The following is a 72,089-nucleotide window of genomic DNA, read 5'->3' on the forward strand; positions in this document are numbered from 1 at the left end:
AACTATTAGTAGATTAGCATGTTTAAATTATTTAAACAAAAAAAACCATATACTTGCATATTAGTCTATTACAGTAATAGATAATCACATTACAGTTTCTGTTTCAGAGCCTTAGCGTCTACAAATTTGTCATTGACTTCATCAAAATAGCAGTACTAGCAAGTCATCAATCCATCTTCACTCATGAAGGAATAATATTTATCCACTTTGTTTTTGAAAAGTTTATTTCACATGAAACAGCAGGTATATGCATAGATAGAAAAGATTTTAAATGTGAGAATAAATTTGGCAATGAATCATAAACATTCCATTTCACAATACATTCCAGAAATTTCAGAGGCAAATGGAAACTCCAAGTGGTTGTATATAACGACAGAATAGAAGTAACCCAATTTCTGTTTCTTCATTTTTACAATCACTGTGCTATTCTTGGTTAATTTGAATCTAGTGTCCATACCTTTATGAATTTACTTTCAAGAAGAATGTGTGTAGCTGAATCTGTGTCTGCTGGGGGCAGACTATAATAATCAAGAATTCTCCAAATCGACTTCAATGTGCAATAAAATGTCTATTCAAGGATAAGTAATAGAAACGTGCTAATTCAAAGCTCACATGTACATTACTAAACTCAACAGAAGTGATTAGAATGTAGACCCCCATAAAAAGATATTCTTGAGAGAAGTGTATATCATCAGTGGCATTGCTTAGAGTTGCTATAACAGTGATTTTAAAAGCATATTATCTCTTAATGTCATTATTATTTTTAAATTCTGCAGACAAGGTACTCCCTAATTGGCTGCATATGAGGCAGGTTGCTACCATTGCTCCTCTCTAGGGACATGCTGTTTATAAGCAAAAAATAATTTACATGGGACCTGCAAAGAGGCTTGAGGGAGAGGTGTGGTAAGAAAAAAAGGGATTTCCAAAAAAAGTGGATGTCCAATTGTTTCAAACACATTTGTGGAGAAACTATCCTTCCTCCATTTCTTTGCCTTTGGACCTTTGTCAAAATCAGTTGACCACTGTGCCCCTGGCTGGAGAAACAGCCAAATTGACCTGCCCCTTGAGAAAATGTCCCCAAGTCGTGGAGCCACCACATGTCCATCCCTGCAGTTGGAGACATAGCCTGGTGGCCCCGCCCCCAGTGAGCCAGTTCTCAAGTCAGCCAACACAGCGTGCACTGCACCCCTAGCCGGAAAAACAACCCAGCAGTCCTGCCCCCGTGTGCACATGCATGCCCCTTGCCTATGAACCAATTTGGTAAGCCCACCCCTGGCTAAGCCACAACGCTGCCACCAGAAACTCCTATAGCCTAGGTCAGTGAGGCACTCACAAGCATCACTAACATAAACTACAGCTGAAGAAACTGCATGAACATTGCACTACCCTGTCTTTCCAGAACCAAAACCAGTGTACCTTACCCAGCCAATACCCTAGGATCCATCTACAGGAATAAGTCTTTATGAAAGCTATTTTATAAAACTGAAAGAGGTAACTATTCCACTAGATAAGCGGATATCAACATAGGGATACAATAAACATGAAAAAGCGAGGAAACAGGATACCTCAAAGAAGCATAATTGTTATTTAGGAACAGAGGCCTAAAGAAATGAAAATGTACAAAATGCCAGAGAAGTATTAATAATCGAAAATAATAATCTTAAGGGAACTCAGTGAGATACAGGAAAATACAGATAGACAATTCAAGGAAATCAGGAATATTAATGAAATAAGAAATTCAACAAAGGTAGATATAAAATACCAAACAGAAATCTTGGAGCTGAAGAATTTCATGAGGGAAATAAACAATGAAATTAAGAGCTAAGACTAGATAAAGCAGAAAAAAAGAATTTCTAAGTGTGAAGACAGGTCTTTTGAAGTAACCAAGGCAGACAAAGAAGAAAAAAAAGTCTACAGGACTTATGGGACACCATAAAGCAAACAAATATCCACATTATGATAGTTTAAGAAGGAGAAGAGATAAGAAAGGACATAGAAAGCCTATTTGATAAAACAATATCTGGAAATAATCTCAAATCTTGGGAGTTAAATGAGCATCCAGGTTCATGAAGTTTAAAAGTTTCTAAATATATTCAATTCAAAAAATTTCACCCTGGGGCACATTATAGTAAAACTGTCAAAAGTTAAAGACAAATAAAAATTCTAAAAACAGAAAGAGAAATGTATCAAGTCACATATAAAGAAATGCCCATTAGACTAACAGATTTCTCAGCAGAAACGTTACAGGCAGAGAGAGAATGGCATGATATAGTCAAAGTGCTGAAAGAGAAAAAGACTTACAACCAATAATTCCACACCCAGAAAAACTATCCTTCAAAAATGAAGGGAGAAATAAAGTCTTTTCCAGAAAACAAAAATGGAATTCGTTACCACTATACTGGCCTTACAAGAAACACTAGGGAGACCTATATCTGGAAGCAAAAGAATGGTATCTACCATCATGAAAACACACGAATGTGTAAAACTCTCTAGCAGAACAGACACATAAAGAAGAAAGAAAAAGTAGTTAAAATGCATCACTACAGAAAACCACCAAACCGCAAAAATATATAATAACAGAGGAAGAAAGAAACAAAAAATATGCAAAGGCATCAAAATACAAATAACAAACAGAGTAAGTTCTCACCTATCAGTAATAACCTTTAATCTAAATAGAACACATTCTTCAATTAAAATATATAGACTGGCTAAAGAAATTTTTAGAAAATCGAGACCCACCTCTCTGCTGCAAATCAGTAGTGATTCTATACATCAACAGTGAACTAGCTGAAAAAGAAATCAAGAAAGCAATCCAATTTACAATAGCAAAGAAAAAAATACTGAGAAATAAATGTAACCACAGTAGTGAAAGATCTCCATAAGAGAAACAATAAAATATTGATGAGCAAAATTGAACACAATGAAACAAAATAGAAGGACATTCCATGTTCATGGATTGAAATAATTAATATTGCTATAATGACCAGGCTACCCAAAACAATGTACAGATTCAATTCAATCCCTATCAAAATGCCAATGACATTCATCACAGAAACAGAAAAAACAATCCTAAAATTTGTTTGGAACCACAAAATACTCCAGGTAACCAAAGCAATCTGAGCAAAAAGAGCAAAGCTGGAGGTATCACACTACCTGACTTCAAAATACACTACAAAGTTATACTGAAACAGCACAGTAATGAAATAAACAGACATGTAGACCAATGGTAAAGAATAGAGGACCCAGAAATAAATGCAAAACAATTATTTGGTAGTCTTTTGGTTTATCTAAGTATAAGATCATATTATCTGTGAATGAGATGATTTGACTTCTTTTTTCTCCAACTTGAATGCACTTTTTTCCTCTTGTGTAATTGCTCTGGTCAAGACTTTTAGTATTGTGTTTAATAAAAGTGGTGAAAGTGGGCTTTCTTATCTTTTTCCAGATCCTTAAGAAAAGTCTTTTGATGTTTTCCCCATTCAGTACAATGTTGGCTACAGGCTTGTCATCTACAACCTTTATTATTTTGAGATATGTTTCTTCTATAACCAGTTTGTTGAGGGTTTTTATTATAAAAGGATGATGAACTTTATCCAATGCTTTTTCAGCACCTATTGAAATTGGCATATGATTTTTCTTGGTTCCATTAATGTGATATATGTCAATAATTGATTTGCATATGTTGGGCCATCCTTGCATTCCTGGGATGAATTCCTGCTTGATTATGGTGAATGATCTCTTTAATGTGTTGTTGGATTTGTTTTGCAAGTATTTTGTTGAGAATCTTTGCATCTATGCTTATCAGTGATACTGGATAATAGTTTTCTTTTTCATTATGTCCTTGTCTAGTTTTGGTATCAAGGTAATGCTGGTTTTATAAAATGAGTTTTGGAAAAAAAATACCTCCTCTTCAACTTTTTGGAATAGTTTGGGAAGAATTGGAATTAGTTCTTCTTTAAAAGTTTGGAAGATGCTTTGTGTTTCTGTGGTATCAGTTGGATCTGTGGTATCAACTGTGGTATCAGTTTTAATTTCTGGTTTGATGTGGACATTTTCTCCTGTTTCTCAGTTAGTCTAGCTAACACTTTGTTAATTCTGTTTACCTTTTCAAAAAACTAACTTTTTGTTTTATCTTTTGTGTCTTTTTGTCCCAATTTTATTTCTTCCCTGATCTTTACTACTTCTTTTCTCTTCTTTTTTCTTACCCCTGAGATGGAGTCTCACTCTGTCACCCAGGCTGGAGTGCAGTGCCATGATCTCAGCTCATTGCAACCTCCACCTCCTGGGTTCAAACAGTTCTCCTGCCTCAGCCTCCCAAGCACCTGGGACTACAGGTACACACCACCACCCAGCTAATTTTTGTATTTTTAGTAGAGACAGGGTTTCACCATGTTGGCCAGGATGGTCTCAAACTCCTGACTTTAGGTGATCCAGCCACCTCGGACTCCCAAAGTGCTGGGATTACAGGCATAAGCCACTGTGCCCAGCCACTATTTCTTTTCTTCTACTAATTTTGTGTTTGGTTTGCTCTTGCCTTTCTAGGTCCTTGAGTGCATTGTTAGGTTGTTTATTTGAAATTTTTCTACTTTTTTGAGGTAGGCATTTATTTATTTATTGGTTTCACTCTTGTTGCTCAGGCTGGAGTGCAATGGCGCAATCTTGCTTCACCACAACCTCCGCCTCTCAAGGTAGGCATTTATTACTATAAACTTCCCTGTTAATACTGCTTTGGCAGGGCCCCATAGGTTTTGGTATGTTGTGTTTCAATTTTCATTTGTTTAAAGAAATTTTTAAATTTTCTTCTTAACTTTTTCATTGACCCATTGTTCATTCAGGAGCCTATTGCTTAATTTCCACGTGTTTGTGTAGTTTCCAAGTTTCCTTTTGTTATAGATTTCTAGTCTCATTCCTTTTGGTCAGAAAAAATACTTGACATGATTTGAATTTAAAAAAAATTGTTGAGACTTCTTTTGTGACTGAAGATATGGTCAATTCTGGAGAATGTTACATATGCTAATTAAAAGAATGTGCATTTGGCAGAAGTTGGGCAAAATGTTCTATAAATGTCAGCTAGGCCTATTTGGTTTAGTATGTAGTTTAAATTCAATATTTCTTTATTGATTTTCTGTCTAGATTATCTGTCCAATGCTGGGAGTTAGATGTTGAAGTTTCCTCCCTTTATTGTATTACAATCTATCCCTCCCTTTAGATCTAATAATATTTGCTTTATATTTTTGAAAGCTCCAGTGTTGGATGCATAAATACTTAGAATTGTTAAGTCCTCTTGCTTAATTGACTCCTTTGTCATTATATAGTGCCTTTCTTTGTCCTTTTTTTTTTTTTTAACAGTCTTTGATTTGTAATCTATTTTATTTGCTGTAAGGATAGCTATTCCTGCTCTTTTTTGGTTTCCATTTACGTGAGATATATTTTCCCACCCTTTCACTTTCAGTGTATGCTTGTGTTTATAGGTGAAGTGGGTTTCTTGCAGGCAGCATATATTTGGGTCTTGTTTCTTTATTCATTCAGTCACTATATGCCTTCTAATTTGAGGCTTGAGTCTATTTATATCCAGAATTCTTACTGATAAGTAAGCTTACTACTGCCATTTTGTTGCTATTGTTTTGTAACTCTTCCCTTCCTTTCTTTCTGTCTTACCATCTTCCTTTGTGGTTAAGTGAATTTCTCTGGTTGTATACTTTAATTTGTTTTTTATTTTTAGTGAATCAGTTACAATTTTTGCTTTGTAGTTACCAGGAGACTTACAAAGAAACATTTTGAAGATATAACAAATTATTTTGAAGAGATAACAACTTATTTTAGATCACAAGGGGAAGAAAGAAATAACAAATTTTAAAAATATTCTATACTTTAACTCCATCTTCTCCACATTTAATTGTATACTCTCCTATTTACATATTTTTGTATTGCCTATCTTTTAGTGGGTTGATGTAGGTATTAGTATTTTTAATAGATTTCTTACTGAAGTTATGAGTAGATTGCACAATACAATTATAGTATTAGAGCATCCTGGGTTTGTTATGTACTTAATTTTGCCCATGGATTTTATACCTTTACATGTTTTGTTTTTGTTTTTGTTTTGTTTTTGCATGTTAGTATTTTTTTCTTTCAGTTTGAAGAGCTCTCTTTAGCATTTTTTGTTAGATGGGTCTGGTGACAAATTCTCACAGCTTTTGTTGTTTGGGAAAGACTTCTCTCCTTCATATTAGAAGGATAGTTCTGCTCGATATAGTATTCTTGGATGACAGTCTTTTTTTTCTTTTAGAAGTTTGAAAATGTCATTCTACTCCCTCCTGGCCTGTAGGATTTCCTTTGAAACATCTGTTGGCTGATCAATTGGAGTTCCTTTATATGTTATTTGCTTCTTTTCTCTTGTTGCTTTTTAAGAGTCTCTACTTATCTTTTATTCTTGAACATTTGATTACTTTGTTCTAGGGTTAGTCTCATTTGAGTTGAATCTGTTTGGTGTTTTCTGACCTTTCTGTACCTGGATATTTATATTTTCCTCAAGTGTTAAAAGTTTTCTGTTATTATGCCTTTGAATAAACCTATCCCTTGTTCTTATTCAATTCTCTTTTGATCACCAGTAATTCTTAGATTTGGTTTTTTTAAGGTAATTTTTTATATCTTGTAGATGATCTTTGTTTCTTTTCATTTTTTTTGTTTTCTCTGTATTTTCAAATAGCCTATTTTCAACCTCACTGATTCTTTCCTCTGCTTGATCCATTCTGCTATTGAGAACCTCTGTTGCATTTTTTAGTTCAGCAAATGTATTTCTCAGTTCCATGATTTCTGTTTGATTCTTTAATTTTTTCAATCTTTTTATTAGATTTCTCTGATAAATTTCTCAATTGCTTTTCTGTGTTATCTTAGACATTTCTTAGTATTCTTAAAACTGCTATTTTCATTTTTTGGTCTGAGAGCATACATATTGCAGTTTCATTAGGGTCAGTTACTGGTTTATTGTTTTGTTCATTTGGGGAGGTCATGGTTCCCCATTTGCTGTTGTTTTTTATAGATGTACATTTACATCTTTGCATTGAAGGATTGTTTATTTCAGTCTTCTCTGCCTGGATTATTTTGGGTTTTATTGGATAAGTTTTCCAAGAAATTCTTTGCAATTTAATTGTAGATTGTCTTTTTTTCCCCCCATTTATGTTGTTGCCTCTTTTTTGGCACTAGATGGTGCCTTAAGCCCAGGGTTGCCTCAGTTGTAGTAAACAACCAGAGTGCTGCCCATTCCAAATGGATGAAATCTCAAAGGGGACATCCTGGTAGTGTGGGAAGGCTGGCTAGGAGTTTATGCCCAGGGGACCTGGGGAACAAACCTTCCACAGTGTAGTGCTGCTGCACAGCCACTCTAATTTGGCATCTCCTTTGGCCTAGTTACATAGTAGAGCTTCTGGGCCTCGGAATGGTAATACTCCCACCTTTGTCACTGGCTGTAATCTGGGTTATTTCTCCTTTCAGTCACTCCTGATGCTTCCCATGGGTTAAGACACGGACTGCTGTCCTAGGGAGCCCAAGTTGATAAAGAAGCTGGTTGTCCACCTCGGTCTCACTTTTTCCGTTGTAGAAACTGTGAGTCAGGGAGAAATTTTTCTCATGCTTGGTGCTGTGTCAGGCAGACTTGGAGGGAGGGGTGTCATGGATACAGAAGTCCTTTTACTATCTGCTCCGAGTGATTTCACTGCTCTGTTGCCCTGGGAACTGTCTCATTCTGATATTTGAGTTCTGGGATATTGCTGGTGATTATCTCAGTACTGTGTATTTGTTTTTGTTTTTTGAGGAGAGAGTGAAACCAGCTTGCTTTTCCTCTGTCATTTTGAAATCAAAAGTCCTGTTATACCATCTTGATTACTTTAGTAGTATTATTAATCCAACTTTATTCTTTTTTTTAATAAATTGTTTTACCTATCCTAATTCATTTTCCTTTTCACCTGAAATTTAGAATCATCTTATGTACATATATGGCTGAACTTTTAATTGGAATTGCAGTAAATTTATAGATGTATTTGGGGAAATTTTCATCCTTATTATGTTGAGTTTTCCAATCAATGAACATTGTGTATCTCTGCTTTTATCTAGATCTTTGATTTCTTTCATCTGTGTTTCACAGTTTTCAGCATATAGATCCTGTGAACAATCATAAGGGCTGTTTTTTAACATTCAGTTTCAAATTATAATTGCTAGTATATAGAAATGATTGATTTTTGTGTACAATTATTTTTAAATAAAAATATCTTAAGTGATTTTTCTTTATAGACTTTCCGAAGGATTCTACTTTATGTTCATGGAAATTACACTCTTTCCACCCTGAGATTTTATGGGTTGGTGAAGCATATAATTAAATTGTGTAATCATTATAATATACACAGGTGGCAGGAACAGGTTGGGAACAAACCCAATCAACTCTTGGTAAGCATATAAATCGAATAGGAGGAGCAAAAGTATGTCAGTGTGTCACAGTAGACTACTGGATTATAGGGATTCAGCATGGTCATGAAAAAATAGAGTAAATAGAAGGTCATTCAATTAATCTGGGGAGTCAGCTAAGCGAAGGTCATTTAAGAGAGCTTCTGCTGAAAGATCTACATGAACGAGACAAGAAGGCAATAGAAAAGCCCAGTTCCTATGATTGCATTTAAACATAAAACTAATGCTATATCCTGAGAATGTAAGAAACATATTTTATACTCATCACAATATATCTACTGAAGGAGCACTGATAAAGAAGGAAATATAGTTATTATAATCATGTTTTTGAAAAATATTTAATAATGGTAGGAAAGATCTTAATTATAATTATAATACTAAGTGAAAAAAATCTTAGGGAACAAAAATGTTATATATAATATAATATTACTGCAATTATACAAAAAATATTTTTATAAGAAAGATGAAAAACACATCAAAATGTTTATAATAATTATGTATGGCTGTTGGGATATGGTTGGCATTTATTTACTTGTTTTTGCTGTTTTTACATTTTTACAGCTTTTACAATGGCTATGGGTTATTTTTACAATCAGAAAAAGTGCTATTTTTAAAAGAAGAGGAATTCTTCTTTCTATACTTTATTTGCCTCATTGAGATATCTTGACAACAATATCCTCATTGTTCTCTGGAGTTGTAATGAAAAACCATTTCAGGATTTTGGCATTTCCCACAAATTTCCTATGCCTTTTAAGTAACCAAGCAAGCTGCAGTAGTTTCTGCCATTTGATAAATTTACATTAATGATTATGACAACAATAATTGTACAGGCTTTGCAAAGCTATTTATTTAATACAATCATTACTATAAAGACTTTAAGGATCTATAAGCAGGGGTCAGGGCCAACTTCATGTTTGTCCCCTTCACAGTCATCCAAGTCTTTAATTTAGCTAAGGTCACAAGCCCCATGTGGAGCGTCAAACCAGAAAACATTAAACACAGTTATTTCACTCTTTCTTCTCATTTCCTTGCATAGGCTAACCTTAGAGTTTGTTGGCAGGTGCTAGAGTTATACATAAAGTTCCAGATCACTAGCTGGGGGATTTAAAAAGAAGGTGCAGAACATCACACAGAATCTAAGGTTATTCTCTCTGCCAGTTAGTGGTTCTTTTCTGTGTCGGTTTTCTTAGATGAGTGGTTCTTAACCTTTCCTGGATCATGATATTCTCAGTCATTTTATGTAGACACTCAAATTTCCCTAAATTCTTACATCAACAAATCCATTCCCTCCCCCAAATCTATTACCAATGCACAGGATTTATTACAGGCAAGTGTTTCACGTCAGTCCCCCATGGGTGGCCTTAGCTCAGGCTTCATCTTCTCTCACCTTCTGTGCCACTAGCCTCCAAAGTGGGCTTCCTAACTCTAGTCTCCTGAGTGGCATCCATCTTCCACACCAACGCACTGCAGCCATTTTCCTGAAAGCAAACCTGGTCATGCCCTCCCTCACTTGAAGCTATTCTTGATGAAGCTCCTTCCTTTATTTTCTGTGGCTAAGGGGAATGCGGTAGTATTCTACCAACTTATAACATCACAGCCAGGCTGAGGAGGTCAAAGGATAGAGGACAATTTCACATGCTAAGTGAGCATGCCTTTCTTTTTATTCTCCCCTGTAGGGCAATAATAGTTGGCTTGAGCTGTGTTTCAAATAGGAGAATAATTTGCAGGGAGTCATTATGTGTCTCTCCAAGGATCACTCTTCCTGAGACAGATCCATCGACCTACTCAGGGATCAGGCTCAGAAAAGTGAGCCACAGTGATGTGGGCCACATCTGTGAATGCACCAGGGAGCCCCAGGAGCCAGGTGGTAAGAAATGTCATAAAGGGGGTTGGAGGATAAGCTCCGGGAGGAGAAAAGTGGAGAAATGCTCATGTTTTAACAACGGTTCTCAAACTTGGCTGCATATCAGAATCACCTGGGGAACTCTGAGAAATCCCCATACCCAGGCCCACCCAACCCTATCAAATCAAAGTCTCTGAGGTGGGACCAGGTACCTGAATTCTTTAAAATCTCCAAGGTGATGGCACTGTGTGGAAGGTTTGAGAGTCAGTGTCTTAGACGATTTGGGTTTGCCGGAAGGTTTCCGGATGGAGCCTGGGTGCTGACCCTTTTACCCTAACTGGTTAGAGTGGCAGATGAAGCTCCACCCATCTAGTGCTAGATCTTTTGGAGATTTATTTTTAAAAGCCACTCATTATTCCTCTCCCCATTTGGCAAAAGCATTTTCATTCATTTCCTCTTTGACACCCATTACATTTTAAAAAATTATTTAGCCCTATACTGGACAGTCTGTAGCAAGTCCAGCCTGCTCTGCCACTAGTCAGTTGGATGCCAGGACTCAGTTCTTTTCCAGTGAAGCAGGAAAAGTTAGAATAGGCCATCTTTAAGTTCCCTTCATCTCTTTAGTTTTAGAATTTAGTCCTCTACAACTCTGTCTCCATTTTTCTGAGACTGTTCTGAGCCGCCTCTGCCCACATCTTTCTGGCTGATCTCCAGCCACAGCTGCTTGCCTCGTGGCCACTACTTCCTGCTGGATGTCCACAGGCTGGGGTGGTGGGCAGGGAGGGAGAGTGATGATGGAAAACCAGGATGACCAACAGCTCGAAATCCCCTGAGGGTGGCATTCCTTTTTGAGGAACCGACCACTCCTCTACACAGCAGCTGAGATGCAGGAGTTCCTGTTTCAGCTCCCCCACCCTGCTGGAGGCCGTAAGGCAGGGAGTGGTCAGCTTTTACTGGAGAACATGAAATAGCAGGAAACGTCACCTACAAGGGCACATTAATCACATTAGCTTGGAAAGCTATCATCTGGGATTCAAAGTCCCTCGTGTGAGCACAGCACTTCTAGGCAGCCCGTTTCCACAGCCCTGCTGCCCACGCCTTTTGTTTTAGAAGACCGGTCTCTGCAGCTCACTGCTGCTGGAAGGACGACGCGCGTGATCACATGTTGTGTACACATGCATTCGCATGCATAGTAAAACCAGGTGAGCTTAAGTCATTTTGGCCAGACTGAAGTCAAGCTTCTGAAAATATAAAACGGTTGTATTTCTGGGCCAATGCTGACCTGACCCTGGAGGTGGCATGTTGATGACGCCAGGAAGTTATTCTATTTTCTGGTGGGGGAATACTTGTCTTGTTCTTTTTTCTTTTCCTACAGAAAATGCAGTCATTACGCACATTCAAAAAATTACATTTGGGCTTTGTGGCATAATAAGAAATATATAGGTATTGGTCCCTGCTCCTGATTCCTGACACAGAGCCACTAAAACCCTTGTAATTTCCTGAGTGATAGGGGTGCTAGGAGAATATTTTGTCCTAATATTTGGTCTCTGACCCAGTTCCCAGCACAGAGCTCTTAAATCCCTTGGACTTTCCTGGGTGGCAGGAGCACATTTCATTCTAACAAGGTGACTCTTGGTGGACTCCTATGTGGAGTCTGTCACCAGAAAGAACAAGCCATGATGAGAAGCTTGGAATATTCAGCCTCACTCTCCATCCTCTGGGTAGAGGAGTGGGGCTGGAGATTTAGTCAAAAATTGATCATGCCTATGTCATGAAAGGTCTACATCATAGATTTTTCTATGTCTATAAAAATCCCTAAAGTAGAGGGTTGAGAGCTTCCAGATTGATGAATGCATCTATGTGCTGGGGGTGGTGCATCTCAACTCCACGGAGACAGAAGTGCCTGTGCTTGGGACCCTTTCAGACCTTGCCCTCTGCATCTCTTTATCTGGCTGTGTATGTGTATCCTTTGTAATATTCTTTATAATAAACTGGTAGGTGAATATAAGTGAGTATTTCCCTGACTTCTGCAAACTGTTCTAGTAAATGGTCAAAACTGAGGCGGAGGTTATGGGAACCTCCTATTTGTAACCAAGTCAGACAGGAGTTGTGGGTAACCTAGAGACCATCGCTTGTGATTGGCATCTGAAGTGGGGTGAGGAGTCAGGAGGAACAGAACACTTAACCTGTGGGACAAAATGCCCATGTGCTAATCCCAGGTAGATGGTGTCAGAATTGAATCGAATTATTGAACACCCAGTTGGTGTCTGAAGAGAATTGGGGAACTAGTTGGTGTGGGAAAACCCCACACACATTTGGTTACAGAAGCGTTCTGTGTTAAGTGTGAGTATAAGGAAGGAAACAGGAGTTTTTCTTACAGACTTACATTTAAGGAATTATCTTTCTTGAAAATGATATTGAAGTCAGCACTGTCTGGGAAAGTCTGGAACATAAAGTGCTTCTGAGTGAGGATCTTGTGTACCATTAAAATGAGGCACTCTTTAGGGAGGGAACAACCTACTTTTAGATGAGGGTCTTAGGGGAGACTTTATTTTGGAGCCATTTGTGGGCACTTGAGCTTGACTTTCAGATCTCTGGTTGGGCAGGAACAGCTCCTTGCTAGGGGCTACTGAATGAACCTCAAGGATAAGTGAAGTTGAGAGATCTTAGGCCACATCAAAGAAGCGGGAAGGACACGGAGCCTTCTTCCCTTCTGGGAGACAAGGGCACCGGAGGCCTTCCTTGCTTTGATAACAATGCATATCTATTTCGTGAGGATTAAAAGGGCATTTTGTCCATGGGGGATGCTAAAAATATACTTGTAGGAAGAAAGGAAAAGGGGGAAAGGGAAGATGTGATAAAAGGAAAAAGAGAAAAAGGGATCATTCAAAGTACTTGAAATAAAAATTTTGGTTAGCTCAAAAAAGAAGTAAAAAGCAGTATCTAGAGAGCAATAGCACGAAAGAGAAAACAAGCAAGTATTCCTGGATGTTTCTTTCTCACCATATCACCTTGAGAACATTATTTAACCACTCTGAGTCCCAGTTTCCTCATCTGTAAAATGAGTCTCTCTTTACAGGAATTTTGTGAGGATCAACAAACAAAAAGCTCTGCTGATTCATGATGATGCTAATGCCAAACACCATGCACACTCACCACAGCCTAAAACCTTTTCTAAGAGCTTTACATGTATGATCTCATCTAGTCTTCAAAACAGAACTGTGAAGGAAGTTCCTCATTTGAAAGAGAAGACTGAGGCACAGCCCCTCAGCTAAACCAACAGGTGGCGTGCTTGGATTTGAACCTTGCTAGTTGCTCTTGCTCCTCAGTCTGTGTTAAGTCCCTCCCTTCCTCACCATCCTATGTTACAGTAGCTCCTCTTCCTTTTCTTCTTCTTTTTTTTTTTGCTTTTTGAGACCGAGTCTTGCTCTGTCACCCAGGCTGGAGTGCAGTGGTGCCATGTAGACTCGCTGCAACTCCACCTCCAGGGTTCAATTGATTCTCCCGCCTCAGTCTCCTGAGTAGCTGGGATTACAGGTGCAGGCCACCATGCCCGGCTAATTTTTGTATTTTTAGTAGAGATGGTGTTTCACCATGTTGGCCAGGCTGGTCTTAAACTCCTGACCTCAAGTGATCCACCTGCCTCAGCCTCCCAAAGTAGCTCCTCTTTTGACTATTTCACAGGTGAGATACTAATTCTGACAATTCGAAAGAACTTTGGTTGGCTAAATTGGGCTCTATGCAGTTGGGAAGTATCACTGGATTTGACTTATCTAGGCTCAGTTCATTGTTAGCAAACATAATTGAGACACACTGAGATCTTGTGATCCAAGCCTGAGAACTACAAACATTAAATCCACAAATGTATTTCAAAGTTCAAATTTTACATCAGTAAAACAAGGAAATGTAAGTGTCATAACATAATGGCAGCTTTCCAAGAATGAGTACTTTTATTGGTGGGGAAAATTGGCCTTTTGGGTCACCTTACTTTAGCTCTTCAAGGAAGTACAACTATATAAAGTTGACCTTATGTTATGATATTGAACAGCTGGGCTATGGAATATTTTAAACCAATGTTTAAAAATAATCCCATACAGTGGGAATTGATGCAATCCTAAGGGGAAAGAGAGCTTTGGAGGAGTGTCTGGCTTCCTCTTGGCTTGAAACAGACAGGCAGATCTTGTCTACTCTTGTTGGTTTTCTAGCATTAGGACATTATGCAAATGGATCAGGGCCATGTATCCTGAGAGAGAAAATGGTTCACTGGAAATGTTTTGGCAATCACAGATTCTTCCAGGTGCCTGCCTGAGAATCATTTTCTTACTTTGAGAATTTTCTTCCAAGTGGGCACAGATGACAGAAGTCTGGACTTGTTTGGAAATATGATCCCATCAGTTCTCAGACATTTTTAGAATATCTACCCAACCCCAGTCTTTTAGCACCCCTATAATAATAATATTGATTTCATACTTCTAAGTTTGGGGATGTTAAAACAGGAATGACTTGAAACCCTTATTGTGGAATTTACTGCTTATTCCTGGTATCTCCTAACTTGGGTTAACATGGATTCTGATGAGAATAATTAAAAGTGAATAGTTTAACCATGTTTAGAAGAGCATTCATTAGACATGCTGCTAAATGTGTCTAATCTCACAGAGATTAATTACTCTTTCTTAGTATTTCTCTTTCTCACACACACATTCACTTACAAGTTCAGGCTTTTTTTTTTTTTTTTGCCATTTTCTTACTGTTGCTTTGCAATCATAATAAAATAGTTTACTAGGTAGCATTTCTCTGGAATCAGTGTTGAGCTGAGAACTGACTTGAACATGAATCATGATAATGTATCTTACTGTTTACATAGCAATGAAGATTATCAAGATGAATGGAGAGGAGCCAACCACCCTCTTTATTCATCACAAAGTCATTCAGCCCTGTTATTTCTCACGCTGAGAGATTTATTGGTAATTTTGCTGCAGATAAGTTGTCTTGAAGGGAGCAAGAACTTTCAGGAATTGAGGTGCTTCTGAATCAGAGAAAACTATGATTCGTCATTAACTCTGATACTGAATTATATAGAAGAAATGCAAAAGGCTCATAAGCACTTAGAAAAACAGTAATCAGTGTGTGTTGATTATCTCAGCCACAGCATACCTTCTTTTTCCACCACACATTTCCAGGGTGATTTGCACTGTATTTTCATATTTAACATTGGGGAAAAGTGTGTTGTGGGTGGTGTGGACATGTATTAGCATATTTTAAGATGGTTTATTTGGGCTTTTTTTTTTTAACCTAATAAATCCAGTTCATGTGCACACAACACCACTCATGTTTGCTGTTTTTGAAGTAAATTTCATTTTAATTCTTCCAATCAGTCAAAACATTTGAAAAAAAATAACATGAAAGTTTTGAGCTCAGGAGAGGTTTTGGTTATCATTTTTTTTTACATGGATCTTAGGTCATTGAGTAGATCATAGGAAGACATTTGCTAGTGAAGATGAGACGTCAACTGTCTGATATAGTCATCAATCAAATGTCCGGCTCAGAATCAAGACACAGATCCTTCCATCTCCCTACCTGTTTCCCCAGCAGACCTGCAGCACCCCAGATGGTGTTCTTGGACTATTTTATAAATGTTTAATTCATAGAAGTCCACTAATGATCTATTGTTTGATACTAGTGGCCAACCTTAGAATTTGGTGTGTAATTTCTGCAGGCCACAATGAATGATTTCTGACAAGAGGTTGTTGTGTTGAAGGAGAAAGAGCAAAGGAAATCTTTCAGAACAATTAGTAGGTTAAGTTACTTGACTCCCAGTTTGAGATTGAGAAATAATTTTTTAAGTTTTTTCTCTGTCCCATTCCCTCTTTGTGACCTAAAAAACCCCGAATAGCCAGAGAATAAAGGCAAAGAGCAAGAGGACTCCTTGAAAGTGCCTCCCCAGAGCAATTTATCAATTGTTAAATTGGTAGGAGGCATGTGTGCTTTGCACAATCCACTCAACCTGACATTGAGAAACAGGGACCAGACGTTGAGCCAGGGTTTGGGCTCAAGTGCTTAGGTGGCTGGTTGTGCACTTTCCGTTGAGTCCAAAAGCAGCCTGCTTGAGGAAGTGACCAAGTTGACTGCTCAATCTTGATGTCTATTTGAGAATTTATTGGAAAGACCATGGGCAAATACACTTTGTCTGAGAAGCTGTTCTTGTACAGTGGGTTGGAAAGACCCAACTGGAATGTCATTTTCCATGATCTGACCATTTTATATGCCTTCCTCCATGAATAGGAATTTTCAAAAATCACTGGCTACTTCCAACTGCACAACCAGGTGTGCCACTAACTCACCTTGACACTTGGCCAGTCTGATTGTCCTTGGCCTCGTTTCCTCAGCTATAAAATTCAGAGGCTGGACTAGAAAGTTCTGCTCTTGCTCTGTGCTTCCAGCATTTCCTACCTTCTATTACACCAGCCAAGAATTCTTGACAAAAGCCCAGTGCTCTGGCTCCCCTATCCCCAGCAGCTTCTTTGCCTTTCCATTGGGAAGCTTTGGCTTTTAAGCCTGAAACAACATACGAGATGGTAATGCTGCTGGATCATCCGAATTATCCATGGCTCCTTACTGCCTGCAGAAAACAAACTTCCTCCATTGTCATATAAAGTCCCATGAACTAACACCCCACCCCCAGCTTTCCAACCTTATCTTTATTCTTCTTCCTCCAGACTGGTCTGCTCTTGCTGCCCTAAGCACATTACAACATCTGTCTCTGCCTCTTTGATTTCAGTAATCTCTGATCCTGGAATCTTCCTTTCCCGACCAGGTAGGGTAGCACTATGGGACCCAGCCCCACCTTGGCTTCGGTAGAGCTGCTGTTGACTCTTGCATTTATTTATAACCCAATTCCAACTTTTATTCAAGGGAAAAGATTCAAGACAAAAGTTAGTTTGGAATTCAGTAAATATAATGATTATGGACAAGCACCAGCTGTTGGCTCTTTCCCGGGATCTCTACCCAAGAAGCCAGAAGATATTGATGGTTCCCAGAATCTAGTGCAAAAATCGTGAGAAGCCTTTGGGAAGGTGAAATAAAGTGGTTCCAGGTGCAGTGGAAAACACAGAATGAGAGAGAGCCTGGTATTGAGGAATGGATTTTGAGAAAACTTTCTAGTTATATCTCTCCACCTCCGGCCCTCCCCCTCACCCATATTACTACTCATGCTTTTACGGGGAAATGGATGGTAAGGAAAACAGCAGCAGCTGCAGCTTAGAGCCAGCCAAAGGCAAGAGGCGAAAATTAGGGAAGGCCCAGAGACTGGCTGAGTAAGGAGTGAAAGAGTAACAACAGTGACAGGATCAGGAGGATCCTGAGAATTCTTTTTTTCTTCATCCTGAATGCCTCTCCTGTGTTATCAGTTGCATTCCGTGTAGCAGATCTTGGAAGACAGATCTACCTAGCAGCATGTTTACCTGTAGCAAATAAGTGGGGAGGAGTTGCTGAACCCAGATTGTAAAGCCAGAAGATCCTTCCAAGTCCACATCCCTTTTACTCATTCTGAAATCCAGAATGTATTTAGAATTAGAAGTATTTACTTAGGGGTATGGGTTTTTTTTTTAAAAAATCAGGGGCTGGGCACAGTGGCTCATGCCTGTAATCCCAGCACTTTGGGAGGCTGAGGCAGGTGGATCGCCTGAGGTCAGGAGTTCAAGACCAGCCTGGCCAGCATAGTGAAACCTCATCTCTACTAAAAATACAAAAAATTAGCTGGGTGTGGTGGCAGGTGCCTGTAATCCCAGCTACTCAGGAGGCTGAGGCAGGAGAATCGCTTGAACCTGGGAGGCAGAATTTGTGGTGAGCTGAGATCGTGCCATTGCACTCCAACCTTGGCCACAAGAGCGAAACTCCGTCTCAAAAAAAAAAAGGGTCAGATTTATTGAGCTATAATGTATATAAAATCTACTTATTTTCAGTGTTCAGTTGAGTTTTGACAAGTGGGTGTATTAGTATAACTACCATCACAATCAAGACACAACAATTTTTTCAGTTCAGAAAATTTACTAATGACCCTTTACAGAATTCCCCTACCAATACCCCACCCTAGTACCTTTCCCCAGAAAGATAGATCTGTTCTCTATCACCATCGTTTTGCCTTTACTACAATTTTACATAAATAGAATCATATGGTAGTGAAAGAAGTAGTCTAGCTTCTTTCACTAAGTATGATGCATTTGAGATTTATCATTGCATTGAATGTATCAGTCGTTTGTTCCTTCATATTGCTGAGGGGTGTTACATTCCACGAATATCCCAAAAATTGCTTAGTCATTCACCAGTTGATGGTCACTGGAGCTGCTTATAGTTTTTGGCTATTACAAATAAAGCTGCTATACACACTCATGTACAATATTTTCTTTTTCTTAGGTAAATGCCTAGAAGTAGGATTGCTGGGTCATATGGAAAATGTAGGTTTAATTGTATTAGAAAGTGCTAAACTGTTTTTCTAAAGTGACTGTACCACTTTGCAGTCCCAACAGCAATGTTTAAGAGTTCCAGTTGCTCCATATCCTAGTCAACACTTGGTATGGTCAGTTTTATTTTATTTTTTAACTTTAGACATTTTGGTAGTATGTATTAGTAACATATGGTTTCAACTTGCATTCTTTTTAATAACTAATGATATTGTGGATCTTTTTGTGTGTTTTTTGCCATCACATATTTTATTTGGTAAAATTCCTGTTCAAATTTTTTTTTAATATTTTTAATTGGGTTGTTTGTCTTCTTATTCTGAGTTCCAAGAATTATTTCTATATTCTAAACATAAATACCTCATAATGTATATTTATTCAAATATTTTCTCCCAGTCTGTGGCATGCATTTTTATTTTCTTAACAATATCTTTCAACGTTTTCAAGTTTTTTATTTTGATGAAGTTCAATTTCTGTTTTTTCTTTTATGTTTACACTTTTTTGAGCCATATCTAAGAAATATCTGCCTAACTTCAGGTTACAAAGATTTTCCCCTATATTTTTTTTCTAGAAAGTTTATAGTTTTAGATTTTACATTTAGGTATTTGACCTATTTTGAATTAATATTTTTATATGGTGTGAGATAAGTGTCGAAGCTCATATTTTTGTATATGAATAGCTAGTTATTACAGCACCATTTGTTGAAAAAAAAATCCTGTTGTTTCCCTATTGAAATACCTTGGCAATTTTGTGTATGGTCTATTTCTAGACTTTCTATTTTGTTCCACTAGTCCTTATGTTTATCCTTACACAATGACCAAATTGTCTTGATTATTGTAGCTTTGTATTAAGTCTTAAAATCAGGCAGTGTAAGTCTCCCAACTTTGTTCTTTTTCAAAATCACTTTGACTATCCAAGCTAGATTTTTTACCTTTCATATAAATTTTAGAAGCAGTTTGTTAATTTATATCTTAAAAAATTTGAAATTTTGATAGAAATTATATTCAATCTGTAGGTCAATTTTGGGGGAAATTGATATCAGAACATTAAAGTCTTCCAATGCATGAACACGGTGTAGCTCTCCATTTAAATTAGGTATTTAATTTCTTCAGTGACTTTTCATAGTTTTCAGTGTACAGGTTTTTGACCTCTTTTGTCAAATATCTCATGTTTTGGATGCCACTGGAAATGCATTTTGAAAATTTTGACTTCTAATTTTTTGTTGCTAGAAGATAGGACACGCAGGCAGATAAGCATAAAGGACTGACATTTTTAATGTTTGAAATAACTGACTGCAGAGGGTCTAGAGCATGTATTTTCAATGGGAATAATATTGTTCCCAAGGGGATGGAAAAATCTTACTCTTTTAATGTCTAAAGCATAGATATACATTTACATAAGCCAATACATAAAAGTGTATACATTATATCTGCCATATTAAAATCTTATGCAATGGAGTAATTATTAAAAAATTGTTTAAAATACTCCTTAGGGGAGCAATAATTTAAAAACATGGGGAAACACTGGTCTGAGTGTTGTTCATAGCTCTTGGGATATATGATACTAAAAGAATACAAGTACTTTGCGTATTTGAGCACTTAATCTCTCTGAATTTCTTATATATTGATGACATTCAGGCTTAGTAAATAGATTTAAATAAGACCTAAGTCAAGACCACATGACTCCAGAAAAGATTAGTTAATACAAATTATAAACAAATTTTAAATGTTGAGCAGCAAGAATTTTAGGTCGGTAAATGCTGGATTTTGTTGTATTCCTTTAAAGAGTGTTGGACTGTGTTCTTCCTGCAGTTACATTACTTGCAGATCAGATTGATCCCTTTGAGGCTTGCTTTTTAGGCTTATAAGGGTAGATCCAGAGCAGCCCTTACTCTAAGGCTAATAGTCTCACTACTAAGGTGTGGCCCTTCTAAGAACTCTCTCTATTAAATGCCTTCTGTATTATGAGGTCTCTCATAATTGGTGGGATTGCAAACTCTCCCCAGTCCTGTAAGAACTCTAGGAATTTTTCAACCTATTGCTTCTCAGTGATTCTTTCCCTGGTGTTATGGATTTTCCTTCCATGCATGCTCAGATCACAATTTGGCCAAAGACTCCAGGGGACTCCTCTGTTCTCTTAAGCCCCACGTACCTGCCTCTGCTCCAGGTATCCACCTAGCCAATTCTAGGTGCTTCTGCTTTCTCAGGCTCTGATCTCTCTCTCCTCACTAGGTAAGACTGCTGGGATTTACTGGGGTTTCCTCCCTGCCCTGTAGTCCAGAAACTGCTGCCAGGTAGTAAGCTGGTACAATTGCAGGGCTCACTTCATTTGTCTTTGTTCTCACTGGAGTCATAGCCTTGTGATGCCTGTGGTTCAATATCTGAAAACAGTTGTTTAATAGATTTTGTTTCCCAATTTTCTAATCATTTATGGTAGGAGGGCAATTACCAGCTTTGACAGAACCAAGGAAATATGAGCTCAGAGGAAAAGATAATGACACATTTGAAGAGCACAAATACCATAAAGAAACACGACACACTGAACAAATTATACCAGGCAAATAAGAATTAATTGACCAAAAAGATAAAACAATTAAATAAGCTTTTACATAGCTTCAAGAAGCCAAGAAAGGATATTCAAACCGTGAAGGCAGAATAATAATTTGAGAAGAACCAACTGAAGTTATTGGGTTTGAGGAAAAAGAATTTGGCAGTTTCTGAAAGTATTTCAGACCAGATATGCTGAAAAACTCCCCGCAGAAAGCATCTAGATGCTTGATATATTTTTAAATGTTTTAAAATACAATACTGAATCCATAAGTAAGTAAGTCTAGCCTGTACTTTCTGTCTCCCTCAACAAATAGAGAGTTGAAACAAGTATAGTCAATGAAGCTGGAAATGAAGGCTGCCCTCATTAGAATGTAATCTCTGTGAGGCAGGGATTTCTGATTATTTTATTTCCTGATAAAGCACAGCCCCTGGAGCAAAGCCTGGGACAGAGTAAGTGCTGAGTACATATATGTTGAATGAATGGATGAGTGAATGAAGGAATGTCCTGGAGCAAATGGTTATTCAAGATCTTAGAACTTTGAGTTTGAATAGCTTGTTAAAGAGGGAGTAGAAACTAGGCCTGGGAACTTGGAACTGTTGTAGGAGCTGCCCACTGCACCTCTTCTTATGAAGCCATCTCTCAAAGTGTCCATGTTCTTAGTGAATTGTTGGCTTTAAAAAAAATAAAGGAATCCACTTGCCTGAGACAAAAGAGTCATTTAGGAAACATATTTGTCTCCAGCATGAAGCCAGAAGGGATAAAACCAAGTCATAATCCCCGGAGAATTTGCGACCATGGGCCTTTCCTCTTCCATCTGGTGTTGAATTTATACTTCCTGAATGGTCAGAGAAACATTAATCTAAAATTAAATTAAAAATATTCCAGTCTAAGACATCCAGTAGAATCAAATACAGATCCTCTTTGGTGGAAGCCTTCCTAGAGTCAGGTCCTTCAGGTCTCCTACAGATTAAATTCAGCCAAATAACAGCTCAAAATTTAAAAATATATAGACATACAAAAATCATGAGGAAGCAGGCTTCCCTGAATAAGAGTCAGAGGGAACAGTCCAAAATAGATTTAGACTCCAAAAGCTTCAGATCCTGGGATTATCTGAAATGAAGTAGAAAATAACTATGAATAATTTAATTAAAAATAAAAGATCAGATCAAAAATGAACAAGAAAAAATAGTTACATATAGTCAGATAGATTTGAGAAAGAAGCAAATAAAGATTCTAAACATGAAGGCAAAGAACTTCAAATTTAGTATTTTATATGCAGCTAAACAATTTTACTATAAGGATGAAATAGATATTCTCAATTACACAAGTCTTCATAATTTGTAACATACAATGAAAGTATTCTGTAAACAAGAACTGCAGCAAAGTAAAGAAATAAATCTATGAGGAAGCAATGAGATATAGAAAGAAAGGGTGAGTAAATAACTTAGAAAAATCATATTGTTTTGGATATATTGGATTAAATGAAATGTATTATTAGAATTAATTTTACCTGAAATTCTTGTTTTCTTGTCTGCTTTGCATTTGAATGTAAAACAAATGCTGCTACTAGAAAATGTAATAGGATAAAACCAAAAAGAAATGTGAGGATTAAAATGGAAGAGATAAAACTATCACTATTTCCAGATGATCTTTATAGAAAATCTACCAGGCTCAATAAAAACAAACTATCAGCATATTTAGAGAGTTCAACAAGGTAACTGAATACAAGGTCAATTTACACATACACTTTATCAGAAATAATCACCTAAAATATTTACTGGGAAACAAGACACATTTACAATAGCAACAAGATGATAAAATATCCAGGAATTAATCTAGAAGAAGGTAAAACAAAAACTTTATGCAAAATATATTTTAAACTTTATTAAGGAACATGCTGTAAGACCTATAAACTGCTAGAGAGAGTTTCAGCAAATCCAGGCAACAGATTATGATGGCTGTGACTTGGGTGGTACTGAAAAGTAGTTCGATTCTGGACACATTTTGACAGTAGAGCCTACAGAATTTCCTGATGGATAGGATGCGAAGCTTGAGAGAACAACAACAACAAAAGAGTTAAGAAAGGATCCAAGATTTTTATTCTGAACAACAGAAAGAATGCACTTGTCTTTTAGGGGGAAGACTGTGCAGAGCCGGTTTGAAAGGAAAGATTGGAAGTTTTCTCGTGGACATGTCAAGTTTGAGATATCTGTTGAACATCAAAATGAGGTGAAAATGCAGTGTAATATATGAGCCTAGAATTCAGGAGAGAGGCACCAGCTAGAGATGCATACCAGAAAATCATGAGTGAATAAATGGTGTTAGACCCATGAGACTGGCTGGCCTTCCAAAGGGAGTGAATACAGACAGAAAAGGCAACTAAGGATTGTGCCTTGAACTCTCCAACATGGCCAGAGAGCGGGGAGGAAAATGAGAGAGTGAAACATTGAATGAATGTGTTTCATGGAAGAGAGGGAGAACAATCATTTTAAATGACAGGTTAAGGAAAATAAAGACTGAACATTGACCATTGGATATAAGAATGTGGAGATCATTGGTGAACTGAAAAGGAACAATGTACATTAGCAAATTCTGTCTGCTTTACTTTCAAAGTGTACTTGGTTGGGGCAAAACCCTGATTCAAGGGAGAATGAAAGGATAGAAGTTGGATACAGTGACTATAGACAACGCTTGGAGAACTTTTGATGCAGAAAAAGAAGAGAAGTGAGGTACCAGGAGGGAGAAGGAGGCTCAACATGGATTGTTGCTGATTTTACAGAAGAACTGATAATGTTCTTGTGGTAATGAGTTAAATTTAGCAGAGGGAAGTAATGGATAATGATAATGGAGGAGAGGGGGAGCGCTGGGTAGACAAGGAAGGTGGGATTGAGGGCTCAGCTGGGGAGGTTGCCCTCAGTGGGAACATGGAAAACTCACTTGTACGAATAGGAGAGAGTTCAAGGACATAGACGCAGATGCAGGTAGGCGAGCGGATGCAGGGTTGCAGTTTGTGGACATTCTCACAATATTGCTTCCCTTTTCTCTGTGAGGTAGAAATCACAGTATGAGGAAGAAATGGGGGAGGAAGTTTTGAGGAGAGAGCAGAAGGTATAAACATCTTCTAGATGAGTGGAAAAGTGTCTTACCTCATATCGTACACACAAATTAACTGGATTAAACGTTTAGCTGTGAAAACCATTCTCACAGCTAGTGCAAGAAAATGTAAGACAAAACTTGTGTCACTTTGAGGCAAGTATAAATTTCTTAAATAAGATCTAAAAAGTACCAGTGTTAAGGGGGAAAATGGGTAGATTTGACACAAAACTCCTTCGAAGACTTATACAGGTCGAGTAGCCTTATCCAAAATGCTTGGGACCAGATGAGTTTCAGGTTTTGAATTTTCTTTGAATTTTGTAATATTTGTTTAGAATGATATATTGGGAATGGGATCCCAGTTTAAACATGAAATTCATATATATATTTTGCATATTTATTGTACCTATAGCCTGAACGTAATTTTATGCATAATTTTAAATAATTTTGTGCATAAAACAAAGTGTGTCTACATTGACCTATCAGAAAGCAAAGGCGTGACTATCTCGGCCATCTCTGTGGCCAGTCTGTAGTTGTTTGGCATCACCATCATTCCTGACTCTGAATTTATATAATGCCTATAAGCAATCATTCTCTTACACTTATTGACATACCATTATTACAGTGAGAGAGTAAAGTGTAAGCAGCACAGTAGCATCGCCAGACACCTGGAACAACTGTTAAATAACAGCAACAGCAAGCAGCTTTTCAGTCTCCACCCATGATGCCTTGCTTGGATTACAAGTTTACTGTAACTGTATTTTTTTTTTTTTTTAGATGAGGGAAACATTAGAGGCATTGAGGGACCAGGAAGTGTTCTCTAGGGATGAGGAGGCATTCTGCTGGGTGGCCTTTCTAAATGTTTCCTCCAGAGTCATCTGCCTCGTTATCTGTGGGTTTTGTCTTAGAAATCTCTTTTTGATTTTATAAACGGACATGACTTCACGTTCTATTATGAATGCATACTGCCCTAGTCCTTCAATAAGCCCCTCACACCACTTCACCATGTTGTCTCTAGGCACTTTTTCTGCAGCATTAACATCGTCCTCACTGTCCCTATTACCACAATCATCTTGATTCAGAACCATTTTTACTACTTCATCATTGGTCAGTGAAAGAATAACTGGAGCCTCATTATCAATGTTAAAATCTTCTTCTATATCCACTTCTTCCAGCTTACTAATGGACTCTGAAGGAATATTTTTACCATATGTAAGGAAGTCAGAAATCTTTTTTTCTCACTTGACATACAGAATCTTTCAAAGACACCACCTTGTTCACCCTTATCATGAAACATAGTTACAGATCAGAGATTGTGCCAGGCATGCACGACTGTGTCTTAGTCACTGTGTTTCACACACTGGCAATGGCATATATGGCATTCTTCGTGTTACATTCCTCTTGAAAACCCCCCACAACCATGCCTCCATTCACTGCTGCTAGCATGCTGTTCAAGAAAGTGTTTTTGTAGTCACTTTTGATTGATCTAAGGATTCTCTGGTCACATGGCTGAATTAATGATGTCACATTTGGAGGAAATGACACAGCATAAGTGTGATTTTGTTGAGAATTTCAGCTGGAGGATGAGCAGAACAGTTGTTGAAGGAAAAACAAAATCTTGCAGTCAATCATCCAGTCCAGCTTCCCTGCAGTGAGCACAAGCCACTGGTACAAAATGTTTGTGAAATGAATCAAAAACTATGCCCCAGGTGATCCATGTATTTTTGTTAGCATAACAACTGGACTCGTAAGAAATTCACTTCTTGAAAACAGCATGAATGCAAGTCTGCCCATCACAGCAAGTTTACACTTATGCATGCCTGCTGCATTAGCACATCCCAGACCTGTTATTCTATCCTTGGCATCATTCATTCCTATCTTATCAGCTGGAGTCAATGTCTTTCTGGGGCAGTAACACCACAACAAGGATGTTTCGTCAGTGTTATAGACTGTTTCTGGCATCAGATTTTCATCAGTGATGATTCTGGCAAATTTGTCAATGAATTTCTCTACTACTTTGTGATCAGCAGATGCTTTATCACCACAAATCTTTAAACATATAATGCCACATCTTTTCTTAAATTTCTGTAGCCAGCCTGTTGAATATTCACACTTCCCTTCAATTTTCAGTTTATTGTGATAGATCTTGGCTTGTTTCATACTCAGCATACCATTAACTGGCATGTGTTCACTGGGATGCTGACAGATCAACTCTTTCAATATGTGATCAAGACCTTCATGTTCAGCTTTACCCGGTGTTTTTCTACTTTTCATTAACTTCTGCTTATCACTTTTAGCATAGAATGGCACTAGCTTTATCCTTCTATTTCTTCAGATCACATATTGTGGTCGTTCCAACACCGTACTTCTCTGTAAGATGTTTCACGCACCATTGTCCAGTTTCTCCAACAGCTTGACTTCCTGTGCTATAAACATAAATACTTTCTCTTTTTCTTATCACTGTTACCCACAGGGTTATCTGAAGGCCTTTTTGACATTTTCAACAGTATCTTTATCCCACAGAGTAGAGAATAGACACACACACACACACACACACACACACACACACACACACACACAGAGTAAGTAATGCACAGAGGTCTTGGGCTCCTGTGGAGCATTGAGGGGAACCTGCATTCAGCGTGTTTGGCCTGGATCAGTGCTATTTTATTACTGTTTGCGAGTGTGCTTGTGTGGGGAATCCAGGTGTCTGCCAAAAAGATAGATGGCAGCTGAAGGGGCCTGGAAGATCTTTTTTCCCTTGGGGACATGGAATAAACTGTGTGTGTCGTGTGCCTGCATTTCAGCTGTGACCCATCACATGAGGTCGGGCGTAGAATTTTTCACTTATGGTATCATGTTGGTGCTCAAAAAGTTTCAGAGTTTGGATCATTTCAGATTTCAGATTTTTGGACTAGAGATGCTCAACCTATTTACTGTCAGTCTTTCCTCATCATTTGTTTTCTTTCCAGTACATACTCCAAATAATCTCTTGTCCTGCCACTTCCTCAAGCCTGACATCTTGAAGGTCAGCAATGTTCCCACAGGGATAAATCTCAAGGGCAATTCTCTGCCCTGATTTACCTCCACCTGGTAAGAGCTTCCAGCACGATGGGGCAGGCGCTTCTATGCAGACCCTCCATCCACCTGGCTCATGGAATCCCACCGCCTCTTGGCTTTTCCTTTACATCCTCAACTTCCTTGGCTAGGTCCTCCTCCCATGCTTTGAACCTCAGAATAGTGAAGCCTGCCCGGTGCAGCGTCCTCAGACTCTTCCTCCAGAGTCACTCACTTTGTAAGTGATGTCTTAGTTCTGTGATTTCACAAATACTATCTGCACACTAATGACTCCCAAACTTCTGATTCTGATCACAGCCTCCCCGCTGGATTCCAGGCTTCTATATACAATCGCCTCTTAAACATCTCCATTTCTATCACCAGCAGGCCTCCCAAACTCAAACTCTGTAAAATCAAACTTGTTATTCCTCCCTCAAACCTGTCCCTTCCTGAGTGTGCCACATTTTATTATTGTTACCCTTGAGTCCTCATCTTCCCCCTCCACTTCCTATTTAATCCATCAGCTCTACTTTCAAAGTCTATCAGGATGTGACCACTTCTGCATGTATCCACTACTCTCACCCTGGCCCAGGCCACGTCATATCACCCTGCTCATGGCAATTCCTGCCTTACTCGCCCTCCCATGTCCATTCTCCTCACCCCCTTCTTCTCTGTTTCCAAATACTTTCAGTACACAAATGATATCATATCACTCTCCCACTCAAAACTCTCTAGTGGATTCCCAGCATTCTTAAAACAAAATCCAGCGTCCTTACCTTGGCCTCTCGGGTTGTACATGATGTGGTCCTTGATCTCATTTCTTGCCCTTCATCCCTTCATCTGCCATCCTTTGGGCTCTCTGCCCTTTTAACTCTTCTGGAAGCAATTGCTCAACTCAAGACTGAATGAGCCCATGGCTCTCTGCTCCAATGTCAGGACCAGGAGCAAGGTTTCCTGACCCATTGCCCTATTTAAATAGCACCTCCCATTAAATCTCTTCCTGTTTGTCTTGCTTTATTTCTCTTTATAGCTCTTATCATTACCTGGGTGTGTGTATATAATTTTTTGGCCAATATCTCTCACTAGATTATAAATTTCATGAGAATAAAGCCGTGTTCTGTTTTCTTCACCACTGCAGATTTATGGAATGATAAAATGAATGAGTGAATTCAAATGACTGGATATAGCATTGCAGATAGATCATATAAACATTGTGTTAAGTGAAAAATTAAGAAATATAATGAAAATTGTAACACAATACTTGTTATGTAAGTTATGAGCACAAGCTTCAAGGAAATTCAATGAGGGAAGGAAAGTGTTTTCAACAAATGGTGCTGGAATAACTGGATAAGTAAATGTAAAGAAAAATGAACTTCAATCCTTATTTGTACTATACATAGTTATACATGGGTGATAGGCTTAAACGTAAAAGTTTGAATTATAAATCTCCTAGAAACAAATATAGAAAAATATATTCATGAGCTTAGGAGAACGTAGGCAAAGATTTCCTGACTAGTACCAAAAAAATGTACTAACCGTAAATAAACAAACAAAAACAACCCCCGATACAATAGGCTTTGTGAAAATTTAAAATGTCTGGCTTATCAAAAGACACCGTTAAGAAAAGGTAAAGGCAAGACATGGACTGGGAGAAAATATTTACTGTACATAAATCTAAATTATGTAAAGAACTTCTAAGAATCAACAGTAAACACAGAAGCAATGCAATTTTAAATGGGAAAAGGATCTAGACTCTTCTTTAAAGAGGAAATAATAACCAATAAGCATATGAAAAGATACTCAATATCAAAAGTCATCGGAGAACTTCCAATTAAAACTGCAGTAAGATATTCTAGACCCCAAGAACGAAACATTCGCATGGCACTGGGGGCAATGTGAAATAGCATGAACACTGTGGAGTGCAGTTCTCCAGTTTCTTATAAAGTTAAACATATGACTTCCTAATGAATCAGCAATTCCATTCCTGGGCATTTACCCAAAAGAAATGGAAATGCATGTCCACAATAAAGACTTGTGCAGAAACATCCAGAGCAGCATTACCCATGATAGCCAAAAAGTACCGCCAACCCAACTTCATCAACTGTTGATGGATAAAGTACGTTCATTCACACAGTGGAATACTGCTCTGCAACAAAAAAGAATGAGCTACATGGATGACTTAAAAACATTATCTTAAGTGAAAGAAGCGAGATGTAAAAGGCTGTAAGGTTCCAGTTCAGCATCAGGCAAAATGCATGTAGAAATCTGAACAGCGGGTGCCTCTGGAGGCTGGGAGTTGACTGGAAGGTGGCACAGGGGGACTTTCCGGAGAGATGAAAGTGTTCTGTACCTTGGTTGGAGTGGTGGTTATACTAGTATATACCTTGGTCAAAACACATCAAACTGTACAATTAAGATCTGTATATTTAATGAAAGAAAAGTGTACTTACAAAAACACTTACATATAGAACAAGCCTATATGTATTTCAGAGATCATTGCCTGTCTAAGGATGTATAGTAAGTGCTTTTGAATGGGGCTTTTCTGGGGGAAGGGATTATATGAGGACGGCATGTAAAATATATTATCAAGTAACAAAAGAACTCAGAAACTGATGAAGACAGCATGTCATGAAATGAGGAGAGCGACTGTATGCAGAATTTGCACCAGAGATGAGAAAGGAAAGCAGATGGGCAGGCAGGAAGAAAGGGAGCAAGATGGGAAGTCAAGAAAGAAGGTGGGGAGGCAGGGGGGGGAGGGAAAATGGAAAAGGAGTTGTGTGGAGAGGACAAGTCATAGAAAGGAGGGAGGAAGAGAGAGAGAGAGAGGGAACAAGAGAGAGAGGGAGCAAGAGAGAGAGAAGAATTAACTGAATACTATCCCGCGATTGCCTTTTCTTTCAGTCTGTTTGTCCCTTCCACTTAACCAGGTCATAAGCCCTTGGGAGGGAGGCACTAGTTTTTATAAGTGCTTGCACCTGGCAGTGGGCAGCACTTGTTGGCTAGTGGGTTGGTTAACAGGCAGCAAGAGACTGCATATCGACGCCAGGTGTGCGTTTTGTAGCACAGACAGCCCTTTCATCCAGATTCAAGGGAGGAAACTCCTGGTAGCATTTTACTGGAAACACTTTAAAGGCTGAGGCCTGCATGATTTCATCAGCTAGGGCTCCCACAGGCCCCAGGGGGCCTTTTAATTATTGGGAGGGCCCTCCAGGGTGCCTCAGTCTCTTCCTACAGATGCGTGGGGTGCTGATTTTAACACACGCGGTGTGCCTATTTCTTCAGCAGGACTCAATGTGAACTGAGCCACCACCTGGCTCTTGCCTTCAGTGGCTCTCACCGTGGCCTGAAGCCCCCTGTGCTGGGGCAGTTACAGCTGTCTCTGGATTCTGGCAGCTCTGTGCTCCCATTCTGCACCCATGATTTAGCTTTGCTTGCTCACTCCTGCTACAGTTCAGTTTGGCTCAATAATCACTTAGTGAGCTCCTTCCGGATGCAGACCCAGGCTGGGGGCTAGGATACAGGATGACTGAGTCATGGCCCTTCCCTCAAGGGGCTTGGGTGTAGAGTGGAAGACATAAGGAGACAGAATTGTGAAAGGAGGCAGCAAATGCAGAAAGAGCCACAGGGGCTGGGAATCAGGTACAGGGCCCAGGCTGTGGTTCCAGGAAAGACTTCCCAGAGATGATGCCTGAGCTGTATCTCAAAGCTCCTGCAGGTCTACATTTGGCTGCTCTTTCTCCTTAGACATTCCAAGGCTCACAGGAGCAAGATCCCAACAAGGGTCAGCCATGCTTCTGGAAGCCGCTGCTCCTGGCTGCCAACTTTGCGCAGGTATCATAAGGACTTTCAGGATAGGGAGAGAGTTGCTTCCAACATACTCCGGATCTCACTTCAAGCCCAGCATGCGCTACCAGGAGCCACAGAAACAAGAGACCCAGGTTCAAGTTACAGCTCCAGTTCCTACTAGCTGTGTGACCATGGCAATTTAGTCAGCCTCTGTCTGCATGAATTTCCTCATATCTAAAGTGAGACCATTGACAGCCTCCTCAGAAGATGGTCATGAGGATCAAGTGGGTAGTGTTTGTACAGCTCATAGCCCCGAGGCTGGTGCCTGGTGTGCAGAAACCACCATCTTCCCATCTTCCTCTTCCTCCGTGGGGGCAGCAGTTTTCCAGCTGTGCTTCATGGAAACCACAATTGCAGCTGGTGTGCTTGCTGGAAATCACAGGGTATCTGCAAAAGAAAACGGGCTTCCACATGTTGGTGAAAGTAGTAGAATTTTCATCTTTTAAGCATCTGTGGAGACATTATTTATGAATCCAATTTCTCTTTTTATTCTATCTGCAAATTACATTCTTATCATCATCCTGTAGAGGCAAATTTATTCCCAAACATAATCACAGATTACCAAAAATAAAAAAGTATAAGTATTGTCATCCATGGATAGGGAATTTATTACATTTGCCTTACAATGATCCAGATAAATGTAATGAGAATGAGAGAGAGGGGACAGATGATATTATGTCTCCCAAACCTCTGTCTCAGCTACTACTACTTTGATACTTATTCACATCAACCTGACCTTAACCTCTCTCAATTGAAATGCTTTCTAAAACCCTGGCTCTATGATTCAAAAATATAAAAACGCTCTAGATATTCCAGCTCTAGGTTACTCACAGAAAACTAATTCACTGAAAGTCAATTCATCTAAGGATCTATTTCCATAATGACCAATTCATCAAATTTTCCAACTTATAAAATATGTATTCCTTCCAGCTGCTTATAAAACTTATAGCAATTCATTCAGATGCATAGCCAGGGCCCAAGAGAGCCATGGAAAGTCAGGACTACAGGGATCTGGGTCTCTCAAATCCTCCTTTGCTTTTCAGAGTCCTCCTCTGTCTGCCTACAGAACCAATTATCCCCAAATTTAATGGCTTAAAAGAACAATACATATTTATTATCTCCCATGATTTCTGTGGGTCAGGAGTTCAGGGGCAGATTAGCTGGATGGTTCTGGCTTGAAGTCTCTTATAAGGTCACAGTTAAGGTGATTAGTCATTTGAGACTGGAGCTGGAACGTCTACCCCCTATATGGCTACTCAACGGCTGTGGGCAGGAGGCCTCAGCTCCTTGCCGTGTGCTCCTCTCCCTAGGACTGCTTGAGTGCCCTCCAACATGGCGTCTTGCTATCCCAGTGCAAGTGGTCCAAGAGAGAGCAAGGGGGAAACTGCTGTGTTATTTCTGCATTGGCCTCTTGGTTACATAAGTCATTCCTATCCAGCATGGAAGAGGATGACACAAGGAAGGGGAGATCCAAAGGTAGAACTCATTGGAGGCTGGTGACCAAACTGCCCCTCTTTGACCCTCAGACTCCTCCTCCTCTGTCTCTTAGTCTTCCCTTCCCGCTGCCATTCCAAATCTATTGCTAGGAATTTTATAAAAAATGAAAAACTTTTTTGGGGGTTAAATCAGTCACTTCAGTAAAACTGGAGAAAGGGTTTTAAAAAGCTAAAATGTAGGCAAGACAGAAAATGGTTTTACCAAGGACTGGAAAGAAATCAGTTAAAAATTAAAAACTTCCCATGCCAAGCATTGAAATATTGCACAAGGTGGATATATATATTTATTTATATTTTATTTATGTTTTGAGACTGAGTCTTGCTCTGTCGCCCAGGCTGGAGTGCAGTACAGCGATCTCAGCTCACTGCAACCTCTGCCTCCTGGGTTCAAGCGATTCTCCTGCTCAGCCTCCTGAGTAGCTGGGACTACAGGCATGCACCACCATGCCTGGCTAATTTTTTGTATTTTTAGTAGAGACAGGGTTTCACCGTGTTAGCCAGGATGGTTTCAATCTCATGGCCTTGTGATCTGCCCACCTCGGCCTCCCAAAGTGCTGGGATTACAGGCTTGAGCCTCTGCACCCGGTCTGGCAAATATATTTGAATTCACTGAGTATGGCCAGAAAGCCTCTTCCTTCAAACAGGCTTTTCACAAGTAGGTAGAGTGGGTATTCCAAGAACGTATCCTTTCGCAAGTGGGCTTTCAGAGAACTGGCCTGCTGCATAAAATCCTCCACTTTTGGCTGTGAAACCTATGTTGACTGCCGCTTACCTTTTCCAGGCTCCTGTTGGGGAATGTGAGGGTGCCTTGTGCGCACCACCTCTCCAGCCAGGCTTCAGCTCCTGACGTCCCTAATCCTCAGATCTGCTGCCTCAGGTGCCCTTGGATGAAGCCGTCTGCACTGGTGGGTTCCAGGGATAACGTCAAAGCTGCCTCCACTCCTTCAGCAACTTTATTACAGAGGCATCAGATGATCCTTCTTCCCACAGAGGCTGGAGGGGCTCTGGGACCTGTCACACCGGCCACACAACGAAAAGGACAGAGTGAGGATTCAAACCTCACTGTGTCTGATTGCAGTCACATCTGGCCGTCTCATCCCCTCTGCTTCTGACTGTGAGTGGGAGCACTGCCTCCTCAAACCTTCAGTCACCTGCTGCACCTCAGTCATGGAATTCCAGATGCTCCATCCCCTGAGAGGGGCTGCACTACTCCCAGTGGGGGCTCCTGGTGGGCCTGCCTTGGAGAGACCCTTCCCTACCTTCCTCACTGTGCCTGCAGTCCCCAGGCCTGTGACTGCCTGTCTAAATGTAGTTATCGGGGCGCCCTGGAGCCCTCAGGCGCCAGCCAATGGCCCAGAGAGCGACAAAGGGCACATTCCTCCGCTGACCCAGGAAGGCTTCCTCCAGGTTGCACATGAGCATGGGCTGGTTGCTGTTGTCTGAAGAGGACAGAGAATGAATCATTTCAAAGAACTTTCAAGCCACGAGAGAGAAAAAAGAAAGAAAATGCTTTCAATCTGCTCTTTTTCCTCCCTCTCCTTATTTTACCTGTCTTCCTCTCTTCGCCTCTCTCTTTCTACCTTTCTTCCTCTGGCTCTCTGTCTCGCCATCTTGCAGTCTCCTGTATGTCTCTTTGTGTGGCTCTGTCTCTTTTGCCGTTTCTCCTGTGTCTCTGTCCCTCTTGTCTAGGTTTTCCTTTGAGGTTGGGGATTAGGCTTCCTCTCCCTCTGGGTCCCTGACTCATTGCCTGGCATCAGGGACCACCAACAGGTGATAGCTGGAGAAAGGAGAGGTCACAGGAGTGACAGAAAACTGCCCAGAGTTGTTTCAGGGGGCAGACCCACTTCAGCCATCAGTAGAATTGGGTGACATCCTTGGATTTGTGCGCCATTGCTGGGCTGACACTCAGGGTCATCTGGAGCGGACAGAAGGGACGTGAGCGTGATGCTGAAAGGCAGGAGGAACTCACCTGCTGTCTTACCTGTTTTGCAGAAAGCCGTAAGTACTGGCTCTGATTTTCTAACAGGCTTTGTTGCCCTGCAGAATGGGACAGGGCTTCACTAACACCACTGCTTGGTGGCATGGATGGCCATGGTTGTGGGTAGGTGGCCACCCAACGACCACTCTTGGTTTACTGCATGGAGAAATGGGCAAGAGAAACCCAGATGTCCCAGGGGCATGTCTCAGGCGGCCAGTGCCACCGCCCAGGGCTCTGTAGCCACGGGGTGCTGCAGGGCACTGGCCCCGTGCTCCTCTTGAACGTTGCTTGTGGAGGGGTGCAGCCCCCGGGTGTCCTCGGAAAGCACAGGTGTATCACAGGAGCAAATAAGAGCAGCTAGATCAAACCAGTGCCACGCCTCAAGGACAAATCATGAGCACTACGGTTTTATGAAAAAATAGATCATTTAAAAATATTTTTCCTATTCGTGAAGCCTTATTTTTTTTCTCAAAGTACAACTGTCTTTTCTATAATACCCTGACAGTGTATTTTAAGTTACAGCAAGTATTTTGAATAAGGCAGTCATCAAATTTCCACTCTGGAGGTTATTTCTAGAATTTGTCCCCTGCTTTTATAAAGATAGCTCATTTCTTCCTGAAGTGACTCTGGCTCTTTTTCATCTCTCTCTTCCTCTCCCTTTTAAAAGGGAGAGCAACTAGCTGGCTCATTATCCCTATTTCTGCACAATTAGGAAGGGCCCACTGCGCTTTCATTTAACTTTAGAGTGATGCATTTCGTGCTGATGACTGATAGTGGGGTTGACCAGAGAGAGATGAAGTGCTGTGAGAAATCTCGGCAGAGGAGGAAGTGATCTGCAGAAGATGAGATAGAATTAGCCGAACATTACTTTCAAACTCAGTGGCCTGGGATCCATCATAGAGCCAAAGCTGGCTCAGGCCAAAACAGTGGAGCAGCACATTTTGTTCTGAGTCTTGCCAGGCGCCTTCCCCACCACAGCCTCCAATTTTGGCATTCCTTGCTTGCTTTATTCCTGAAGAGATATTGAATTCCTACCATTTATATATTGTTAGGGCTTTACAAAGTTGTTGTTGTTGTTGTTGTTTGAGAGAGAGGCTTGCTCTGTCGCCCGGGCTGGAGTGCAGTGGCACAATCTCAGCTCACTGCAAGCTCCGCCTCCCGGGTTCACGCCATTCTCCTGCCTCAGCCTCCCGGGTAGCTGGGACTACAGGCGCCGCCACCACGCCCGGGTAATTTTTTGTATTTTTAGTAGAGAGGGGGTTTCACCATGTTAGCCAGGATGGTGTCGATCTCCTGACCTCGTGATCCACCCGCCTCAGCCTCCCGAAGTGCTGGGATTACAGGTGTGAGCCACCGCGCCCCGTCTGAAAAGTATCTTTTAAAAATAAGGTGCTGGTCCTTATATTGTGATAAGTTATAAAATGCCTCTGCCGAGGCCTGTTCTTACAGAAACACGGGGCTCTTTGCTGTAGATAGCTCCTCTTTGAGCAGAAGGACAGGTCGACAGGCAGGGTAAAGGAAAGCCTCACCTTTTACTGCGTGGTAGCAGGAACACATGATCAAACCCTCTGCGCTCTTGGAGGGAGGAGGCCCCGGCCTCAGCCCCCGTGTTGGTATTGAATTCAATGTTCCCATGTGATGAGTCCATTGAGAGGAGAAAGTTAATTTAACTTGACCGGACTGTACATCAATGCCATTGATGTGACAGAATGTGCCATTAGGAAGACCACACTGCAGGAGGGAATGAGGCATCATGCCAACCCCCAGGAGTTGTCCAGACAAGGAGATAAAGCTTGTGCATGGGGAAGATACGAGCTATACAAAAGTAGATGCCATAAGTAAGGTTCAGAGGGCTGCGGGGGCTTAGAGCAAAGGCTGAGGACAAAGGGAAGGATTTAAGGAGGAGACGGTTTTTTCCTTTGAGAGTTCCACAGCATTCAATGGCCGGAGGGACAGGTTATGGATGACCTTGAACACCAGAATTTGACTCTATCTAACAGAGTAAGAGAATTTGACTCTATCTAACAGAGTAAGAGAAGGGATGCCAAATGCACTGTTCATGCGTCACAACTATCCTATCCCTGTACCTACCCACCTAGACAAAGCCAAGAAACACCAGTGATCCTTTGTGGCACTTTTTCCTGGCCTGACTATGGCCTCAGAATCCAGATGTTTCTCAGTATATAAAAGCAAAAGGACCAAGTATCTTGCAGTAGCCACAGAGGAACCTGCCTGCAAGCAAATCTTTTGCAGAGGTCACAGCTGATTGAAACCTCCTAGAAGCTGCACCTCTGGATCCATTAGGGTGTTCGCACCTGGCTGCACTTCTGCCAGCTGCCTCCAGCCAACACTGAGCCTGGCAGTGGTGCTAGAAGTGGGCCATTCTTGCCCTCTGGGTGATTCCCTTTATAGGCAGCTTTGGCTCAAGGACTTGCCATCTGTCTGATTGGCACTCGCTCAGGACCGCCGTGAGATCCGGGGCTCTTCCTGTCCAATGCTCCTTCCCTCTCAGCTTCTCCTGCTCCCACCTCCTTACCCTTCACAGGTGTCTATCCCCTAGAATCTCTTGCACCTCGAATTTTACTTTGGTATCTACTTCTTGGAGGACACATGCCCATTACCAATTAATTGTGTCACATTTAAGTCTAAAACTTTCTCTATTTCTGTTCTTGAAAATGGGAAACCATGGACATTTGGGAGGCAGGGGGGTGAAATGCTTAGTCTATCCATCAGTAGTGCAAGCAAAACACATTTGACCAGAGTCAGAAAGGCGAATTAGGGTTACCGCTGTAATCCAGGCTGTGCAGACCTGGACAAGGGTGGTGGCAGTGGGACTGGAAAAGAGGAGTGGCCACAAGTGACGTGGCCACATCTGCCTCATCTGACTGCCGTCTCTCCGATCAGCATGGAAAAAAATGATAAACAGTGGGTTTTTTCAAGGAAAGAATACTGACGTGGAGGTCAGGAAGCCTGGGCTCAGCTCCAGCACTAACCAGCCGTGCACCCCAGGAAATGACAGCAGCTCTCTGCACTCAGCTTCCACCACCTGGAAATGGACAGGGAGGGGTGGGATGAGATGATCTGGCAATTCACGCCTGTTCTCATACGCAGCCCCCCTTTTATCATAACACAACATTTGCCATTTTGTTCATTTTTAGGGGTACAGTTTAGTGGCATTAGGAAAATTATACTGCCAGAGTGAATGAGGCATCACCCAACCCCCAGGAGCTGTCCAGAGAAGGAGGTAAAGTCTGTGTATGCTGAACATATAAGACACAGAATAGTAAGTGGTATTGGATGCCGCAGTAGCCACTAGATGGATGTTGTGCAACCATCACCAACATCCATCTTCAGGATTTTTTCATCTCCCCAAATGAAAACTCTGTCCGCATGAAACACCAACTCCCCATTTCCCCTCCTTCCCCAGCAGCTCCTGGCCCTTCTCATGCTACTTTCTGTTTTTATGATTTTGACCACTCTAGTACTGCAGGTACATGGAATCATACAGTATTTGTCCTTTTGTGTCTGGTTGATTTCACTGAGCATAATGTTCCTCCATGTTGCAGCATGTCAGAATTTCCTTACTCTTTGAGGCTCAATAATATTTCATTGTATAGATGACCATATTTTGTTTATCCATTCATCATTAATAGACACCAGGGATCTTCCATTATTTGGCTATTGGGACTAATGCTGTCATAAACATGAAGCTATAAATATCTCTTCCAGATCCTGCTTTTGATTCTTCGGGGTGTATACCCAGAAGTGGGGTTGCTGGGTCATGTGGTAGCTCGCTGTTGTTTATGCAGCACCTCCCCAAACCTCCCAACAGAGCAGCCACACAGCTGCTGTAAATGAGTCCAGGAACCAGTAACTGTCCAGTAGTGGTCAACATATCAAGCTCTATTTTATAAATTCACCCAGATTCAGCATTCTGCATCATATCATATACTCGTTTGTTTATAAAAGGGATGCCTCACACCACATTCCAGTGTAAGGAACACTTTGCTCTGCAGAGTCCAAAAGCCCTGCTTCTCCTGTGGCTTCCCCAGGCTGGGCTGCGATGGCAATGCCCAGTTGGACCAGTACCCAGAACAGGGATGCCGTTAAGATCCTGTCCGGCTCTGACACTCTCTGACTTAAAGCAACACCCTCCCAGTGGCTTCTTCATTTTAAACAAAGACGAAGTGAGCGCAGGACTCTTGCTGCTGAGCCAGGAGGCGTGAGTCACTAGCCATGGGAATTTCAGGCATCTGCGTGTGTGCGATGGCGGCTGGAAATGGAGAGGAAGCATTTCTAGAGCTGAAATGTCGCAGAGGCACAGCCCCCGGTGGGTCTGGCACGAAAGCAGTGTTATATCGAGAGGCCCGGCAGCGCTGCCTGGGCTTGTTTCCCAGCTCCTGCAGCTCTCGGGGGGTTCCAGAAGATCGTCCAGACTATGACTCATTCATGTGTTACTGTAATAGAGAAAGAAGTAGGTGGCAGTGTGACATGGATTTCATGGAGAATTAGTGAGGAATCTGTGTCCACTCAGGCAGATTTTATGTTGTCTGAATGTGAGGATTCTCCTTTGGGCTGTTTATGCGCAGGGGCGCAGTCATGGGCCTCCAGAGGCTTTTTATGATTCTGTAGTGGCCACGCTGGGAAGATGCCCTGAGAAGACACTGCAACTGTCCCTGTGACAACTGCGGGAGTGAAAGCCATTGGAAATTCCTCCAAACCCATTTAGCTAAAGCTACAGCTGCCACGTTCCATCCAGGTGAGCCTTTGGCCAGAGCTGGCTATGGACTGGTTTGCATTTCCCTGCTTTTGATTTCCCTGACAGTCTGCGGTGGAAATGCCCATGGGGAGTGAGGAGACGGAAGAGAACACAAAGGCAGACAGGAAAGGCTGAGAAGGTTCTCTCATTGGACACACAGTCCTCAGATGCATGAACTGTCCCTTCAACATAAACATATTCCCTTGAGAGAGAGGAGCGGGACTGTAGGTCTAAATTCACATCACTGTCAATTCCGTTTACGTCTTCACGGGATGTGACGAGGACCATAATGTCAATGCTCTTGAGACGTCTTCTGCCCGCAGGTGCCCTCATACTGAAGCTTTTCCCCCCAGCTCCCACTTCCGGAATGAAGGGTTTCTTCCCCTCGCTGCAGCAAATATCACCAGTGGACAGTCTTCAGTGGACAGCTCTCTTCTGGAAATACCCTAGCGGAAGAGAGCAGGTCTGACTAAGCTGCACGGCCCTCCCTGATGCAGACTGTACACCCGCCATGATGCAGAAATTAACTTGCCAGTGGAGAGAGAAGAAATTCAGACCAGAAATGGACTAGGGTTCACAGCTGACAAATACCAGTAGTGGCTGTGAGGTGGGTGGTATGAGCCACAGACCTGAGGGACGCTGTGGACAGCAGCAGGAAAGGCGGTGGTGACAGAGGCCAGCACCCCAGGCCCCTGGTCTGCAAACACCTCCAGTGAAGCCAGGGCAGGGTGATGGCCAGGCGCCATCCTCCTCCACTGTCATGACAGCAGGTGAGACCTGAAACGTGTGTGCAACCCCACAGGGAGCCAGGATCGGGAACACTTGAATTCACTAAAGTAACCCCAAACTGACAGAGAAACCTTGAACTGAAAGAGAAATTACTTAATTGCCTCAGAAATTGCTAAATTTATTTTTGCACACCTGAGGCTTGCGAACAATCTGAACTTCATTCCCGCTCCACAGCATTTGCAGTTTGATCAATTCTTTCCTGCTTTTCATTACAATGGGGGGGGGGGCGGGGGACGAATAGAATAGGGTGCCAGGACAAGGCCCACAGACACAGCTCAGTAAGCTCTCCAGCTGTCCAACAAAATCCTACCTGCAAGGGTGTGGCAGCCATGGAAATGCCTTGCTCAAATCTCCCTGCAAGAGAAGCTTCTGTGGAGAACACTGCTGACTACAGCCTCCAGCTGCTAAGCCTTGTGTCCATTATGGAAGCCAAGCCAAGTCCCACCTCCCCAGACTTCCCAGAGAGGGTGCCAGAGCCAGGACTCTGGAGGATTTCTCTTCCTGGCAACTTTGGCCCAGGGACTCCTAGTGGCCCAGCTGGGACTCTCAGGGCTTCTGTGACATCTGAGGCTCCTCCTGACCATCCTGCTTCCCTCTCTCCCCTCACAGGGGTCAGACTTGCACTGCAGTCTGAGGGTCCTCCCTGCCTTCCTATGCTCCCTCCCCTTTGTCACCAAATGTCTCCTCCAATAAACCTCTGGCATGTCAACTCTAGTCCTAGCATCTGCTTCTCAGAGTAGCTGAACTGACAAGGGAGAAGGAAGACATTCCCTGGAAAGAACTCAACTTAAAAAAACAAGAGATGGCCTGAGGATCTTGACTCAGGAACAGGCTTTACTAGAGATAGGCAGGGATCAGAGTGTAGCATGCCATCTTGTGTTTGAAGCCAGCGTTGGCCCAGCTCCTTGGACTCCTATTTGGGTTTTAAAGCCAGAGGATGTGACAAAAATGTTCATCAAACTTTGTGACACCCTAGAGGGTGCCCCTCCACCACAGTGTAACCCAAAGCGGAGGCGTTCTCTCCAATTTGGACATGAGTCCAGCTTGGAATCCCGAAGATCTCCAAGTGTTTCCAGTGGGGGCTCCCTCCCAGGCCTGCAGCAGCCTTGGTGGGCAGAGCAGCTGCCTGCAGGAGGGATGTGTGTGGAACAGCATTGGAGCTGCACCTGTGACATCAGAACCAACGGACTGCTTGCTTGTTTGGTGGTTGCTGTTTTATCTTCTCTAATGATACCCCTCCAACTTCAAAATACCATGTTTTTATTCAGTATAGGTCTTGCCTCCCTGACCAGACTGTAAGCTCCTTATATCAGGGATCATATTTTCTGTGTGTTCATCCATTTCTAGGGACATCATAGAAATCCAGGATATACTGGTTGGCCATTGGTAGTTACATAATTGTCCAAATTTTATTTTTTATTTTTATTTATTTTTTTGCGATGGAGTCTTACTCTGTCACCCAGGCTAGAGTGCAGTGGCATGATCTTGGCTCATTGCAACCTCCACTGAGTTCAAGCGATTTTCCTGCCTCAGCTTCCCAAGTAGCTGAGTGAACATCACCACGTCCCGCTCATTTTTGTATTTTCAGTAGAGACAGTGTTTAACCATGTTGGTCAGGCTCGTCTTGAACTCCTGACCTTAAGTGATTTGCCCACCTTGGCCTCACAGAGTGCTGGGATTACAGGTGTGAGCCACTGTGCCTAGCCTCAAATTTTATTTTAGACCTCCAACTCTTTTGTAGTTTCATGTGCAAGGGCACTATATCAATACTGCTTGAGGATGGTTATTTTCCAATTGCTATTCCTCTTGATATGAAAGCTATGATGAGCAAGGAATTCAGAGATATAAAAAGAAATTGTTTTTTCAAAGGATGAATTTATCAAGTCATGATGACATACCAGGCATAGTGATGGGCTTTGCAGGGGGAATGATGACACAAAGATGAGCAAGACACAACCCCTGTTGTGCACTCATGTGGCCTGATGGGAGGGACAGGCGTGAATCAATAGATCTTATACAATAGGATAAGAGCTGCAGAGTCTGGGGACCTGGGGGTTTTGACGGCACAGCAAGAGAGTGACTAACTTTATCTTGAAATCCTCAGGAACACTTTGGAGAAGATTAGTAATTGAACTGGCTCTTGCAGGCTGAGTAGGTGTTTGCCAGTTGACAACAGAATGTAGGGGGAGGATGTCCAAGAAGAGGAGAGGAAGGCTTTTCAAGTGCAGAGAGGCCAGGAAATCACAGCCTTCCCAGAATGTGCTGGAAAGTGAGAGGCTTAGGAGCATGGCCAGCCATGGGCAGTGAAGCAGCTTAGCCCTAGGCTTTCTAGGCCCTTAAACACCACCCTTGGGAACCCAAACTTTGCCCTGGAGTTTGTTACCGTGGAGCCCTCTAAAGTTCTGGAGGGTAGCCATATTTTGCATTTCAGTTATGGAAACATTACTGCTTTATTAAATAGAAAAGCATCAATTGTTGGTTTTTTGTATACCTTACCAGTATTCACTCAAAGACATGTTTCCTTGTTTATTTATTTATTGCTGTTGCATTTTTTTAAACTTTTATTTTAGATTCAAAGGTACATGTGCAGTTTTATTATATAGGTAAACTGTGTGTCAAAGGGGTTTGGTGTACAGGTTATTCTGTCACCCAGGTAATAAGCATAGTACCCGATAGGTAGTTTTGTAATCCTCTCCCTCCTCCAACAATAGATATGGGCCCCCTGTCTGTTGTTTCCTTCTTTGTGTCCACTTGTACTTAACGTTTAGGTCCCATTTTTAAGTGAGAATATGTGGTATTTGGCTTTCTGTTCTTGTGTTAGTTTGCTTGGGATAATGGCCTCCAGCTTCATCCATGTTGCTGCAAAGGACATGATGTCACTCTTTTTTATGGCTGCATAGTATTCCATTGTGTATGTATATATATGTATACATATATGTATATGCATGTGTGCGTGTGTGTGTATATATATATATATGTAACATTTTTAAAATCCAGTCTACCATTGATGGGCATTTAGGTTGATTCCATGTCTTTGCTCTTGTGAATAGTGCTTCGATGAACATACTTGTGCATGTGTCTTTATGGTAGAAAGATTTATACTCCTTTGGGTTTATATCCAGTAGTGGGATTACTGGGTTGAATGGTAATTCTATTTTCAGTTCTCTGAGGAATCACCACACTGCTTTTCACAATGGTTGAATTAATTTACACTCCCACCAGCAATGTATAAGCGTTCCCTTTCCTCCACAGCCTCGCTGGCATCTATTATTTTATTATTTTTTAACTTTTTAATAATACAATTTCTGACTGGTGTGAGATGGTATCTCATTGTGGTTTCAGTTTGCATTTCTCTAATGCTTAGTGATTTTGAGCATTTTTCATATGTTTGTTGGCTGCATGTATGTCTTCTTTTGAAAAGTGTCTGTTCATGTCCTTTGCCCACTTTTTAATGGGTGTTTTTTTTTTCTGCTTATAACTTTGTTTAAATTCCTAATAGATTCTGGATATTAGACCTTTGTCAGATGAAAGTTTGCAAATATTTTCTCCCATTAAGGACGTTAAGTTTATAGAGATAGCCAATCACCCTCTGACTTTCAACCTAGAGATGAGATTATTAGTTTGTTCCTCTTAAAAACATATTAAATGGAACGAGGGATTTTTTTTTTCCCAGAAAGAAAGAGATCATTTTTCTTTTTTCAAGTTTATGGAGAGCATTGTATTTAAACTGTCTTCTGAGTTTCCTGGCTGTATATCTAGAGAACGAGAGCAGTTTCCTAAGGGTAGAAATGCAACAGAACTTCCTTTGTTCTACTTCTACCTGCATCGGGGACACCCAGGGACTTCAGATGCTTTCAGTGGACCTGGCAAGTCCCCATAGGGAGCCTGTTATGTGCCTGGCAGCCCTGTCCTCATCCACTGTTGTCCTCAGTTTCTGCTGGGAATCACTCTGTGGTGTGTCAGGTACTGCCAACACTGCAGTGCTGGGCTCAGCTATGGAGGCACCTGTAGACATCAGCATGCTGGCCACCACCCCCACCTCAGTATGCTCCCCACTCTGGGAGCATTGCAGGTCTGTAATCAGCACAGTAGACTGTTAGAAAGGGATCTGGCTAGGGACATAAAAGAAGATTGCCAGACTAGGGACAGTTGTGACCAGAAGCAATAAACCTCCAGCGCCAGCAATTAGTTCATGGTTTTCTTCCACCCCACTTGCTGCATGGGAGCAAATGTGAGAAAGGCAGATGGTTCCAGCATTGGAGGTCGACTGGACAAGCACAGCTGGACCAGGGAGGGAGGGAAGTTGCAGTGTTTTGTTGAAAAGGCCAAAGAACCCAGATGCAGAAGGAAGGAAGGAAGGAAGGAAGGAAGGAAGGAGGGAAGGAGGGAAGGAGGGAAGGAGGGAAGGAGGGAAGGAGGGAAGGAGGGAAGGAGGGAAGGAGGGAAGGAGGGAAGGAGGGAAGGAGGGAAGAAGGGAAGGAGGGAACGAGGGAAGGAGGGAGGGAGGGAGGGAGGGAGGGAGGGAGGAATGAAAGCCAGGATGGTTGTGTCAGAATGAAACCATCTGCAAGGAATGAGCCTGCAGTTGAAGAACTGGTTTAGTGAGAAGGAGGGCATGGGAGAGGTGGAGAGGCCCTTGGGGTGAGAGATTTTATTTGTCATGGTTTAGGTGCCCCAGATCAGAGAGGTGAATTTCACAAATGAAGTGTTGAGGTTTTAAGATGAAAAGTCAGCACATCAATAAATACTTTGCATCTCCTCAGAATGTTTACTCTTTTGAGGTGTGCTCCAAAAACCACCCCCAGCATCTTAGGCTCTGGCTGAGTGCTGCTCACCTGTGACCCTCTCTAAGTCTGAATCCACATGGCTACACCGTCATGTTATCTGCAGCGCTGTTACTAAAAACGAGATCCTTTTCCTAATGTCCAAATCAGGGCTTCATCTGAATGGGGTCCCAGCTCTGGCACAGGCCAGTGGCAGGAGAGTTCAGGGATGGGCACACCTGGCCGGCAAAGGGGAGCCTGCAGCCAGGCTGGTCTCCCCAGCCTCTTCAAGTGCAGGGCCTGGCAAAGGCCTGCCCTCTTGGCACCTATCCTGTTGATCCTGGGACGGAGCCCACAGCCTGGGATAGTCCTGTGGGGTGGGGAAGTTGAGTCACTTTGCATCACATTCATGTCACTGCAAATGCTGAGTCACCCTCGACACAGGGTGAGAGGATGCTGCGGCTGCCTGCCGGGAACATCTGAACTGGGCAGCCCTTCGCCACTGACAGGAATGAGTGGGTGTGATGCATTCTCTCCAGTTCTGTGCGTTAGTCACCAAGGTCACTAGATCATGTGTGTCATGACAGGGAGGCACGTAAAGGGCTGGGAAAGGTGGCAGGCTGGGGAGACAGAAGGGCAGGAGCAGGCTTGTGTTTCAGATCTCAGCTTTCCTCAGCAAAGGGGACTTCAGGTTTTCCATGCCTTTTCTATGTATTCTTTAAGTTTTCAGTCTCCCCTTAAGATGACTTTGTAGTTAATCAGGCTGGAATCTTCACGGTCTCTCGTTGCTACAGGATAAAGTTTCAGTTCTTAACCTGGCATTTAAGGGCCTACAATCTGGTGGTCCAACCATCATGTCCTGGGAACAGCTCTGGCCCTGGAGAGGAGGCCTCTCGAGGCTGTCAGATTTGGTTCTTCTTTCCCAGGACAATCTTCCACCGCTCTCCTGCACCAGCTGCCTCCTCCAGCCAGCCGGCCCTCTCCCTCCCGCCTCTTCCCAAGTCCCAGGCTCAAAGTGTGGCTCACATCCCCCCTTTCCCTGAGCCTTCCCAGACAGCCAGCCCCACAGTGGCCTCTTTCCATTCTCGAAGCCTTTGGGGGCACTTCACGGCAGAGCCAGGGGAGAAAACAGGGATGATGAGACTTACAAATCTGAGCTCAAATTCCAGATCCTTCTCTGACTTGTGGTGTGATCTTGTGCAAGACACAGAACCTCTTTGCCCTTAGATTTCTTCTTCTACTACAAATGATCACAGGTTCATGAGGGAAATGCAACTTAGTGTCTGAGTGTTGGGCACACGGTAAGGACTCAGTCAATGCTGGCCGTGCCTCTTTTGCTCTTACCCCCTCTTACTTTTTTATGACTTCTTTAGCATCCATTATATCCATATGTGTTTACATATATTTAAAGTTATTTTATTATGTGTGTATACTGATTCCCTAATTGAATTGATTGTGTATTTTCATTCATTTTTTAAAAGAATTTTTTTTTTTTTTTTTTTGAAATGGAGTCTCGCTCTGTCGCCTAGGCTGGAGTGCAGTGGCCGGATCTCAGCTCACTGCAAGCTCCGCCTCCTGGGTTTACGTAAAAGAATTTTTTATGGAGAGTCTATCGTATTCCACGGCTTGTGTCAGACACTAGGAAGTCAAAGGGAAAAAGATACTGTTCCCAACAGAAAGCCTGGTCTTATGCTTCTTTGTAAAGTCACCATACATATTCTTTAGAGACAGGTAGAGTGAAAATAAACAAAATATTTTCCACATAGTAATAAGTACAATAGATGCCAAATGAATATTTGTTGAGTTCTTAGCTTTGGAGTTTTAGATGAAAAGTGTGAAATGCCTTCATATTATTTTATTTCTGAGCTTAACATATTTCAGTTGTGACCAAATTGAAAAGTCTGAACCTTCAAAACTGAAATGCTAGGAAATGACTGCTCATGACCTAGAAGGATTTGTCAAGGGCTTTCTTTAAAAGCCATCAGCCTCGCAGGGCTCCGTATGTGTACGCATGTGTGTGCGTGTGTGCTGAGGGCTACCAAGAGAAGCAAGGGTTGCAGGGAAGACTTTAACAACTCCCTTGAAGGGAAAAGTCAATCAGAAACAAATTGACTACAACTCCGAGATTCTAATGTATGTCAGTGAAGAGATAAGATTCAATCTACAAATATTTGAATTATATGCAAGATGTAAGTCACAAATCTCACACCTAAAGTCAGGATTACCTTCCAATACTCCAGCCTTGTTGTGCAAGTGGGGGCTTACACCGTCGCAGGGTAGAACTGCTCCCCTAAGGAGTATAGGAACTATTCAACCCACCATTTCTGAATAAATGTCAGTGCATAACACATTTCTAGTCTTCAAAATGTCTAACTGCTTTCTGCATGAGTTCTCATAGGCAAAACAACACCCTTCTTCCCTCCTTCCTCCTCAGGTCTCACATTTGTTACTGCTCCCTCAACAGAGTCCCATGCTTTCTTTTCTGTGTAGATTCTTGCAGAGCTTCCTTGAAATGGAACAGCCTCATCAATAAGCCACCCTGCACTGCCAGCTCTGTTAAGTAACCGAGTCTCTGTTGGGCGGAATTTGTGGGTCTGGATTTGTGACTGTATTCCAGGTGTCTCCTGGTGGCTCTCACAATCTTTGGTCCATATTTATGGCCCCTTGTTTCTTACGTCTTCTGAGGAGCTGTCCAAGCTTCCTGAACTTGCCTTGAGGGGCCCTGCAGCTGAGATAACACTCCCTGAAACCCTAGGTTCCATTGTTGCACCAGATGCTCTATGCCACTTGCAGCCATCATCACTAGCAATAACCACGGTGATGGAACTCTACGTTTCCGCAGGAGTTTACAGCCTACAAAGGGCTTTCACATACATCACCTCACTCAACCATGACCACCCATCGTGCTGCCCTGCCCAACAGCCTTCAGTGGCTGGAAGTCCAGTCTCCTTCCCAGGGTGTTCACGGCCCCCATCTCCTCACTGTGCAGGCCAGTTCTCACCTCTTTGCTGCCTCCTCATCCCACCTCCCACTGCAAGCTCCCGGAACTTCAAACTGCCTGTGGCTCTCAACACACACATCTCCCTCCTCTCACCTTCTGTATCTCGGCTTTGTCTGCTCTTCAGCCTATGTGGCTTCCCCATCTGCCCTGCTCTTTCTTCCACCCCCAGCCCCCTGCCATGCCCGTCCCCAGCTGTGCCAGGCCCCCTTCTCAAGGCTCGTAATGTCCTGTGCATGTCTCTCTGATGGCCTCTGTGGGTGTGTGACTTTCTTATTTGAATAGAACATACCAAACATAAAATGTGCCATTGTAACCATTTTTAAGTATACAGTTCAGTAGCATTAAGCACATTCACCTTGTTGTGTAACCATCACCACCACCCATCTCCAGAAATTTTTCATCTTCCCAAAGTGAAACTCTCTACCTATTTATATCAGTTTGCTTGGGCTTCCATGGCAAAGCACCAGACTGTACGGCTTAAACAATGGACATTTATTTTCTCACAGACTGGAGGCTGGACATGCAAGATCCAGGCGTTGGCAGGGTTGGTGTCTGGTGAGACCTCTCCTCCTGGCTGTGGCTGGCCAGCTTGTCCCCATGTCCTCACGTGGCCTTTCTTCTGTGTGCTCGTGGAAAGAGGGGGCTCCAGCGTCTATTCCTTTTCTTATAGAGACACCAGTCCCATTGGACTGGGGCTCGGCCTTCATTTAACTCTAATTACCTCCCGAAGGCCCAGTCTTCAAATACAGGCACACTGGGGATTAGGGCTTCAACATATGAATTTAGGGGGGCACAATTCAGTCTCAAACATCATTAAGGAATAACTCCTACTCTCTCCCCCAGACCCTGGCAACCACCATTTTACTTTCTGTTTGTATGAATGTCACTACTGTAGGTAGCGTGTATAGGTAGAATCACACAGTGTTTGTCCTTTTGTGACTGGCTTATTTCGCTCAGCATCGTGTCCTCAAGGTTCATCTGTGTTGTAGCATATTGGAATTTCCTTCCTGTTTAAGGCTGAATGATATTCCGCTGTCTGCACACACCGCATTTCGTTGATCCACACATTCACCAAGGAAACCACTGTGTTAGAGAGGTGTTTGTGTCTGTCTCTGCTCTGAGGTCCGACCCTTTGTCTAATACTTCTCTGTATCCCACGTGCCAAACACAGTGCCTGGCATGTCATTCTCTTGATGAATGTTGAATGAACAAATGAGTCAATCACTTAACGTGCTGACCATCATGACAGCCCTGAGTTAGGCAAGCTTCCCATTTCCACTTCCATTTCGCAGATGAGGAACTCAGACTTGGAAATGTAAAGGGACTTTCCATTGTATCAATTGCCTTTCTCATCCCGCTGGTATTTATATGAAGCAGAAATCATCCTGCTCTCTCTGGCCCCCAGACGTCATGCCCTGTGTTAGACATCAATCATATAGCTTGATTTCTACAAAGGCAACTAGACTTCCTGGGAAAGAGCTAGTACAGCTCTTAGAACGATGCAGAAGTAAAGCCAGGATATTCCGGGGCTGTAGGGAGGAAACTGTTGGAGCCCAGAACCCGTGATGGTGAAAGATCCTCACAGTGGTCCTCAATCAAGGGCGATTCAGCCCCCCAGGGGACCTTTGGCAATGTCTGAAGACATTCTCGGTTGTCATGACTTGGGGTTAGGTGGTCCTGGCATTGACTGGGTGGAGGTCAGGCATGCAGCTGAGCACCATACACAGGACGGCACCCAGAACAAAGACTTGTGTGGCCCAAACATCAATGATGCAGAGATTGAGAAACCTGCTCTGAAAAGTGTCAGGAATTAAGTGGTCCCGGCAAGGGGAGTGGCAAACAGAGGAGAACGTGGGCCCTCCTTAAGGGAACCAGTGTGCAGACCTCTGCAAGACCGAGCTGCGCTGACTGATGGAGATACTGAGTGACTTGCTAACGGCTTTGGCCTAATGATTTTGTGCATCCTGGAACCCTGGGGCTTTTTGGAGGCAAATGTTCATGTAATGCGTTAGTTCTACCTCCAACTTCTGTGATACTTATGTGTTGGATTCATAGATGAAATATAAAAGTGGCATCTATAGACTACGCCAAGCAAGCATAGATATGTGTATGCAAAATAATACCGAATGAAAAAAAGCAGAATGTAAAATGCCATGTGTATACTAGTACCTCTGTGTCCGATATAAAAGAATGTACACAGACAAGATCAGAAGAGTTTGAAATAACACAGAGTTTATATTCAGTTGTAATCTTTGTTAGTTACATTTTAACTTTTAAGGTGTTTTACATAAACATCCACTTGAAGTTTCAAAAATCAGGAGTCTAGCCCTTCTTTCAAAGTCATACGTACCATTTGTTGAGATTTTCTACTCAGCCAAACATGGAACTGAGTGCATTTTGGACATCATTACATTACACCCTAAATCACCCAATGAGATAGGCACTGTTGTGCCTGTTTTCCAGATGAAAAGCCTGAAGCTTTGTGATTAAGTAATTGACCAAGGTCACAAAGCCAGCAAGTGCTGGGGCTGAATGTTCACCAACTGCTCTGTGCCTGCTCCAGAGTGCATGGGACATGCTGTGTGACCAGATTTGGTGATCTCACACCGTAGCCAATTTCATCAAAAAGCTACATGGAGTTTACAATCTGAATCGCTAAATAACTAACTCCCTGTATTAGTCAGGGCTCTCCAGAGAAACAGAGCCGATAGGATATGTGTGTGCATTTGTGTGTGCATGCGTGTGTATGAGATTTGCTATGGGAATTGGCTCATGCAATTATGGAGGTCAAGAAGTTCCATAATCTACCATCTGCAAGCAGAAAGTCAGGGGTATAATTCAGTCTGAGTCCAAAAGCCTGAGAACCAAGAGTGCTAATATCTGAAGGCAGGAGAAGATGAATGTCCCAGCTCAAGCAGAGAGAATGAATTTACCCTTCCTCTGTCTTTTTGTTCTATTCAGTCCCTCAGTGGATTGGAAGTTTCCTACCTACATTGGTGAAGATGATCTTCTTTACTCAGTCTACTGATTCAAATGCTAATCTCATCTGAAAACACTCTCACCAGAAGTGATATTTTACCAGCTACCTGCATATCCCTTATCCCAGTCAAGTTGACACATAAAATTAACCACCATACTTCCTGTTTTGCAACTGGGTGATTATGTGAGTGGTATCTCTGGGCTTCTTCTGTGGTCATAATTTTTTAGATTTCAGCTTTTACATAGTAAATATGACAATTTGTCTATAATGCACTAACGTTATGACCTAAATTTGGTCTCTCAATCATTTCAAAAAACCAAAATGAATTCTAAGTGGTATTTATATCAGTGTCCACAAAACAGAAGAAGTAGCTGAATATGTCACCCCAAAACATGATGGAGTTTTAACTACAAAGCATTCAAACTGTCTATTGCTGTGCCATGTAAAAATAGTTTACTTTTAAAATTTTCAGGCAATGATCACATTTTACTCCTTTCCTCATTTTTTCATTGGTGACCTAATATTTCAGGTTTTTGAAATGTCAGTGACACAGTGCTCTCATTTTATAGGACTCTGATTGCAAAGTTAAGGCTCAAAGGTCATGTATTTTCTGTGATAGGTATATGGCCCTGCAATTTGCCTTCTTTTGAGCCTGGGAACATTCAGTTTGCTCTGTGGTTCTTACCTCAGGTCGGGTCCGTGGAAGCCAGAGCCTGAGACAGGGATTTTGTGCACAGTGCTTATTGCAGATGTGCTGTCTCCAGGAAGAACTATAAGCCAGTGGGGGGATGCAGGATAGAGAAGGAGAGGAGCTGAGTAGGGATGTTACTCTTACCCCTAGTCGGGGGCACTGGAGCACACACCTCTCCCCGGTCTTCTCTCCCATTTAGGCAAGGGTGTCACCCTTCCATACCTCCCTGCCCATCAGTCAGGCAGCCATGGGTGTGGGCTGATGACTCCTGCGGGTGGGGACATAGCCCCCTACTAAGGGATCACCTATGAGCCAAGGACAATTAATAACTAAACTCATAGCGCCCACGGTAGTGGGGGAAGGGAAAATGTGGAGGGGGCATGAGTGCACCAACGCAGTGAAGGGGATCAACATAGGGTCAACCAGAAATATGCACTAAAGTTATCATCTTTCTTTCTACGGTCAAGTTTTTCTAAAGAACACTGTATTATAAAAGATCCATGTATAGAGCAAAAAATAATACCTACAGCAAGTGTACCTAGATACCTTTCTTACTAACCTCTCACTGTAATATGTTTTGTTTTTATCTTATTCCTATTCATAAATATGTATGAGAGCATAATTACGTGACTCATCTCAATACATAATCCAAATTCATGGCTTCAAGCATCTGGAGGCCTCACTACCATTTTGATAACGGCCAATTTGAACTGCCCTAATAGGTAAACCAGATTGGCCTCGTCTGGCCCCTTCCCCCGTGGTGTTTGGGATCTTTGTCACTCAACCAGGCTTCAGCTTCTCCTATAAATGCAGTGAAAGAAGTACCTTAGTCTCATCAGGCTTCTCCACCCAGGGTGAAATCCATCTCGGCTGTCTTCATCCATCAGAGGAAGGTTCCTCCACGCCCAATGCATCCTCATCTGTATCTTTTAAATTCTAATTTAGTGGAGAAAATCATTCCCCTTGGCCTCTTGCCTCTGACCAAACTAGTAAGGCCCTTGGAGGAACCAAAGTTTGCCTTTGACAGTCCCCATAGCAACAAGCAGCCCAGCAGCCTCTCCTCTGACACCAAGGGCTTTCAGTTAACGGCTGCTCCAAAAAGCTTGCTCTGTATCAGAACATTACTTTTTAAAACACATTTAATTAGAGTCTGACAAGGATTTTATTCAAAGCTATAAAGCAGTTTCACCACAGTGATTCGTAAATATCTCGATGCGGTTTATGATTATTGTCCTTAATTTACCCTGTAATCATCATCATCAGCCTAACGATACGATGAATGATGCAGAGGTCTGTGTGAAGATTTACATGTTTAAGATGTAAAAACATTTAGAGAAAATAATGCCGCGTGAGGAATCTTCATGGATACAGATTTGAAAGGTGAATTGGCGTGTCAAGACCTGAATGACAAATTTGTAGCGGGTTTCTCTGTTTCCCACTTGTGCTGTGGTGTGAGTCCCATACAGCATGAAAGTGTGGCTGCAATGTTTTTTATCTGCTCTTGAAACGCAGCGCACTTCTTGTCAGCCAGTGAGTCTCCATCATCTGTTCTGCTGCTGTAGGGCCTTTTGCAAATTCCACCTGGGCATCATCCCCTTCTCTCACATGGTAGCTTACAATGTACCAATCAGAGATGGCTTATGACTCAGCTATTGGCAACCACTGAGAGAAGCCAGGCTGCCCAGCAGAGAGGAGCTTCTTCACTCTCAGCCACTCGTTTTGTGGAGTACCTCATTCACTTAGATGCCCTGCAGTTACTGCTGCCAAATTTGCCCGTGGGAGAGGCCGTGAAATGAGCAGAGGCCGAGAGGGTGATTTCATGTTTAGTGAGTGAGAGTGTCAGCTAATGTGCATTCACTGTGTAAGGGATGGGCCTCCAAATCCTGGAATCCTTTTCATGTACTTACGGGCTCATCAGTAAAATTCACAGTGATGGATGGTGAACATAGCTTGGGGAAAACTGGAGGCGTTTTATAAAGATGAGAGCCTGCCAGCCAGCCAAGGAGGCTGGATTCCTACTGGGACTCTATCAGTTTCTCTTCAGAGTCAACATTCACACTTGCTGAATGCCTGCACCTAACCAAACAGGAGGTTAATTCTCCTGTCGGGGTTCATGAAAGCACAATAGCAGTCCGGTCTGGCAGCTGCCAAGGCAAGGAGAGCCTTTCTCTGGTGGAGAATTGTCTGCAGGGACAATGGGTAGCAGCAAGGAGAGATCCTTCCCTCCAGTGCTTGAAAAATGAGCACACAGATGAAATCCAGCAGCCTAGGCTGGAAAATCTCCATAGCAACACATTCTGGCTCTAACCCTCTTGGTCCCAAACTTCCAAATCAGACCTTTTCAAAGAACTGTGAGGTAGGGGGATGTATGTATTACAAAGACACACTCTTTCCCTTTTTCTTTCTCCTCAGACCCTACTACCTGCCCACCCCATCCAAACACACGAGCTTGCACCCTGACAACCACACTCACACGTCTACCCACGGAATTTTAGAGAGGAAAACAGGTTCCATGCCTCTGTCTCCCATGGCGGATAGCTTTATCCCAAGAGTCTTCATCTGATGAGGAAAGATAATCAACAATCGTCATCATTTTAAACACAGTAGCCATTTTACAGTAAAACAGCAAAGTAATTTCCCAAAATAATGGCCCTAGGTATCTAGGAAGAGGAGACTCTGTCTCTGCGTTTCCCCCACCCCTAGTTTCATGAGCAATTAACCCTGTATTTCCATGCTCAGGCAAGTCAAATAACCTTTGCAGAGCTGGTTGAAGGTGCTGGGAGCAGAGGTGGTCTTGAACTGCATGGTAAGAATGGGCCTGAAGTGCCCAGATGGGTGAGAGAGTCCAGTTTACCAAAGTAACTGATCTGGGCCAAAGCAGGCAAAACAGTGCAGCTAGGCTTTCCAGAAGTCAACAGCAGATAAAGGGAGAGACATCTAGACCACTGGGTCTCAGGCTAAGCATGTATCAGAATCATCTGGAAGATAAGTTAAAACACCAGCTGCTGGGTGCTAGCCCCAGAGTTTGTGAATTTGTGGGACTGTGATGAGGCTGGAGGGTCTGGGTTTCTAGAAAGCTCTCAGGCGAAGCTCATGTGCTGGCCCACAGACCCCTCTCATTGGTCTCTATGCCTTGCAGTGACCTGCTTTGTCCTTTCTGTCCTCAGGGGCTGCTGAAGCGAGAGGGGTGGGAGAATGATGAATGAATGTGCTAATGCAAATTACTGTTCACTACTCATGTAATCCTCCAGGCAGTCCTGTAAAATAGGTCTGATTTTTCCCATCTTTCTGATGAGCAAAGTGGCTTAGAGAGGTTATTTCTCAAGTTCACACACTTCAGTGTCTGTCAGAGTGGATTTAATGGAGCTAGGGGTCCCAGGATCAGGTTTTCTGTAGCTTCTAGGTGATGGTAATATGCAGCGTGGGCTGGAAGCCACTGATCTGAGAGCTCCACACTCTGAACCAGCTGCCAGAACAAGAGACTGTTGACCCCACAGTGTGAGGACGCGTCCCCAGGATTTGCAGTGGAATGTGAGGGTTTCCAAAGTCATCTTTTTGAAGAGATTTTTTTTTTTTCCATATTCTGGTATTAGAAGAGTTATGAGGATAGGAAGCCTAGCAGGCAAAGACATTGAGAAAAAGTTGTTTTTAAAACAGAATTTGAATGTCATTCCAGGCTACTGACTTCTTGTGGCCCTCTGGAAGCATTAGACCCAGTTTCTAGAACAATCACGCTTAGGGGCATGAGTGGCCATCCTACCCTGCACCCAGGTATGAGCTGACCAGTGGATATGACTCCTCTTTTTCCCCAGTGTACCAACCATGGTTACTGCAGGGAATAAATGGTCCACTCTAAGTAAGACAATTGAAGATTGTCCAATAAAGGTGCTACCTGCAAAGCTGGGGGTGAGTTGGTAAACCACAAGAAATAGTGCAATACCCAGAAGGAGAGAAAGCAATAGAGGTGACTCTTTTGAGAGGAACAGTGGCCTTTGGTTAAGGTTGCCGTGAAGCTACCCCACAAGGAGGAAGTCAGCAGAATAAATATCCCAGCACCATGGTATGCTGGCCAGTGTTTAATCATTGGCCCTCTGGAGAAAAAATATTTGTAGCATGTACCCATTTTCTGGGTATTAAATACTGTCCCCATGGCTTTTTTCAAGCTACCAATGTGAGGTCGCCAGATGCAGAATTGGCAGTAGATGTGCACAGTCAACTCTCATGAGCCACTGTGAGCAAGCTGTAGCCCAGCACTGCCCCAACCTCATTCATCCCCCTTCACCCCAGTCTCCTGCCGGACTTCCCCACTGACCACACCCAGCTGGAAGCCAGCAGTGAAGGGAGTCCATTGACAGAGTCCATGGACAGCCTGTCAGTCGGCCAGGATGGGAGACCATCGACAAGAGGAGGAGGAGGAGGAGGAGGAGGAGGAGGAGGAGGAGAAGAGCTTCGAAAAAGTGCCCTGGGAGAAGCCATTCAGACTTTTCCTCCAGGCTCCCTGGCTCTCATGGACCCCCACGTGCCCACCTCAGCCTTTTCTGGATTGTGGCGTGAAATGCCTGTGTGCTGCCTACATGAACCAAGTGACACTGCCAGGGAGATAAATTTGGTATAGGCTGAAATTTGAAAAGCAAGAGGACAGCCCACCTGAAGACTTGCATCCTCTGGGCTTTTCTCTTTATTTCATCACATGAAGAGGGGAATAAGTGAGACGATCTGGCTGTGGAGAGTCCAGAGGCATTTATTGAACCTCATGTGGGTTAGAAACCTTAACATAGTCCTGGCTCATTTTCTAAGTATTCACTGGGTTCCTACTGTGTGCAGGACACTGTGCAAGAGCTGAAACTTGTTATTCTCCAGAGTAAGCAGTGAGTTTGCCAGGACTCCTCCTCTACACTCTCTTTCCCAGTGGTCTTTTGCCAGTCAGTTCTGCCAGGAAATAGAAACTGCTCTAGGTCTTTCTAACGGAAGCAATCTGATTGAGGGGATTGGTGACAGAGGGATGGGCGAGCTGGGAAGCACAGAGGGACAGGTTAGCAGCAGCAGAAGCTGCTACCAACCCTAGAGCTGGGAAGACAATGGGAGGAGGTGGAGTTGCCAGGGTCTGGAAGTTTAGTGGAGGTTGCTGCACAAAAATGATATGGCTGCTGACACAAATGCCATGAGAACTAGAGGGAAAAGGGAAATATTCTGGGTGTCCGTTCTCCCACCCTCTAATCTCTTGCTTGTTCTAATTGGCTTCACCTATGCAGATGCTGGGAAATGCAGTTCTGTCTGCACAGAGCAGGCGGAGGGGAGATGGACGGAGTCCAAGCAGGCTCTCCACCTTGTGATGCATTTGTGCATTGGAGGTCTCAAGTTAGCAGATCACTTTCTTTGATTTGGGAGTCCAGGGAAGCAAATTAGTCATAGAGGGATTGAGTAGTCAGAGCCCCATTAGCTTAAATTCTAGGTACTTGAGTCATCAGTCTTTTACAGCAAGCAGTGTGTTAGTCAGGATTCTCGAGAGAAAACTAATACGTGATAGATAGATAAATGATAGGTGATAGAAGAGGGAATTTATGTATGTATGTATTTATTTATTTTGAGATGGAGTCTGGCTCTGTCACCCCTGCTGGAGTGCAGTGGTATGACCTCGGCTCATTGCAGCCTCCACCTCACAGGTTTGAGTGATTCTCCTGCCTCAGCCTCCTGAGTAGCTGAAACTACTCAGGTGTGCACTACCACACCTGGCTTTTGTGTGTGTGTGTCTTTAGTAGAGATGCGGTTTCACCAAGTTGGCTAGGCTGCTCTCGAACTCCTGACCTCAGGTGATCTGTCCACCTTGGCCTCCCAAAGTGCTGGCATTACAGGTGTGAGCCACCGCACCCAGCCAGAAGAGGGAATTTATTATGGGAATTGGCTCACATGATTATGGAGGCCAAGAAGTCCCACGATCTGCCGACTGCAAGCCAGAGAATCAGGGAAACGAATTCAGTCTGAGTCCCAAGACCTGAGAACAAGGAGAGCTGATGCTGTAACTCCCAGTCTGAGGCTGAAGGCCTAAGAACTAGGAGCACCAGTGTCTGAAGACAGGAAAATGTAGGTGTCCCAGCTCAAGCAGAGGGAGTGAAATGATCCTTCTCTTACCTTTGTGTTTTATCTTGGTCCCCAATGCGATGCCTGCCCACAGAGGGAAGGGTTATCCCCTTTACTCAATCCATTGACCCCAAGGCCAGTCTCTTCTGAAAACACCCTCACAGGCAAACCCAGGAATAATGCTTTCCCGGCAATCTGGGTATCCCTCAGCCCAGTCAAGTTGACACCTACAGTTAACCATCAGTCTGTGTCACTCCGCCACCCTCTTCCTTACAGATCCCAGCTCATCCCCTTCCCTTCCTGCATGTCCCATCCACCTCCTCTCCCCAGGCAGGATGGAGACACCAAGAGACCTCCAGACCCCCATCCCCATCTGGTAAACCCACACAGTGGAACTCTGATAGTTGACTGTTACATAAGCAGACTGCTTGATGTACCGTGCCTTGTTCTCTAAGCTCTCTGATATATTTAGTGGGTGTTGATGTCTCTGCTTTGGTGGAGAGGAAACTGACCCCACTGTGAGTTGTTGGCTTGTCCAAGGTCACCCAACGCATTCGCAGGAGTTCCAGAATTGGAACCCAAATCTCCTGAGTCATGGCCAAGTGACGAGCTCCATTGCACTGTGTGGCACTTTGTGGCTATAAAAAGATCCATCTCTGGAGAGAGCCTCCTCCAAGGCTTGCTGAGATAAGCTAGATGCTGGCCCTGTGTGTATGCCTTAACTGGGCAGTGAGCCACCAGTCCCCTGATAGGAAGAGTGACTCTCGTGGGGAGAGGAAGAAAAAGAATGCTCCAAGGAGTCGGAGGAGGCAGCCTTTTACCTGAAATGGCCCATGCTCAGATCAAGATATGGCACAATTATTGTGTCTATATTGTAGCCTGATCTGCCACAAGTTGAGAAAAATCTGTTTTTCAATTGCATAACTATTTGTAGCATTTGCCAATTTTCTCGGTGTGAACACTTTTGCTGTGGCCTGTTTCAAGATACCAACAGGAGGTCACTGGACACCGAATCTGGGGGAGATGTGCACAGTAACAGCTCAGGAGCTGGTCTGAGCAGTCTCCAGCCCACCACGTCCCTCACCTTACTCACCCCACCCCTGTCAATGCCCCCATCTTTAGGCAAGGACTATGACTATCATACTAACAAGAGTTCTCCATCTACAGTTTATCATGTGTAATACCTATCTCAGCGAAGTAAGATTCTGATGCCCTCGTGTATGAAATGGGTTTGGATATTATCTTTGTTGTGTAATGTCATGCCTAGAAATAAACAGGACCCGTCCTTATAGGCACTAAGTGTACCATCACAACATCTGCTGCCCAGTTTTGAGATTAAGGGCATGACCCTGCCTGGGTTCACATCTTCTCTTTGACAGTTACTAGCTGTGTAACCTCAGGCATTTACCTACCTTCTCTGTGACTTAATTTTCCCATCTAACTAATGGGCATACTGGTAATATGAATCTTATAGGTAGTTATGAAGATTAAATTATTTAGAAGATGTGAAGCACTTAAAATAGCGCCTACTAGCAATCGAGGGCATAAGTAGCCCCTAATACATGTTAAATGGCATTATTGCTACATGCTGGCAGGCCAAAGGTGCATCTGTTAATAGATAGGGAAGGTATGGCAGGGGTAAGTTTGCACTTGGGCCATTCACAGGTGTAGAGAGAATCAGCAAAGAACATATAGAAAGATACTATCATCTCAGGAAAAGGGTGTTGACAGCACTTAGTTCAAGCACTTAGTTCAAGCTTGCCCTTTGCCCAAAGGGCAAATCCCTTCCACCGCATCTGTGCCTGCTTGAACACATGCAGTACAGGGATCTCATTACTTTTCAAGGCTTCTTGGTCCACTTTCAGCCCTCTCTGATGTGTGCACCTCCCCACCGTCCCCCAATTCCGAATCAGAATTAGCCTTCCAGCAGTGCAGAGCTCACTGGTCCTAATTAGTCTTTCTGGAACCTCACAGAAAAGTTTGATTCGTCCTCTGCCTGAGGAGACGTCACAGAACTGCCATAGCTCTGAAAGCTGACCCCTCAGGAAACCTGGTGCTCTGAGGATCTCAACACTCAAAACCACCACACAGGCCCTCAGGCATCATGGGACAGGGCCAACCAGGTTCTGTTCTGTGTGGCTGGCTCAGCTTGTATGCTGCCCCTTGACTTGGGGAGGGAGGCACCTTCCCTAGCAATCTCACTGGGACTGCACACAAATAAAAAATAAGCCAACTCTAACCCAAAAGTAAGGTGGTAGGAGGATGATGTCTTCTATGATAACTCCTCGAGTATTTGAAGACAGACCCCGATCCATGTGAGGTATTTCTTCCAAAGGCTAAATATTCCAAAAGGCTTCTACAGAAAAGAGTAGGGACGATTATTAGTGATGAGTTTGGCTCGGGCATCAAATCCTTGGATCCCCCACTTGCAATCCATGTGATGTGGGGCAGGTCACGTAGTTCCTGAAGATCAGTTTCCTCAACCGTAAAGGGGGGAAATAATAGTATACACCTCACAGGATTGTTGGGAAAATGAAATGAATGTCTTAGAGCAATGTTTGGTGCCCAGTAAGTACTCAAAGAATCCTGTCCTCAAGGTGCTCACATTCTGTCCACAGACGCGCATTACCTCTACCCTGCACCTATCACATTGCACTAAACATATGCAGTATATATTTCACCCAGCTGCTTCCTGGTCCTTCCAGGCACCTTAATTTCTTCACCTTGATTTCCAATGCCTGAGCCTTTCAAGGTGTTCAATACCCATTTAATGGATTAATGAGCAAACAAATGAAGACATTCATGTATTCACAACACTGCTTGCATCTAACATGCAATGTTAGATTTTGTAAAGCAAAATCATCTTCTGCAGATGAACTATAAGTGGTTGTGTATCTAGAAACTCATGCCCAATTGTTTTTCCTTCTGAAGGCATGCAGGGAAAGGGAGCACCATGGGGCTCTAGGGTAAGAGTCCATCATGGAGATTAAATGACAAGCAGTTTCTCCAGAAAGCCTGAGAAGGCAAGGCCAAGGGACACTGTTGATGGAAAGGTGGCCCCTGCATCTGGATGGGCCCTGCTCATGCTGCTGGGAAACCAGGTGCAGCTGTCAGTCACCCCTCCCCAGGCACTCCAGCCAGCATGAGAAATGCAACACTTACCCAGCATTTCTTCCTTGCCCTCCAGGGAAATGGACCTTGACAATGGCTTTGATCAGTCCCATCACTACACTTTCAGAGGTTTTCCTTCAATGAACTCCTTTTATTAAGTAAAAAAGCAAGTCCAAAATGTGGCACTAACAAGAGGAATAATTCAGAAAATTGAAGCAATGTTCACTCAAATACCTCAGGCAAAAACAAAAAAAAGAGCACCTTCCACATGACAAGTCTCAGGGAACTGAAGCAAGAATAATTTTATTTTTGCCCGCAGTATCCATTCAGTCCAATTCTATGAACAACTTACTGCACACCCAGTAAATCCCCAGTGCCACATTTGGGGCCGTGGGATCACCGAAGTGGGAGGCAGCTCCCCTCCATGCAGCTAGTAGCCCCATGGATGGATCTGGGTGCACTCCTCAACCTCTGCTCTCTCTGAGATAGAAACCCAGCTCACTGCCCTGAATTTTCCATCGGCCACCTGCTCATCCCACCTTGGCTGTATGTTAACGTGTCACTTAGATGAAGTGTCATCAAATGGTGTCTGCCACCTACTTAATTTAGCATCCTCCCAACTTCCCTGCAGATTCTATTTGGGCTTTGTTCGGGGAATGCACTGCAGATGGCTCATGGTGAGGGATTCTGTTTCACACCAGCTGTTGTGCTCTGGGAGGCTGAACTGAGCCCCGTTCCATGAGCTCTGGCCAGGCTCCTGTACTCGTTAGACCACCTGAGGAGCTGCCCTAGGAAGAGCCTGCCAGTGTCACTGTGTGTTTGTCCTCGGGCTGCGGGGCTGCTGTGAACATGGCCAGCCGGGACCTGTGGCCTCAGGCGCTCACACAATTACAGGGACAAGCAGGGGGCTCCACCGATGACTCCAAAGCCTTCTAACTCACCAGGTTCTTCCCTGCATTCTGCCAGGTTCAGTCCTTGTTCATCTCGTCTCATTCTTCATCCTTGTTCTTGGCAACCTCATTCACCTCCTTATCTTTAAGTACCACAGCCTGGCAGTTCCTAAGTCTACATCTGCAACCCCTCTCCTGGCTCTACCTGTGGGTGTCCTCACTGGCCACCTGCATCACGCAATTTCACATACCTTATCATCCTTATAGCAGGGCCAACCGTATCCTGAAAGACACAATCCCTGATATTAAAATCCTGAAAGATCAAAATCTCTAAAGTCTGAAAGAGCAAAATCTCTAAAGCCTGAAATTCCAAAAACCACAATCCTGAAGGAATAAAATTCGGGATGTTGAAATCCTGAAAGCCGCATTCTGGAGAAGGGGTTAGTTGAGTTTTCGGTTGTGTGCAGGACAGTTGCAAAACTGTCACCTTGGTGATGTCCTTATTTGGAAATTAGATATATTTTCAGGAGATGCGTATGGGTGCCAAGTTGACAAGGGTGGACTTGGGGACCTAATATTAGGTATTAACTTGACTGGATTAAGGAATAAACCCGGTAAAACCTTAAACCTTTGGGGATTATGGCTCAACTCCCGTAGATGTTCTTCTCTTCTGAAACATCTAAACCTTTCTCACCTGAGGCAGGATGCCAGCATCCCCCAACTCTTTCCCCTCTGAGGCTCCCCCACAACCACAGGGTCCTCATGTCCTACTGGGTCTCCTTAGAATCCCTGCGCTTCTTTGTCCCAGCCACCCACTGCCATAGGTCCTTTCCTTTTCCACTGAGAAGGCTGTAATATAACTTTCTGTAAGGACCCCTCTGTGTTGAGTCCCAGCACCCTTGTCCCAATCCATTCCCCAATGTACTGCCAGACCACAGATTTGTGAAACACAGATTTAATTGTGATATCCCCTGCTCAGAGCCCCACGACGGCCCATCTGCAGCAGCAGCGATCTTCATAACCAGCAATCTTGCGGGTGCCAGCCCCTTCAAAGCAATTTGTCTGTTGTGCTCGTATCCACCTCTCTCAACAACCTAAGAAGAAAGTACTGTCATTATCCTCCCCCCAACCTTTTCTTTCTTTTCTTTTTTGAAATGGAGTCTTGCTCTGTCACCCAGGCTGGCGTGCAGTGGTACGATCGGCTCACTGCAACCTCCGCCTTCTGGGTTCAAGTGATTCTCCTGCCTCAGTCTCCCAAATAGCTGGGATTACAGGCATGTGCCACCACGCCCAACTAATTTTTTTGTATTTTTAGTAGAGATGAGGTTTTACCATGTTGGCCAGGCTGGTTTCTATCTCCTGACCTCAGGTGATCCACTTGCCTTGGCCTCCCAAAGTGCTGGGATTACAGGCATGAGCCACCGCACCCAGCCATTATCCCCATTTTTAAGATGAACAAACTGAGCCACAGAGAGGTCACTGGGCTAGGAAGTGATGGAGCCAGAGCTCACTCTCTGTCCATGTTCTTCATCCCTGGGCTACACAGCCTGTCAAGCTGTTATTCCTATAGCAAAAGGGCACTTTTCATTTTCACACAAAGCCTCATGTGGAATCCTGGAACGGTATACAAAACCGATGGAACAGAGGGGTAGGGGGACGCAGGACCCAAAGACATGCCCATTCATGTCTCCTTTCCTTTTGTGGGCTTGAGGCCCCTTCCTGGGACTCCAGGGCTCCATAGGGCTGAAGTCTGGCCTTGCTGACCCGATAGTTCAGAAGTTGATTCCGGGCCTGAGTTCCAGGGGCTATGGTCCACAAAGGGTCAAGGAGCTATGGAGAGGGGAAAGGCACCTGGAGCCGGGGTGTAAGAGCCAAAAGTGCTGCCAGGGAGCCACTGAGGTCATGCTTGTGTGGGTGAGGAAGAAGGATTCCAGCAAGGAAGGTGGAAGTCAGAGTAACTCAGGTGTGAGAGGTGGGATCTGGGATGGGCCAGGAGTTCATGGTGCCGTGAGGGTGTGCTTGCTGCAGCCCAGGCAGGCAGATCCTCAGGCCCAGCTGCCTCTACTCATGGATCCTCCCATGTTCCACTCCCCAGAGCCTGCACACACCATGCCTCTGGTCTGGAGGCCCTTCTTTCCTGTTCCACCTGGCCTTGGCTGATGCCCACCCATGCCTTAAGACACTGCTTCTGTGCCACCTCGTGAGCCAGGCCTTTCTCTGACTTTGCCAAGCTGAGTCCATCTTGTATTCCTTTGTGCATCCCACAACGCCACAAGCACAACCCTTATGCTGGCATCTGGCCACATCTTTTGTTTATGGACTTACCTCCATCCCTAGCCCCCTGACCCATCTCATCAGATTCATGGTGGATAGGGAACAGGTGTCACTATCTCTGAAAGCTCCTGAGGCAGAGAACCTCTGAACATGAGTGTGGTCAACTCAGTGGCTGGGAATGTGTTGCCTCCAGCTCTACCCACTTGGCAAAGCCTGACCCAGACAGATGTTTGATGATGGAACAAGGAATCAGGGGAGCCTCAGGGAGCCCTTTGGAGGTTGCCTGGATGATATCCACATCATTCACCTTCACTCTGGGGCTGCCCTTGGATCAGCTCAGTTTTCTTCCTTCCTCCACCCCGTCAAGCTGACTCTGAGTCTGGCTCCCTGAGGTCAGCAGAGCCCCTCGACTTTTTCAGAGTCCAGCCTGCCTTAGACAAGATCTTGTTCACCTCCCACCAGCTATGGGTACAGAGTGTCCTCAATGGTGCCTTGAGATTCCACCTGCTCAGGCACTGCTCCTGGCCACTGCCTCCCAAGGAGCTCTTCCCACCATGATCACTGATGACTGCCTTGGGAAGCAACGCACTGGCGGGCAAAGAGTGGGGTCTTTGGAACCAACCCAGGTGTGAATCTTGTGGAGCTTTCTCTCTCTGTATCCCAAATTCCTCATCTGTAAAAATCCAGGTTCTAAGGTTCACTTTCAGAAAGCAGCTTCTGAGGTTTCATGTGCTTCACACATTGCACTTAGAACAGTGTCTGCCACACATGGCAAAGGCTTCTTTAAAGACTCATTGAAGAATGAATGATTATCTGAGAGAAGGCGGTGCCATGTGAGGTGCCTGACACCTGCACACAGCAGATTCCATGTAAATGTAGGGATAATGGGCTTCGAATGGTAACCAACATTGTTCCCCAGAGTCTCCACCCCTTTGCCCTTTCTGGCATCCATCAGCCACACTTCCTGGGCTTGTTGCCCCCGGGGAGGAATGAGATGGAGCATAAAGTGAAAAATAGCATGTGGGTCTTTTTTTGGCTTTAGTTTCCAAAAGCCCTTGTGGAAAATGCCTTGCCCTGGGCAAGGACAAAAAAAAGATAAGAAATGGAGGTTGGGCACAGTGGTTCATGCCTGTAATCCCAGCACTTTGGGAGGCCAAGGCGGGTGGATCATGTGAGGTCAGGAGATCGGGACCAGCCTGACCAATATGGTGAAAACCCATTTCTATTAAAAATATAAAATTAGCTGAGTGTGGTGGCATATGCCTGTGATCCTGGCTACTTGGGAGACTGAGGCAGGAGAATTGCTTTAACCTGGGAGGTGGAGGTTGCAGTGAACTGAGATCGCGCCATTGAACTCTAGCCTAGGCAACAAGAGTGAAATGCCAACTCAAAAAAAAAAGGGATTTGTGGGGAGTGGAGTTTCTCTCAGAGCCAGAGAAGATGGAGGCGACAGGGATGAGCGCAGAGCTAGGGGGGTCCATCTGGAGAGAGTGGGCTGGTGCTCCCTGGGGGAGGTGCTGCTTCCACACAGAGACCTGAAGGGCCTGGGGGAGCTGAGCTCAGTGGGGGCTGACTGCTGGAAGTTTCCAGTGAGTACACATCGCCATCAGCCAGGATCTAGTTGGGGATCTGCAAAGGACCAGAGTCTACACCGGGGGTGGAGTCTTTGCCTGACTTTCACCTAATCGCAGTGTCCACTGTCTGCCACCCCGAGGGGCCAGGCCAGCTGTCCTTTCTGCTAGCGTCTGTCCCCAAGGATGTCCTGTGAGGGCAGCCAGACCTGCCTGCAAGCATCCAGAAACGGAGGGCTTTGCTGTGCCCCAGGACCAAGCTTGTCCTCTTCCTACTCACCCCATGGCAACAGCCCTTTCCAAGTCTCAGGAATCCCAGGAGCCCAAGGGGAGGAGGTGTGGCAGTGCGGGGCTATAGTGGTCCCAGCCCTCATACAGGCGCCAGTCGGTCCCGTGGAGAGCCCACTTGAGGCAAGACCATCATGGAACACCAGCCTGTTGCCATCACATTTGTTCTTCTCTTCAGAAGATATTTTTTACCCCAAATCTACTCCAATATCAATGGCCACCCACTGGTCACCATTACAACTTAAAGAATAGCCCCCCAAAGCCTCCGATTTGTGGGTGATCGCCATGTACCCCAAAACTCCTTGCCTCTGTGTGGACAGCCCCCTTCCCATAACTGAAGTGGGATCCAGAGCTTCTGCCATCTTTGCCTGCATCCCCAGTACATGTTGCTGTTCGTTACTGTCCCTTAAAATGAAGCACCCAAACTGGCCATGAGGCCTCTGTCTCCTACGGGACTACTTCTCCAACAGGGTGCCTTTAGCCTTTTAAGAGGAACCACTGCTGGGTCCGTTGTTTGTCCTCACTGCCCCCCAAGTACTGTGCCCCCAACAGGAGGACGTTACCGTGTCACCATGTAACTAAAACTGGACTTCAGACATTTTCTTGGATTGTCAGCAAAGCCAAAATAACGAGCTCCCTTGGCTGAGAGAGTGAGCAATTCTTTATCTGAGACAAGAAACCATTCCCATGAAAACTAGATGGAATTATTAATACACGTTTTCATAAACATCTAGGAGACATTTCATTTTGTATATCTTTTTTGTTTTGTCTTTTTTTTTGGCATCTGAGATTCTTCAGGCACTTTCACAGAGGGTTGTTCAGCTGCACAATGTCATCGTTTCAGTGGACACCTAGTACTTACTCCACATAGATCCCAACATTGAAAAGTCGTTTTCACTTACGTCTAATCAACCTACTGAAATGCCTTTCTGGTCACTGGTCAGGTGTGTTGGTGAGGAGGATACACTTGGTTCTTCTGTCCCCAAAGTAGCCATTTTAAGGAATCTGTATCCAGATACCCATAGTGGTAAGCTCCTGGCAGCTTAACCAAATGCTAAAAGGGGTTGCTGGGTGCAGCGAGAAATGCTTGAGAGGAGAAGGTGGGGGAAGCACCAGGCCGAGCACGAGGTGTGCTGTGCAGTGTGTCCCACGGTGGACAGCGGGCACCTGGGACTGGAATACCATGCTCCAGCAGACTGGGGAGGGAAATTTGGGAAATGCTGTTTTCCTTCCCCACGCTTCTCTGAAAGTCAGTGAGCAGAGTGCTCTATTTTTATACTAAGTTATCCATTACACAGAAGCCTCAGTACCCAACCGGCTAGAATTTCAACAGAGGCTCATCTGTTTATTCTGGAGGCATAAAGACTTCCTCTTCATCATCACCGACGGTAAGGGAACATCAGTAAAGACTCATTTGTTTGACAACTGAGGTAAGGGAACATCAGTAAAGACTCCTTCATTTGACGCCTGGTTCCTGGGGCTCTCCTGGTATGGTGATGATTGGACCAGGATTTCCAGAAAGCCTAGCCAAGGCGCAGGCTGAGGAATAAAGATACGGATGTGAGCCATCTGAGAAAGCATATCCCATGCATATCAACTGCCTGTTTTCAACGTGCCGTGGAGGGGCTGGTATGAGGGTGCAGTGGCAAAAGTTCATTACAGCTGAGTGTAAACTAGAGAAGGAACCCCCACATTCTGATGGGTACAGTCTTTTATGTTTCCAAAAGCAGCCCTTGCATGTATTATCCTGCTTGGTCCTAACAGTGATAACACCCCTACACAGACAAGAAAACTGAGGCTTAACATGGGCACATGATTTGCTCTGAGACGACCAAACTCCAAACCCAGGTTTTCTGACTCCAAATCCAGAGTTTTTACCAAAGTGACACACAGTCTTCAGGGAACCAGGGAAAAACCTAGCATTGATTGAATACCTACTGTGTGTCTCACACGTCGTTTCTCCCATTTCATCCTCTTGCAGTCCTGCCCAGTAAGCATGAACTTGACCATTTTTCTGAAGAGGAAGCAAGTTCGGTTTTAAACCATTTGACCAACTACAAAGTTGGGGGGATTTGGGGTTAAAACCCAGTTATACTAGCTTGCAAAGGCAATTTTCTCTCCTCTCTGCTGATTTAGTCATTGTATATTAGATATGAGAAAACAAAGACCCAAGAGGTTAAGTGACTTTCGTGATCACACAGCTGGCTCAACTGAGAGCTGAAACCAAAATCTGACCCAGTACAACATGGGGGTCTGGGCCGGGTTATTGTCTAATCGTCACTTCCCTGAAATCAAACAGGACTATAATGAGGTACCTGCTTAGTGCTTCATAAGCAGCCCTAACATTTAGTAGAACAAAGTGTTGAAGGAGGTCTGGGACCTCAAAATGCCCGAAAGAATGGTATCAAAGCCAGCAGCCAGGGGCACAGCGAGGTCAGTTCTATATATAGATGTAATTGTTCACCAACTATTTCAACTAGCTTGTCTGAGCAGCCTTGGCTCTCTTTGGTCTGCTGTCTCCATGGGTGCCAGGAACTGTGCTGTGAATATCTGTGGATGCTGCATCATTAAGGCTATTGAGTATCTCACTGTCTGCTGACAGCCCAACTGTGACTCTGTTCAAACAAATAAAGGTACCTAATGGTTGCAACCTGAATTGTGGGCACATGGCCCAAGTGGTAATCAGAGATGGCCTATGTCACTGAAGCACAAGACCCACAAGAAGTGCAGAGAATAACAGAGATGCAGAGGCTATTCCCAGATTCCCACTGGAAGTCCAATTAGCAGTGACAAAAGGAGACACAGACGGAGGAGAGAGTTGTAGCAGATGGTCTCTATCCAGGAAGGAGCAGAAGAGATGCTGACGTCAAGAAAAGACGGGGGCTGTGACTCTACTGATGACTCTATTTCCTGTTCCGGGCTACTTGGCAGGGATTCTGGTAGGAAGAACATTTATTGTCAAACCTTAATAGGCTCTATGGTTCACAATTATTGAGCATCTGAAGACAGGAGAGGTTCTTGCAACTGGAGGAGGATATTTTGCCTGGCCACTGGTTGGGGCTCAGTTGCTGTTGTGAGGGGAGTTCTGATAGCATCTCTCAGCCCCTGCAAATTTTTATAATGGCTAATTAGTATCTTGTGGGTAGGGTGGGGAAAAAAGTGGATCTCTGAGCCTTTTGAGGGTCGAGGATTGGACGGCAGCTCTGCTGCACTGGGCCATATTGCAGTGAGAACAACAGAGCCCAAGAGAGGGAACTCATAATTAGGAAAGCACTTAGAATCACGGTGAACAGTTGTGCAGGTTGTGCACTGAACAACATTGCGGCATTATTTACTTCTTAATCTCTCTTTAGATTTTTATGGTGCACAACATGCAAATTATATGTGACAACCCTGGCAGTCTACACTAGCAAACCTTACACAGCCCCAAACTGTAAAGGTCAGAGAAGGGAACGGATTCTAGGTATAGCATATTGCAAATACTGGAATCCACCTTGACCTGCCCACTCAGGTGCCCTGGTATATTTGGAAGAAGATGGCTTCAGGTTTGTTTGAACTTAAAGTGCTATAGCACCAAATGCTATTACAATTTAGGATATAAGCAATTTTTGTATGAAATATATCATTCTCACTCTCAGTTCTCCAGAGTCAGAAGGAACTAAGAAAGGTTTACCTGGAGGTCAGCAGGAGCAGATGGATGAATGGGAGCCAGGGACAGAGAGAGGTGGGCTACCAAGCCTTGGTACAGCTGAGAGCAGCTCCAGTGTGGTCAGCAGGTTTCCCTGGTGGGGGCTGTGGCTGCCACAGTTTCAAATGATGCAATGGGAGTGACATCTCCAAGGAATGTGAAGGAGCTGGGGTGGGGGTCATTCAAGTTACAGGGACCTGATGAAATTCCCCTTTGGCTGTCCGTGAGTGCCAATTGAAACTAGCTTGAAAATCTGCAGAAGCAGATTGGGAGCCTCACAGACACTTGGGAAGGGGAGAGTTTGTGGAAGATAGGGGCTTGGCAGAGCTGAGCATTAGGGATCAATGGAACATGGCCTCATTTACACTCAATGGCTATCCAAGGCTAATGCCTGCTGGCTACACAGATATGTTCATTTCGCTGCAGAGACAGGGAGGGTGTCAATAAATGCTTCATCTTGTATCCCTCACATCTGCAGGCCACAGAGGAAAGGCTCTACACCCAGACACACAAGGAATAAAGCAGTGTGTGCCTCCCAGAGTGGGTGGAAAGACAATGATCAGACAATGAAATGCGGTCACAGAGCCAGCAGGAATGAAGCAACTGGTGTCCAGTAGAGAAGAGAGAGAGAAACCTCAAGGTCTTAATTTCACAGAGGTTCTTGACACAAGGTGGGATTCACTGCTGTCTAAAAAGGGGACTTGGGATCTTGTAGAGTTTTTTTCTGAAGCTACTTCCTCAGTGTGTTGTGTGGCCAAAATCAGGAAGAAAATAAAACCTACCTGTTAAGATATGTTGCACTCAGAAAACCTGGCTCAGCTGACGGGGTATCTATCACACTAAGTATGCTGACATTTTCCAGGATTCTTGAGAAGGTCCAAGTAGAAGTATCTAAATTCACCAAAATGATAGCATGCTGTAAGAGAAAAGACTAAACAAAAATATGACCTCCAAGGTAAGAGGATAGCTTGAGACCAGGCATTCAAGACCAGCCTGGGCAACCCTGTCTCTACAAAAACAAAAAACAAAAAAATTAGCCAGGCATGGTGGTGTGACCTATAGTCCCAGCTACCAGGGAGGCTGAGGTAGGAGGATTGCTTGAGTCAGGAGTTCAAGACTGCAGTGAGCCATGATCACACTGCTGCATTCCAGCCTAGGCAACAGAGTGAGACCCTGTCTCAGGAAAAAAAAAAAAAAAAAAAAAAAAAAAAAAATCCTCTTCTGTCCAAAATAATACACGCTGAGAGGGAAAGTCATAAAGTTTATAAGATTCAGCTGAAGGAAAAGACAGAAAGCATACTGTTTTAATGCAGCAAGAAGAAAACTTATGAAATTGTGATAACAGGTTGTGCCCTTAAGTTAAGAATTTCTAAAGTTCAATTTTCACAATAACCTACTTTAAGGACAGTAGTGCAAGTAGTTAGTTCTCAAAAAGTTCCACAGTGCCACTGCTGTCAACAAGACATTGTTTAAATAAATTGTTAGTCAGGGGTGTATGTCACAGATGATAAATTCCTCTTCAAAGGTTTTAATTCCCTCTTCCTCCAGTTCTTTGTTTCTCTAGTTTCTATAGTTACCCATGCTGTAAACAACCCTCCCTGCCCTGGCCATGCCCTGACATGTCCTGACAAGTCTAGACATGCCTTGCGTCATAATGGATAGCCTTCCCCTTCCTGCCTAGATAGCTGTGTTCAATTTCAAACATTAGCCAATCAGGTCAGTTTAGACTGTGCAGTCCAATCCCAGCCAATGGAGAAAGAACACAACAATAGGAATGAATTGCATTAGGGATTAAAACTGCTGCCCTACCCCCCTGCTCAGTGTTCTCTTGCAATCGTGACTGGCACAAGCTGCATCCTTCTGCAGAAGTAAATTTGCCTTGCTGAGAAAATTTCTGTTGAAGTGCTATTTCGTTTGCAGCACCAAAACTTATTTCTAACAAATTTGGGGGCCTGTCTGGGATTCCCTTTCTCCTCTGGGGAAGGGTCTGGTCCTCTCTCATGAGGAGGTGCACCTGCTGGCTCATTGTGGTGGCCTCAGGTTAAGGAACCGAGACTCACTCAGTGTGATGAATAAACCTGGACTCTCAGCAACACAGGAAGAAACAGACCAACAACTTGGAAAAAAGAAAAAAAAAAGGTAATCACATACTACAGCATCCAGGTAACTCTGTGCACAGACCAAAGTAAGAAACGTCGCAGGAGTGAGAAAGTATTTCCCTGATGGTTGGAACATCTCGGAGGTTGAAAGTTGAAAGTGTGTGAATAAGCACTACTGGTGTGTGGAGTGAGTGAGTCCAATCTGTGGTTCTGGGGTCATCTCATATGACTTATGGCAGCCTTCTGGGGGTCCTGTCAGGGGTTTATACTGACCCACCAATGTTAAAAGGGACACGACATTCCCTTCAGGGAAGCAGCCAGAGAGGAGGAA

Source organism: Macaca thibetana, chromosome 4, assembly GCF_024542745.1.
Source record: "Macaca thibetana thibetana isolate TM-01 chromosome 4, ASM2454274v1, whole genome shotgun sequence".
Classification (NCBI taxonomy): Eukaryota; Metazoa; Chordata; class Mammalia; order Primates; family Cercopithecidae; genus Macaca; species Macaca thibetana.